This window comes from Megalops cyprinoides, chromosome 7, assembly GCF_013368585.1.
Source record: "Megalops cyprinoides isolate fMegCyp1 chromosome 7, fMegCyp1.pri, whole genome shotgun sequence".
Taxonomy (NCBI): domain Eukaryota; kingdom Metazoa; phylum Chordata; class Actinopteri; order Elopiformes; family Megalopidae; genus Megalops; species Megalops cyprinoides.
This window is the reverse complement of record NC_050589.1, coordinates 6,885,838-6,952,724: the sequence shown is the minus strand read 5'-3', so window position 1 is coordinate 6,952,724 and position 66,887 is coordinate 6,885,838. Positions and strand designations below refer to the sequence as shown.

At 43.1% G+C, this 66,887-nt stretch overlaps 2 protein-coding genes across 7 annotated transcripts in view; one reads left to right on the top strand and one right to left on the bottom strand.

Annotated features, from left to right (window-relative positions):
• The first annotated feature begins 22,349 nt into the window (after positions 1–22,349).
• On the top strand, positions 22,350–61,770 carry LOC118780715 (calsyntenin-1-like). 4 transcript variants are annotated; one of them, XM_036533366.1, is made up of 19 exons: positions 22,350–22,628; positions 42,642–42,764; positions 46,746–46,775; positions 48,547–48,742; positions 49,676–49,884; positions 50,368–50,517; positions 51,872–52,057; positions 52,472–52,720; positions 53,894–54,015; positions 54,797–54,959; positions 55,544–55,594; positions 56,399–56,556; positions 56,676–56,824; positions 57,253–57,485; positions 58,329–58,499; positions 58,920–59,065; positions 59,498–59,633; positions 60,706–60,890; positions 61,375–61,770. In XM_036533366.1, exons 1-19 carry the CDS (start codon positions 22,547–22,549, stop codon positions 61,567–61,569), a joined length of 2,934 nt encoding a protein of 977 aa, XP_036389259.1. In that variant the 5' UTR covers positions 22,350–22,546; the 3' UTR covers positions 61,570–61,770. The 4 variants fall into 4 exon arrangements, with proteins under 4 accessions (XP_036389259.1, XP_036389260.1, XP_036389261.1 ...); XM_036533367.1 differs by lacking the exon at positions 46,746–46,775; XM_036533368.1 differs by lacking the exon at positions 55,544–55,594.
• Positions 61,771–65,895: 4,125 nt separating this feature from the next.
• Positions 65,896–66,887, bottom strand: part of lzic (leucine zipper and CTNNBIP1 domain containing) — a 3,245-nt gene continuing 2,253 nt past the window's right edge. For all 3 annotated transcript variants that reach the window (XM_036533871.1, XM_036533873.1, XM_036533874.1), the window contains exon 7: positions 65,896–66,887. This exon is cut by the window's right edge and continues 65 nt beyond it. The gene's annotated coding sequence lies outside the window, so the exon portion shown is untranslated.

Genomic DNA, 66,887 nt, shown 5'->3' with positions numbered 1-66,887 from the left:
AAATGAACATGAAACACAAGAACAGGTGAGAGTGCAGTGATGTGTCTTTGGATTCAGAATTCACACTGAGAGATGAGAGAAACCTGGTGTAGAGTAGGGTAGGGTATTGTGGGCTGGCTTATTTGCTGGCTGGCTTGTTTGGTTTGGTTTTGGTTTGAAACTACAGGATTCCTTTGAGAAATTTTGTTTGTGTGCGTGTGTGGGTGCGTGTGTGCTTGTTTGTGTGTGCGTGAGTGTGTTTGTGTGCATAAACTGGAATTTAGTTGAATTTCCATTTTTTGTTAATATCTGCTTTTAATAGACCATTTATGGTAATGTTCCTTACTGCTGAGTGTTTAATATGTTTTTTTTTGTATTTTTGTTGTCTTGCCTAACTTAATAATTGTAACTTAATGTTTTTGAATAAAGCATGCCTGCCATGTGGTTTACAGTATACAGTATAAAATATATCTATGAAGGCCTTGAAAAAGCCTTGCCATAATCACCATTGCTTTTATGTTTTTGAAGTCTGTAGAAGCTTGTTACTTCAAACATACTCGGCACATGTCATTTATGTTTCATAGAATGGCATGCATATGTTTTCCAGATTTTAAATTGAATTTATAACTTCTTTTAACGTCTCGGTAACTATGTCTGTCGCATTTTGCCAACAGATAGTCATGCTCTCTCCACCAATGACAGACATCTTTTCTTAAAATGTTTACTGTAATTTTTAAATCTTATTTCTCTATGCATTTTTTTTTTTAATTATCAACATCAAAGCCAGACAAATTCATGATTTTGTGTTTATATAAGGTTTAATGTATGGCCTACATTGCCAATGTATTTGGTTACTTTCTGTTTCAATCTGCAACCAACATTTAGCGCATGCTGTTTGGTATTATTAGAGCTGTGTACCTTTTAATGTGATGACCTGTTGATGTGTAACTATAGCTTAAGTCCTAAAATGGTTTCACTTCTTTTTTTTCTAGTTAATGTTGATTGGTTGGTTATTGCTGTATGGCTACTGACCGAGTCTTGAATAAACACTTCCAAAAACCTATACCAACTGAACAGTAAAGAAAATGAAAGTATTTCATTTGTAGTTGCATATGATCCTCTGCTGTATTCTCCTGCGTCAATCAGAATCAAGTTTGTATTTAGTTTTAGCAGGATCTGTCAATTGTCACTGATCGTAAAGGGGAGTATTTAGCGTACTGTAATGGGTTTCAGTGCATTGATGTTTAAATTATTGGGAGATCAGAAGCGGTGTGTTGCTTACAACAACAAATGTGATAAATGCTTAAAAACAAATTTTAAAAGCTATGGTTCTGAGGCCTTTCTTACAATGTGTGGAAATTTAGGATTGCTCACAGTGAAATAAGCTTAGAACACCCACACGTCTTGTGTTATATTGCATTACATTACATTACATGCACTCTTCCCCAGAGTGACTTCCATCACAACAGAACATAATTATATTTGGAGACAATGTATTTCGTTATTATACTATTTGTATAGTGTAATGACCAACTTGTGTTCATTTTAAAAGCATCACCAAGTAAACATGCCAAGGGTTGTGAACTTTGCTATCTCAGCTAAGTAAGAAAAACTGAGAATAAGAGGTTTTATTTTGGTTCTGCTGTGCCTCTGATTGTCGGTTTCTCTGCTTATTTTATGCTTTCCACTCCAAGGGCAGTGCAGTATAGTCAATGTTGTCTTCTACATCACTCCCGCTGTGACCACGCTGTTACACAATCTCCCACCTTGGTTTCATTTCTCTTGTGACTTTGCCACCCATTCTCCAGGACAAATCCATTCAGTACTTGAAGACCAGGCTCTCCGACCTTCCTCACAACGTTGTTTGAGCTACAAAATTATGATACAGACGCGAAATGTGACACTCTGGGGCTCTCGTAAATTACCTGCGGGTTTTTCCGGGGGCCCTGTGACATGAATCTGCGGGAGGCTAGCTGCAGGATGCCTCTCTGAAATGACACAGCACAACCTGTTCCACAGTCACAGTGAGTCACTCCACCGCCAAGACGACCGGTGGCCCCCAGATAAGGCTTATCAGAGTGCGCCAACCTGCCGATAAGAGCAAACTTTTCTTTTTTTTTCCAGTGTAGGGTGGTATTTATGGATCTCTCCTCTTCAACATAAAAATCGTGTTTTAATTAGATGCATTTTAAGGCATGCTGCTGCGATCTTGTCAGATCCAAGGGAGGAAAAACGGTCATATGCAGAAATATATATAAAAGATGTTGAAATCTTGCGCCTGGAGGAGGAAAATGTGACACACATTAAAGATATGCACGCTAAACAAGACTATACAGATCCCGTGAATATGAAGCCAAGATAAATCATCCTGTCTGAAACACAAGAATTTAATTTGCATTCTCCATGCAGGCATCTGCAGGGTGATCCTCGGCTGCACACGCAGATGAGTAGCCTGTGCAAAAGAATGGGAAAAGCAGGCAGACGTTCCAAATGGGCATTAATCTCTTTGCTTGTTGCATGAAGCTGTTCCATTAAATACAGTTCTCTCTGGGGTCTTTAATGTTGAGGGTACCACTCTGTGTGTGTGTGTGTGTGTGTGAGAGAGAGAGAGAGGGACTCCCTTTGGTCAGAAACACGCTAACGTTTCACTCTTTAATGACAAACGCCTTTGCACAGATGTCAAGTTAAAATATACAGAAATCTATTAAGCGTAACCACTGGGCACATTGCTGTTTTGAATTGTGCATGGTGGGTAATTCATGGGAAAGAGGTGTTATTTCTTTTCCTCCTTTTTAATGACTTACATCTGTTTGCTTTTCCCCAGCTCTGGCACAGATGTATGGACGGATGCTGGGAATAAGGTAACAGCTGTTGTTGATTTTGAATACAGAGACAGAATTGGGGCTCTCCTCTCATGATCACAGCTTAAGAGCGTAACACCCAAGTGCTACTTTTTTTACACACATTGTACTAACATATGACAGCGATGATCATTTTAATGCTTGTTCTTGGAACTTTTTTTTGTCATTATTTTAAGGCAATTTAATTAACTGACAGTTACTGTTTTGAATTAACAGTTTGATGAGAAATAAACTGGAACTGATATATACTTTTTAAATAAATTTTTAAATTTGAATCATGAAAATTAATTACTTAAATACTTAAAGTTTATTTTTTAAATGTGAGTCATACAAATTATGCAAAGAAAAGTATTATTCAGCCTATACTCATTTAAAACCCACCCCTTGGTATATAATTGATTCTCATTGACATAATTGATAAACTGAAAGAATCAGATTATCTTAATGATAAAATGATGTGCTGGCACCAGTTCAGTGTCTATGTTTGTGTGTCTGACTCTGACAGATGGACCGAGAGCCAGGCATGTCACATCTTTGAGGCCAGACAGGTCACTTTGTGTGTGTGTGTGTATATGTGTGTGTGTGTGTGTGTGTGTGTGTGTGTGTGTGTGTGTGAGAGAGACTAGAGATGATGCAGACCTGGAATGGGAATCTGATCAGAGGGATCTTTTCCCTTATTTGAATGAATAAAAATTTCCAGTTCCATCCACTGCAGCTCATAACTGCAGCTGAACGGGGACATCTCAGACAGGGAGTCTGCTCTGTTCATTTTTTCCTAAAAATAACAAAAAAAAGACAGTTTACATATATACAGTATGTTACATTTTTCTTTTTTTGACCTTTGCACCTGATTCAATGAGGGGTCTTGCTTGTGTTTGCTTGCTCTCTGTCCCTTTCAGGTGTAGGGAGAGTTCTCCTTAGCTGCGGCCAACCCCTTGAGCCGTGACAGATTGACCCATTGATCACGCTCAAGGACTCGAGGATGGGGGCTCTAAATCCTCTTGACACTCCAGTCATGGAGGAGAGCGGCACAGCCACCCGTCTGTTTGCTAAGCTGATTGGGAGAGAGCGAAAAAGACAATAACAACACAACAACGTCCTATTATTTGCAAAAAAAAAAAAAAAAAATGTAGCGTAAACAACACCCCGATAATGTGTTTTGGCTTGTCGTGAGAAAAAACAAGAACAAAAGATACCTTTTTAATTGGACAGCCGTGGAAAAAATATTTGCTTTTGTCGCACTAAGACATAATGCATTCTGGTCGATATAGCATCTTCATTCACACCGGATTCATGAAGCAAAGCAATCAAGGTAAAGTTTTGTGCAAACTCTGCTGCTGTCGGTTGAATTCTAATCACTGTGATTCTGGAACACAAACAAACAGTGTCTTTGCCATCAGGGATTTCTGCTGCATGAATATCAACATGTTTTTTTTTTTTGCTGTTCAAGGACAGCCATTGTGTTCTCCTGTTTCATCCAGTCAGAACACCATAATTTCTCTCTCATTCTGCAGTCTCTTACTCTGAGCGTCTTCAGATTCATATGCCTTAGCCCTGTTACAGCTGCTCTGTTGGTTAAAGGAGCCCATTTCCAGGAAGAGATTATTTCCAGGAAGTGCATTGTGGTTTTAGGAGGTATTTAATAACTCCTTCTCCATTACCCAGACAATTTCAAGGTGAGCATGAACCTTTGTTGTTTAGAATAACATGTGTCTTCACCACAGGTCCTAGGATCAAGATCTTGAGCTGGGGATATGCACATGATAGTTGGAAGAGGTTCTCTGATCATGTAGTTGGTCAGGGTCTGCAATCTCTCACCGACGGTTGGCACTGATACATTACATTACATTACAGTACATTACATTCATTTAGCAGATGCTTGTATCCAGAGCAACTTCCAGCACAACAGCACATAAGTGTCCAAAGACTGCCTGCCCAATGAGTGTGAGCATAACACTATTTGAGCCCTACCACAAGTTAACTTGTGCAAACCTGACCAGGCAGCCTAGAACTAAGGGAAGCCAAGTACACACACTACCACATATCAGTCACAGAATCCAAAACATATTGCAACACTACACATAAAGTAAACAGCAAGTAATAAAAGTAATTCTAAATGTTGAATCGGGAATGACAGCCATCAATATATGTGGGACACTGCGGTAACTACAGGCAATGGTTGGTGACCAATGGTTTTTGACCTACTGTTGGGTGTGTCTCCCCAGCTTTAGAAAAATGATAACACAGAAATGTCTGCTTGTCATGCATTACTGGAGATACACTGCAAACATGGGGCATGCCTCTTTACCACTGAAAGGCTTCACTGGTGAAATATCATTAGCAAAGCCTCTCCCTGACAAGCATGGTCTAACTTGGAGACATGTGGATTAAACCGTATGATTAAAGCTGTCAAACCTCAGGTTTGATGGAGGCTTCTGTAATTATCTTGTCCATACAGGCAGAAGGAGATTGTTCTGATAATGACATCACAGTTGGATGTGGAATGTTAAATTAGGGAGTGCACAAATAGCTATTTACAGCTTGAGGATTTGATTCAATTAGAAAGGCATCAAAAGGTCTGAGTTCCTCTAACTTTGTTTAGTATCTTATTGAAACAATAGTTTCAAATGTAATCAATAAATAATCAATAATCATAACTATACTTGAACTTTATGCTCTGTGCTGTTGATGTTAGATTACTGAACATCATATAATGGACTGAGAGTACTGATACCTAGAAGTGACAATTATTCCTTTCACAAGCAACACAAAAAAATTGGATAATCTGTGGACAGGTTATTTATTGCTCATAAGTACATGCTTGATGATTCATTCCTTTACATGCCTCCATATAAAAAAGCTTCAGTAAAATAGCCATGGCCCAAATAACTAGCCTGCAGGTTCACATTCATTATTTGATAACACTCTGAAGTGTCCTACATATGGTCCAGCTCACATCTTCATTGGAACTATATAATTCATTACATTACTATTGGCATTTATCAGTCACTGTTACCCAGAGCAACTTACATTGATTACAATTTTTACATGTTATCCATTTATATAGCTGGATGTTTACTGAGGCAATTGGGGGTTAAGTACTTGGCCCAAGTGTACAGTGGCAGTGCCCCAGCAGGGAATCAAACTAGCGGTTGCTCTTTACCACTACGCTACATGAATTCTTCAGTTCTTCAGAGTGCTACATCAATATTCATAAATGCTCATGGTGACACAGACTGTCAGAGAGTGATGTCACAGCACCATACAGAGCTTGAACTCACAAAATTTCAAGTGCTACCCTGTTGCATTGTATTAACGGGTGCCCTGTAGTTAAGCCATGGGCCGCAGACCCCTGACAAGGCTGGTAAGGCATACTAGACATTTGTGCACAGATTCAATGGAAGATGTTTTCATTGAGCAGTCTTTTTTTAATGTCTTCTGGCTGACCTTGTGCAGACCAGGTGCACTTGAACGTGGCCAATGAGAACACAGCATAGGATTGCTTCATATTTCCAGTAGAATGGAAGGGCCACACATGAATAAAACGTGCAGTCAGCATGGCTTTTCTTTCCATTAATTCCCTTCAGGGAAAAATTACTCCATTTAATACTGAGGCTGTTTATTCAGATTCGTAAGTCTAAAACATGCCAGCGTTCCCTAAGTCATATAAATGGGCAGGGCCCAAGCTGTGTCAGATTCAGACAGTGCTGTAGTGATAAGATTATATCATATGTAAGAGAATATTATAGTCATACTAATGAAGTGTTATTAACTAACTAATGTGATGCCATTCTTTGACCCCCCCCTCCCCCCCTTTCCCTTGGAGATGTTATGTCATCAAATTTCATATATAAATGTATGGAAAATTGAAAAACTGTGTATTTTCAGCAGTGTAAATCAATGGTAGCTCTCAATTTTTTTTCATATGTACAAGATTATGTGCTAGTCAGACAGTTCAGGGAGAACCAGCTTTTAAATGGAATTCTGGGGAACTGAGAACATTCAAACAAAGGTTTTAGATATAGTAATAGTTTGAAATAAATGTCTTTATATTTCGGAATCAGAGTGTGAAAATGAGTAAGAAAATGTAGCTGCCACCAATGTAGCTGAAACCAGTCGTTTGCATTTTGCATGCCTACATAAAGGCACGAGATTACATTTTAGATTTTCTGAAGAGTTACCATTTTAGGCCTGTATGTGAACATGAACTGGTATAATAGACAGGGATATGTGAAAGAATGTAATTACATGCATGAAACTGTCTCTCTCTCTCTCTCAGTTTACTGAAAGCACAAGTTACAGTGTGCTAAGTATTTTCAGCAAAAGCCAGTCATAATGTCCCATTAAAACATAAACATCAATTAGCTACTTGACAGAAGATTCCAGCAGCCTGCTAAAAAGCATCTGAAAAAAGACAGTGAATCCAGTGAACTGTGTAAATTTAATTATCGTGTGTATCAACCTTTTATAAATGTGCTGGAGGAAGGAGGTAATGGGGCAAAGCAAGTCTGAACTGAAGCATCTCCTTTCCAAGCCAGAAAAAAAACACATGGTGGCCAGTGGCTTTGAAGATGTTAAAGCAAGAGAAAGTATAAAGTTTCATATAAAAAAAAAACATGAATTCAGTTACTAATGAGGTTGCCTGTGGAGGGCAATGTGTCAGCTCAGTTCTGCCATAAACCTCACCCTGGCTTTTATCATTGTCTTTCTGTGTGTTCCTCATGGTTTTTGTTAATGATGGTGAATCATAGGTGGGGCTCTGCCACACAGACTGCTAACACTGCAGCCCTGCTCCTTTACATTGCGTACCCTTTCCTTTTGAGATGAAGGAGACGGCCGTTGTCTTTCTGGAGCAAAGCGGCCAGCTTCTCTTGGTTGTTTTGAAGAAGAAGGTCAGACTAATGCACGATTCTCAATTTATTAACGAAAGAGAATAAACACGTGAAATTATGCCGTGAGCAAGTAAAGGTGTAATATTGCCATGAGACTATGCAAAGGACAATAGTGAGGTTTACCAAACGATGAGGAGGTGTAATGGACAGCTGCCAGATGATCCTCCCAAAGCAAAACACTGCAAACGCTGTCCTCCACAGACAGCCAAAGCTGAGTTTTTTCTGATCATAGATTCAATTATGCATGTACCCTTGGTTGTTATTATTGTTGTTGTTATTAGTGTTGTTATTCCTATTATTATTATTTGTAGCAGTAGTATTATTGCTACTGCTGCTGCTGCTACTACTACTACTACTACTACTAATAATAATAATAATAATAATAATCTTGCGATCATATTTTATAATTATTCATTGAAATAGTAATAGTACTTGTAATAGTTGTTGCAGGAATAGTAGGTGAAGCATAAACTCTGTATTCTACAGGAGATCCCAGTGTAGGGATCAATGTCAGGCCTAACAAAGGCTGACAATGTGAGAAGAATATGACCTTTCTGTGTTTTGGGTGCTGAAGGGTAATGCAGTCAAAGACCATTACAGACAAATTTCCCACTTTATTAGCTGATCATACTCTCATTTTCCCAGCAGTGTCTGCCATTATGGAGCTGTTTTGTATCAAAGAGATTGAACCCGAGCACTCTCCCCCCCAGCTTTTGAGAGTCCCCTCACCTGAAACTTTGATGTGGCTTAATCAAGTGAACTCACAAAGAGAGAACAGGTCAATGGCCAAGCATATTTCACACAGACTGAAAGAGGAATGGGGGGGGGGGGGGGGGGGGGGGGTAGAGCCAGATGCGCTGCCTTTGTGGTTTGTCAAAAGTTGGGGGACAGCAAAGGCCTTGGTCTTTTACAAACCAGATCGGCGTTCCTGTGAGCTGGTGACAACATTCACATGAAATACATAATGCAAAAAAAGTACTGAATAAATTAGCAAAATTTCTGAGCTGTCTGAGTGTGGAGTGTTGATTTTTCTCCCCACAGTGATATGCACTGCAGCAGTAAGATGAGCCTTCTGTTCCCCTGTGAGATTGTATAGCCAGGCTCAGGCAGCTCTGAACCACAAACCCTTTTGATCTCCAGGTAACTACAGAGACTCTGAAGCTCTTTCATTAGGATGACTCTTTTTTTTGAGCGAGGAGTTAACAATTGAGACACTTTTCCCTTGTATTGTATTCAGTACAAAACTAAAGACCTAAAAGGCAGTAATTTCTTTACTATAGATAATCCTGGAAAGAAGAAGTGGTGATCCAGCAGTACAATAATGACTTCAATGTTCTCCGCAGTGATGACAGAAAACTGCGCTCTCTCTGTACTCCTGTCTCTATTGAAAATCCAATTATACTGCTGTACCGCTTTTTATCGCCTTTCAATGGAGACACTGTGGAAAAGGTGTTGCATTTTCTTAATTACTTTTTTTTTTTTTTTAAAAAAAGCATTCTTTTTTGGTGAACTAAACTGTCACAGTGAATTTCCCATCATGCTCTCTGTGCTCTGGTTTTCATAATGCCGTGTGATGATGCTGAAAGCCCTGTGGATCGACTCCCACCCACAGCTTCCGACAGCCTGTCCTTTCCCTGGACACAGGACCAGCTCTGTCCTCCCACACTTTCCACACAATCCTTTCTCACTGTTTCTGTCTTTCTGTCCGTTCTCTCGCCCTCATACAGACCTCCTGCTTTCCCAGAGTAAACATGATCCAATGCGTTGCTTCAGCAGGGGGCAGTGTGCGGAGGCTCAGGTCCGTGGATCAATAATTCACACCCTGGGTGCTTGTGCTGAGGGTCAGCATCAAACTCTCAGGCCGTGTAGCCCATCAGCCATGGAAACGGAGAGATCCTGGCATGCTGTGCGGTGATTGGCTGCGGGTCAGACTGTAGCTACGGGCCCTGCTTTGGATCGCAGCGAAACACGAATGCTGTCTATAGTTCTGCCTGATTGGAAATTAGACAGGCCATGTAGAGAGGGCAGCTCTGCAGTCCAAGCACGTGGTTCCCAAGGGAACGGCTCAAATCTGTGACATAACTGTCCTGCAGAGACATTGTCATACACAGACCTCGGAGTCACATAGACCTTACTAAGTAAATTGTTCTTCATTATTCCACATATTTCGGTAGGAAGACCACAAACTGAGAAGTGATATAACTGTGGTATTACAATTTTAAATATCAGTTGTTCTGTGAACTACTGTTTAAATGTCAGACAGTGTTGTTAGTGTATCTTTCTTTCTATTATGTCCTTGCTGAGAAATACACCACTGCATTTAAAGTATGACTCATATTTGTACCGCTGTGTCTCTCTCAGCCTTGAACCTGGGTTTTATCAGTCAGAAATTACCATGGGTACACACAGAACAGTAATGAGATAATCTGAAAGATGCCCCTCCAGCCAGCCAGCTCCAGAAAAGTGACAGCTGTTGTTGATAGCACAGAGATTAGCATGTCCAGACACTGACTGACACACTATACAGTGCAATACCAGTAACACTCCCTGATAATAGCACTGAAGAATCCACAGAATTAAAGGTCGCAGAATCCCTGGAGTCAAAGGAAACAATCTCCCTCACAACTTTGTGTCATTTTTCACTGGCTTATTTCAAATTCATTTATTCATGTATTCTCTCTATTAAATGCACTTTACCTAGTGCGGTAGCTCTGAGGAAGGGTGCATCATTACAACTACTCAGCGGTAGTTATAATCACTCCCACTACTATCAGAACACACCTCTCAAAAGCTGATTTCAAAAAATATATGTGCTTCGTCCCAGCATTATTTTGCCCTTACTGCTAGTGTTTAAAGTGAGTTTAAGGGGATGTCTGGGAACTCTTTTTGCTTCAATAAAAAAGGGAGGAAAACACAGAAGAGATAAGTTCTCCTCCAGGGAAATTAAATGTAAAAAAATGAGAAAGATGCACAGCAAGCAGTTGCCTTGGCATTGACTAATGACAGCAACAGCGATTTGCAAAGTTCAAAGAAGCATTTATTAGTCTTTGTTTCCTTTGCATTACGCTAAAAAAAAACAAAACACGGTTCTCTCGGTGCGGACCTTGCAGAAAAACAGGGGGATTAAAAAATTTTGAGAAACGGTCATTTCTTATGCTCTTTGTGTTTTTGCCTTCAGACGCAGAGCTTAACAATGCGAGCATAATTAACCGGCCTGAATGGAAAACCCTGCGCCGAACTTATCAATCAAAGTCAGGTTCTTCAAAACACACCGGCAAAGAAAGACATTGTGTGTCTCTTTAATGGGGGAGGGCACTGTTACTCTGGGTGGAGGCTGACCATTGATAAATGCGGTTGGTCAGGCCTGAGAAGCCCTGAATGCTCCGCATGACTCAGCACTGTCTACATGACTTGGCAGTGCATCCATCACACCCGGGGCCTGTCTGCAGTAGGACCGACAGTCTTTTTGACTGCTGTCCACCAGCTCTGCCTCTGATCAAACAAACATTTTTTTCCCCACTTCCCTTAGGCACTTCCATAACCCAGAACAGTTCAGCCCGATCGGATTTGTCTGAAGATGTTCACCCTCAAGGGCTGCGGAGGACATTCAGATGTTATCATCCATCTTCCGAAAGCAGGGTAGAGATCTAAATTCAGCCACATCTTAGAATAATGTAACCCCAGGGCAGGAGAGCAGATACAAACTGCAAACATTATCCTGTAATGTGTCCCCTGACGTTACCACGCACGGCGCTCTCCCGTTTTATATGTGTACGTCCACGAGGGGAATAGCATTTTCTAACCCTCTTGTCACGCGTTCAAGGTCAAAGCAGGGGAGACAGGTACATACAGGCCATTTTCTGTAAAAAATTAAACTGAAAGGCTGCTCTCTGTGATGTGTAATCTGAATGTCATTGCTCTTGCTTTTTCAGTCTATTTCAGGCTGATTCTACTTCTGTTCTGCATGGCTTTTCTGTTAAGCTTTCTGTGACATGCCCCTGTCACATGTCCTTTGTTAAGTTCTCTATAGTTATATTAATTAAATTTTGATTGGTTGACTGAGTGTCACGTTGAAATCCCACCCCCAGCTGCTATCTACAGTGCGTGAGTGCCCTGTTCGGGGAAACTGAACAAAATGGCACTGTCTGATCTCTGATCCACACTTAATGCATCCAGCAAAAGTGCTCCCTTTCTAATCCCTGATCCGGGATCAGTGTGTGACAAGGTGGCAGTTTGGAATGCAGCTCTTTTGTCAGGGCTCCTAATAGGCCTCTGGTTCAGCCAGGGAGATCAGGAGGACTGGGGGGGGGGGGGGGGGGGCAAGGTCACATGACTTCTCCCCATCCACTCACTGAAGCAGACGAGGTCCCTCTACCACCTCATAAATGGTAACCTCCACTGTAAAACAATTAGGTGCCAATTGGTGGGATGAACAGAAAGGAAATGACATTTCTCATCAATGTCCCCACAGAGCAGGAGGTGGCCTTTGGAGTGTGTAACAGGAGGATGCTATGAAGCGTGTCCACGACAGCCATATACCGCTGGCAGGCAGCCAGGGAGAACAGACAGGGTGTCGAGCTGAATAATACTAATGGCAAAATCCTCTTGATTTGCTCCGTATGCTGTTGTGTAGAAAAGCTTCCTTCAGTCAGACCCCGTCACCCAGGAGAGTCGCTTCATCACTTCTTTCCTTTAACTCCCTGCAATTCCTGACCACGTTGCCATAGTTACCATTTTTTCCCCATCCAGCAATGAAGTTTTGCGTGTCCTGCCATTGGCAGTGATGTGTAAGAGGCAACTTTTGTCTTTGCTCATTAATTTATCTGTTCATTCCAGAAAGTGCTTAACTTGTTTAACAGTGGCAAAGTGACTGTTAGGCAGATGGATACTGGCAGTGCTGGCCTCTAGGGTCAGTGTGTTTTGGGGCTTGTTAGTTATTGTGTATACTGCAGACCTGAAAAAATGAAGGCTGCTTGTTCTTGCATACTGTTTTTAAAAGAGCGCCCATCACCCCTGGCCTTCGACCTAAAATTAGAGAGCAGCTGTCCCCAGATTATCTTATCCTGCACTGGATTCCGAAAACGTCCTCCCATATTTTTCTGGCCCCGTGATGGGAAGAAGCCGGTGGAACCGGAGAGTGTTTCGGAGAGGGGGGTAAGTAACAAGTGCCTATTTTCAACAGGCGTACCTATTTTTACAGCCCGGTTCCCCTGGTCTCGGCGACAATGTCGCTGGCTGGTGCTCACGGCCCTCCCGACAGATTGATTTATGACAGCTCGGAACAAGCAGGGTATTTGCGGGCTCGCTGGGCAGGGCGGGAAGGCCTCCCATGGGCATGTGAGGGAAGATAGAGCTCTACATACAACAAGCTAAAAATGACTCTAATTCATCTCTCTATGCGTTGGCCCCCTAGATATTAATAATAGCATGGAGAAATGCCTGCCTTTAGCCACCTTTGTAAGGGAACGGAATTGAGTTGTTGGTCACCATTTGTCCACACTGACATATTTTGCAGTATATTTTCAGCCACCACACATGTTCAGGGTAAACTGAAATTTCATATTTTGTAGATTTTGTACCCATTTGTAGGGGACGTAACTGTAGACTTTCTGTGGAGCTATACATGCAAAGGACCCAATGCCACATGGTGTCGGTACAAGTACAAGTGTGACGGCACAAGTATGACACGGCCAAGTTATAAACAGACTCAGAACTCTAAAAACTTTCTGAATGAGAGCAGTCTACTTCCAGTTGGGCGGAATGAATATTTGGAATGCCAGGCTGAGTTTTGGGGGAGAAGTTTTCTCGGATGGCGTGTGGCCCCACTGCTGCGCCTCTGTGCTGGAGGCTAATGTTTCCCCATCGACACGGGGCTGGGAAAGATTCGGCTCACCTCCCGCTCCTGCAGACGCCCTTGTATCGATTATCCTGCAGTTTCTGCTGCTGATGCTGCAGCGACCTGCTGGCCGGGGGATTGTACTGGCGGGCAAGTGGAGGGAAAGTGGTGGTGTCAGAGGCTGCTAAAATGTCATTTTGAAATTCACTGTTTCTGGCCTGCTGTTTTCGTTTGTGGTGAGTTAGACCATTTTAGAGGATGGCAAATGTGTGCAAACAGTGTGACTCCTGTTGAAAGGCAACAGAAGGACGATGATATTGTTTCTGAATCCACTGCATTCACCCCCAGTTGCTGAATAACAGTATTGTTGCTAATAAATGCTCTCAATGGTTTCCCAATAACAGTAAAAAAAAAAAGGTATTTTGCTTTATTCAAGTCACCTGACCCAAGATGCCAGTGGTGCTGTCTCCAAAATTTGAAAACCTGGAGGTGTCAGTTTTCTTTTTTTCAAAAAGATGTTTCACTAATGTTCACTAATGTGAAAAAAGGGGAAAGGAAACAATCTCCCCGATTTACAGCCGTTTTCTTCCCACCGACTGCAATTGTATCATGTGAGACAGACATCACCTCCCACCATGATAGACTTTTCATCTGTTTACAGCGCCGGTGCAGGTCCCTTCCCACATGTCTTCCTTCCTATCCAGGCATCCAATTTCCCTAGTAATCTTCTGAGCCCATTGACATGCAGACATTCATTTTCAAGTCAAACCTATGGAGACGTTAATGAAGACTTTTCAGGCTGCTGGAGGCTTATTCTACCTCTTCCTGAAATAATAAACAAGAAAATTATTCAACTTTCAAATGACAAAATGTCAAACCACAGGAGAGTAATGCAACTCCACCTTTTCAGTACTGTGTATCATTTATACCTATAAAAACATCCAGCAGGTCGGCTGACGATACTCACACCTGTGTAAGCGATACATGCAACCACATGCTTACTGATGGCTGAGCCATTGTGTCAGTTATCATTTTACAGCTCCTGGGTTTTGCCTGGATGTCACATTAGACCTTGAGAACCGGAGCACAAGGAGACCACTGACTGACTCCACCCACTCTCGGTAAAGTTATCGTTCCCCCAGAGCCGTCTCCTCTTCCGAAGTCTGAATAAGAGACGCTCGCACAGATGGATAGTCCATCAAAATAACAAAACGACAGACCCGTTTTGCCTTGCGAATATCCGTGAGGGCTCCAGGTTGCTCAAGCTTCAATCAAACGTTGACAGCTCGTTCCCCGGAGGTCGCGGGCCGCCCGTTTCTCCTGACCGCACTGAGCTGGTTTATTAGGACTCCTCGGGCCCCGTGATGCCCACCGCACCCCCACTGTTCCCCAGCTGCACAGCAGCCTCTGCCCTCGCACCGGTAGGAGAGGGAAGCTGGCCTGCCTCCAGCCTTCCTCCTCTTCAGTTTCCCCCTCCCCTCATCATGAGCCCGGTTTGAGAGTGATGGGAAGGCACACTGTTCCTTACCTCTGTCTGGTCAACTTTTTAGTCTCGATTGTGTTTGATTCACAGAGCCCCAGATCACCTGCTTTCAGTCCATGTTATACATTTATGGGAGTTACTATACTGTGTGTTGTGGATGAATGTGACAATGTGTGTGTGTGTGTGTGTGTGTGTGTGTGTGTGTGTGTGTGTGTGAGAGAGAGAGAGAAACAGAGACAAAGAGTGTGCATGTGTGTGTTGAAGTTGTGGCTGAGAAATGTAATCCCATTTACAATTAATGTTCATTATTATGTTCATGTATGTGTGGCTGTGTATGTGTGTGCATTCCTGTGTGTGTGTGTGTGTGCGCGCGTGTGTGTGTGTGTGTATGCGCGCATGTGTGTGTGTGTGCGTGTGTGTGTGTGTGTGCATGTGCGCGCGTGTGTGTGTGTGCGTGTGTGTGTGTGTACATGTGCGTGTGTGTGTGTGTGTGTGTGTGTGTGTGTGTGCGCATGCCTGTCCATATGCATCTGCGTGTGCGGTCATTCAGAGAGATGCCACCTGGATCTCATGCGGGAACAGCTGTAATGATGATGCGTGCATGTCACTCCGTGGGTCTTGCTTTTTTTTACGCCTCGCCCTCAGTCAGCTCTTTGTGGATGCAGAGCTGTGATAGCAGCCGCCCCCGGGGTGTAACCTCTGTGAGCTGAAAAGCGCCGGCAGCGGCCTCTCGGTCCCCGGGGAGCGCTGATTGCAGGTGAATGATGGGGGGAGGTGGCATTGGAGTGACAGCAATGGCAGAGGCCTTGCCCCGGTATAATGGCCGAAAGGCACAAGCGCTGGCTTCCTCGGGCCCACTGCAGAGGCGGATCACGGCGTGTCAGGGTGGCCCTCGCCGAAGGTCAGAGGGCAAGGTCTTTAAAGCGGGGCTGTGAAAACCCGAACCCCAACACCGGGTCGCGTCCAGGCAACATGTGCCCCGCATTCTCCCTGGAGTTAAATGTTAGATCAAAGGCAGACCCGTGTTACCCCACATTTTCTCCTTCAGTGCATTTCTCTCCTCCAAATTTTGCATTAAAGGAGTTTTTAGACAAAGGAAATTGCAAAGAGGATCATTTGGACTTGTACTCCTACATCCCAAACAATGCAGAAATAAATTAAATCTGGTGAGTTCTTTTTTTTTACCCGCTTAGCAAGGTTAGACTTGGAAATGAGTCACGTCTTGCACAGTCTTGCAGTTTTTTTGTATTACTATTTATTTTGTTTCTTGTCAGGATATTAAAAGATTCTAGCACCACAGGTTTAATGTGCCAGAGGAGCACTAGGAGAATCAGGCTTTCTCAAGGTTGGATATGGCAGAGAAGAGCATTTCTAGTCATGTTCGGAAATGCAGCCTGGTGCCTCCTGTTGCCTAGTCCCACCATCTGTCATGTTCCTGCGCTCGTCACAGAGCTGTCTGGTGTTTTGTACTCAATCATTCCCACCAAGACACCAAGTCCCCTGTGACCAAAGATGTTTGACATCCACCCTGATCATCTCCTGGCTCCTTCATAGGCTCGTGACATGTCTTTACCTCTGTTGGTGCTCTCGCCTAGCAACAGTGCCGGGCAATCAAGCGACTCCTTTTACAAATAGCCTCTGGCCTAGCCTTGGTGAATGATCCAGGTGAGCGTCATTACCGAGAAGTGGGCTCCAGTGGTTTGGGGCGAATTTGACCCCAGGTGGGCGAGCCGCACACCTGGAGGAGGTTTAACCGCACAGTCCTGACGGGAAATGTGAGTTTCAGACAGTCTTCGCCGAGCCTGCATGACTTAGGCTGGAAGGCAGCGCTATTGTGAGGTGTTCGGTTAGCGCTGTCTCCATCTCTCTGTTTCCTGGCAACCAAGGCTCTCCTGCTACAGGACTTTTGTGCTCCCTTCGCTTGAGGACCATTAATCAAATCCAGCATCTCTTCAATCCCCCCTCTGCCTTCGGGCAGATTTATAACAAAAAATATATATATTCAATGAACTAAAACCATGAGCTGCACCTCAGGGTCAATACTGCAAGAGTGACTGAAATGAGAAGCAGCCTGAAAAGGGGTCTTCTCCACAGCTCCTCATAAAGGATATACACAAGCTGTTTTTTTTTCCTGGAACTTCTCAGTACTATGACAGTGCTTGGGCAAGGGGGTGAGGGCTGTGTGGAGGTGACATGTTACAGAGATTGTATGTTGTGTTATTTCCAATCAGATAGAAAGCTGTGATTCATCCGAATTGATTGTAGGTGAAAGGAAAAGCCCAAAAGGCTTATGACTATATCATAAAAGTGAATACTACATCAGGATATTGTGTCATTTTGATTAAGTCAAGAAAGTAAATATCTCTGGGAAGAAAAATATTATAAACGCATACTGTTATTGTTCTTGTGGCGAGGATTCAGAATGCTTGACTTTTTGGTCTTAATCTTCCAGTAAGTGTTAATTTGGAGTTGCAGCAGAAAGATATCCCTCTGAGAAGAACAAACAAGAGACACACTGCTGTGGCTTATCTCCTAAAGGACACTCATAACGGCTCATTGTACACAAATGGGTTCCATTTCACAATGTAAACCTTTTGTCGGAGGTAAGTCAATTTGCATATCAGCCGGAACAAACCCATCATTACTTAAAAGTTAACTGATCATTTAGACGTGCTGACATTTTTTTTGAGAGCCTGGATTCAACAAATATTGTAAAAACACATTTACGTAGCTGGTATCATATGTGATGGACGTTTAATACTTTCTGAAAATAATGCCTCACATTTTCCCCCGGCAATTCTCAAATTAAGCTTTAAGTCCCTGGAAACAGAGTAGGCTACAGGCGATTGGTAGGGAGAATGAAATCCATCTTGGAACATAATACAATATTCACCTCTTTCTCTGAGGCATGTCATTACAGTGTCTTCATGATCTGATCACATTACAATGCCACATGTTGTGGGGGAATCTGATTACGAGCAAATTAGAAGCGCTTCAAAGCTGGGGATGACTGTGATGCAAATTATGTATGGCACAGAAAAGGGACCATAGCAATCAATAACGCAATTAGGTTATTTTTGTCTGACTCGTAGCGGTGCGTTTCCTTTGGGCTCAGACGCAGTCATGGGCTCTTTTAATGTTGTTCTTTTTGTATTGATATTCCATGAAGCAATTAAGACTTCACACAGGGACACAGCGGGCTGTATGTCAGGCATCAGATCAGAACAGACTCAAAGGCAAGGTTATCTATTTTTCATGGTATCGCATGTGCGCCTTTGATTTCTGGACACACGCACAGACACAAACAAACAAGTATAGAACCAACAGGCACAGAACTGGCCCCCACAAGAAATTTCATTGCCAGAAGCAATGGCGTTTGATGGCCACAATGGCTCTGATGTCCCAGATAATGCAAAGCCCCTTCTGCTCTCTGGAATACCAACCAGCTGCTTTGATGGCTGCAGTGATCTTGAGAGTCATGCTTGATCCAGAGTGAGCAACAGGGTGAATCCGTTGACTCACAGATATGCACAGAACGGCCAACCTCCTTCTTATCGTTCCTCTATTTACCTAGAGAATCATATAGATGAATGAACTAGGACTTCGTCAGAGCCCCTCTGCGTTCATTTCAGAGAGAATATATAGTGGAGAAAGCCACTGGAATACATTTATACAGAGCTGAGAAGGAAGAATCTGCAGTAAGCCCTGTCTGCCTGGCCCTCACCCCAGTAACTTTACAATACTGTTGCCTAAATCCCTTTTCTGTTCTCACAAAGGCACCCAGCCCGTAGGCCTCAGGGTGTAGGAGGGGTGCAGTCCTCCACAGGAAAAAAAAGGGAGACCTTCCCCATCTTGAATCCCGATAATCAGATTACTTCCCAGACTCCTCTAGGGGCTTGTTTTCGCCCTCCCTCAAACAAACTGGCTCTTTGTATAGGAAACTGCCTTATGAGTCACAAACAGCCCTGGACGCCTGTCTCTTTTGTGTGTCCATATAAATAGATAGCCATCTCCTTTTGAATTGTTTGCTTGTTTGTTTGTGCATGAGCACACCCATCATGCACTTGCTGACTTTTAAGTGTCGGGGGAAATGCATGCATACAGAGAAAGCAAGAGAAATTTACCGAAGCTTTACTGAATGAGAGGATCACTCAGGTCTATGGCTTCATTGTGCTTTTCCCTAATTCTGACATATTATATGAATAAACATCCATATTTAAACTCACAAGTTTGGTTTTAAAAAATGGGGAATTTCCCTGTGCAGAAGGTGCAGTTTGAGTAAGGAGAACAAATCTCTTGGGTCCCTTTTGCTGCAGTTAATAACACCAGAGACTAAAGGCATTGCTATTGAATGTGACAACAAATCGAGCATGTTCTTACATTTTTGTGGAATGATTTGTGGACAAATGCACCCAGTACTTACATAAAAAAAACAAACAGCTTAACTAGAAAGATGCAACTACATATGAAAACAGAGGAAAAGGAAACATCACTTCCACGGGGTCTCGCCAAGGTCTTAAGTGTGGTTGCCAGACCGGGTCTTTTGCATCCCATTGTTCCACGGTGTGCCCACAATAAACATTCTGTTCTTCTCTCCTCTAAAGGGGATGGACATCTGTGGGGGGCTTCCACTTTCTCCCAGTGAGTTTATATCTTGCCAAGAAAGAACAAATACCCATTGTGGTAAATTGCTGCTGATGGCCAAAGACAGGCACTGCTTTATTGACCCCTCGGTTTATTGTGGTTTCGCATAAGCTCTGGTTTGTCCCTTCTGTCTCATCCTGAATGAGTGTCCCTTACCAGAAAGTAATAATAATAATAAAAAAAAACATTTTCAAATAAAATGTTTGGCCTTTTGAATGCATGAACATTTGCAGTAAGTGTTTTTTTTCCTTCTTTTTTTGCACTTAAGTCATCCAGAGCAGCCATCTCCTAATGGCTTTTCAGAATAATCAGGCCGCATGCTATTATCAGGCAGAATATCTTTTAAGCACAGATGCAAATTCAATGGCTTCCTGCTGTCGCACATCATTAAAATGTCAATGTTGCTGCATGTGTGCAAACACATGAGCAGGTATGTCTGTTTTACAATGAGACGTCACAGCTCAACAATAAAATAGTAAGATGTTTCATGGCCTTGTGTATTATAATCCCGGTTTATTTTCACTTAACAGTGACAGATGAGCAGTGTTAGATGCTGGAAACGGACAATAAAGACACTAGAGGTGTAATTATGCGTAAAGATGGTGGCGGGGGCATACTTAACCTTTAAAATATGTGATGAGATTGAAATCTGAAAAGAAGGATTCTTGCTGATATCATCTCTTAATTGGTGCTTTTGGACTTTTTTTATCAGCAAAGCAGTGATTAAATATAACTTCTTGCTCCTGGTGGAGTCCATACTGTGTCTCTGTGGAAGATGAGCAGCGTTTGGAGTCAGCTGTCGCTACTGTGGGAGATTAACACAAATCAAACCCCCCCGCCACCGCTCCTGCGCTACAGCTGTGAGTTGGGTTTTAAAATTATGTCTTTGCTTGTCTCCTGGCTCAGCCTTTGTTGAATCTGTGTGGAGGCCTGGTAGTTTTCTGCAGAAGAATGTAAATAGCTATTACTCTTGTTAACTTACTGCATTCTCCCTGTTTGAAAAGTGCATTCATGTTTTGGATTGGTGAATGTTTTCATTCTTCCAGACTCCTGTTTAAGGACAGGTGCTTATGATGCGTTGAATAAAGTGGCTTGCTGCAATCATGAGTTCAGGGCCATGTTGTGTAGATGTTGAGTGGGGGAGATTATTAAAAATGAGATGTTTTATTAATCTGACTCAACATTTGAAGCAGCTGCCCCTAAAGAGGTCTAACTGTGTAACTCTCTGTTCTGGGCTGCATTTAAAACCACTTTCTTTCTCCTACCTCCTTCAGCAAGTCAACACATGAACTTACAAAATAGAAAGACACTCTACATAGCAGCATAAGGTACTATCTACAAAGAAACTTGTTTGCACCTGAACTATTGTGTGGGCATAATTTATTATATTGTTTAATTGAAATAGTTCCTATTGGTATGATTTCTGGATTTAAGGTGGACACTTCCACAGAGGTGCACATTGTTTTAGAAATTGTTTTAGGAGCCTCAAGGGCCACACCAACATTCCCTTTAGGAGAGGAACGGCTGTTCTGATTACGACAAAACATGATTACAGGTACAGTCACCAATATGATGAAAGTTGTGTCCCCTCCACCCCTCATTGTATGTGGGCAGTGCAGGACAAAGCAGCTGTTTGAAAAGCAGCCATGAGGAGGAACTGAGGGCAGGGCTGGCACTATGGGGGTGCTTAGGGGTACACTGCACCCCCAGACCTACCTCAGTGCACCCCCAGTTGTCTCCCTATATCTGGATGTCTGCATAGTATTTATTATGTTTTTCTTTAAGATATGACGCCCCCCGTGGATTGCAAGTGCACCTTTCTGTGTTTTCTCCGAGCGCCAAGCCTGGCCAGGGCCTAGTTTCTCCTTCTTAGTGCATTGATATTAAGTGCCCTTAAGGCCTTTGGTGTGGTGTGAGCACATGGGAACACTGATGTAATAATTGTCCTGTAAAAAGGACCACAATCTGCACAGAATCCCACGCTTCCCATTCCCTCTCCGTCTGTCCGCATCTGCGCTGCACCTGGGGACATGCATGGACAGCCACCCCTGCCGCGTTAAATACATCAGTGAAAATTCTTTGAACACTCTCTCAAATCGGCAGCTACCATTGTTATCTTTATTTTATTTTAACTGTTCATTTACAGTTGTCATTATTCAGAGGAAACACCCCCCCCCCCCACACACACACACACACACTTAAATACACATTGAAAGTGCTAACTCAACCAACATTCAGTTTAGTCATCAATCTTGGTGACTTTCCAGTGACCTTTGCAGTATCAGTGACAATATCAGCCGTTCTTTTTCAAGTTGGCACATCTAATTGATCCCTGAAAACTGCTTAAATTTCAGTCTCAGTGTTGTTGTATTGTGTATTGTCGTTTGAGCAAACTGTAGCTGTGAGGAAAAATACTGAAACTAGTTGCCTGCTATTAGACCAGAAGACACATTTTTAAATATCCTTAGGTGGACATATCTGACTATCCAGGAGGGGTAAAAGGACGTTCATTCAGTACACCGTGGCTCAAGCAAGCGTCTCGTCCTCCGCCTGTGCTCCGGAGCTGGTGAACTGAGCACGCTAGGGAGAGACAGCGGCGAGCACTCCCACAATAACACTGCTGACGTCACCATGCCATCGCTCCCGTAGGAGATACAGCTGCAAAACTGCGAGAGAGGGCTGATTGAGGGGAATAGCAAAGCGGCGGCGGTGGCGGCAGCCATCTTAGATCCATCGCGCTAACCGAGAATTCATTTTCTGGATTTTTTTTTTTATACTGAGTGAAAAATATTTTTGTATCGGCTAGAAACAAAAACAGCGTCAGTTTGTTTTGCTTCGTTTAAAAAGCGGCATGTATTTCCGACGGCATAAACTACCCGCATCCATAGTCGGACTGGTCCTTGGACTATTATGTGCGGTTGAAGCTGCGAAAGGTAAGCGGTCAAGCTTGCGGTTTATATTTATTCTCAGTCTTTCCCTTAATTATTTTCCCACGACTTATGTCACCACCGGCTACAGCTACTGTGCTCAGTTGTAGAATTATGAACACCGGTGATAGTCACTTCTTAACAGGGATGCTGTGCGTTCTCATCCAGAACGTATGTGGCATACATGACACAGCTCGCAACAGTGTAGTTCACTGTGTTGCGCTCTTTTAAATACGATTTAAATTTAATATGGACTGTGCTTAACGTCTCTCTGCCCGGTCGACCTACGGTGATATCAGTCGGGCATTATCTGCATAACTTCGTTTCAGTTTGGGTAGTGTACGTATAATAAGTACGTGTATCTGCACACTTAAAGATCCTGGGTGTATTTATTTTTTTGTTAATGTTGCTATATTTGTTACTGCAGATTAATTCGTAAGCTTCTATCTTCTTCCCAAACATTCCAAGTTGCATTCGATGCAGTTCACGAGTTTGCCCTTTAATTGTCTGCGTACCTTTCGCAGTTTGTTGCTCGTAATTTGAGGGCACCAAAGGCGTAATTTAAAAATCTTGGTAAACAAGAACATCTACCATGTAGTGTTTTTGCATTGTAGTACTGTGTGAGCGTGTTCGTTTTTGGTAACTGCTATATTTTTATTTAGATTCCAAGTATATCGATTGGTTTGGAAATACATGAGGCGTAACACATGAAGCGGGCTACGCATTGCAGAGCCGTTCACAAACGCTATTTATGCGAGGATTTAAACATTAATGTATCCTAGGATGACATATTCAATTAAACAAACTGGGTTTTACGTGGTTGTATTTTACACGTATTAAAACGATTCCGTTGTAAGTCATGTTACAGTGTTATGCCTGTGTGTGCGTCTCGTACCGATGTTGACACACCTTAAAGCTGGCTTAACTATCAAAATTGCATGGCGCTCTGGATGAAGTTGCTGCCGCAATCGGACACAGCATTCCATCCGCGCATTTTTAGGTAACTGGCAGACTGGAAGATGGAGAACAAAGATATGAACTTGTGTACGCCACTTTCGCCGATAATATATTGAATGTAGGTTCATTGCGATCGGTCATTGGTTGTCTGTTTGTCATTATTAATTACATTCCCCGTGGCACGTGACATTGTGTTTTTAAGCAACACTACAATCGATGAGTCGAAATTAAACAGTTGCTTTGTAGGCACACCCATGTTTCATTTGCAAAGTTCCTAGTGCCTTCTTACCACAATACGGAATAAACGCTGAAAGCTGCCGGTAGAATGTTTTGAACAGCGGCGTTTATGAGGTAGAAAGGAACAATGGGTTTTAAGTGCAGTGTATGCTTACTCAAGGTTACCTTTTAAGGTTGGTCAAATGATAAAAATTTTGCCGTATCGAGCCGTATCATGTGATACAGCCAGTCTGACGTTAATGCGCAAGCAACCTTGATGAAGCCGAGGGTAGTCATGCATGTTTGTTGCCGCGTCGGACAGCTGGGAATGCATGACCATTGAGTTAGCAGGTTCGCTTTAGCACAATTAACTATCATTTCACGCCCCTGTCACTTTGAGTCCTGGATTTCATTTAACTTGGATGTATCAATTAAATGCCTGGGAAAACCTGCAAACAACAGGTCTCTGGGTTAAAAGCGTGGTCAGTTTCTTTTTCTTGAATGCAGCATTTTATCCCATCAATAAGTTGAGTCCTACAGGTTTTCATTAGCTGTGGTTGATATTTGCTTTGCTGGCATTCCCGTTTGCACCAGTTGGCGGTGTGATGAAGTGCATGGTAGCCATCCCAATAGAAATCTCTGTGACAATGGCCCTGTAGAGATGATGAATAGTCACAAAAGACAAGGTAAACAATGCGTGCTGTTTCAGCCTCAGCCTTTCTCATCCCATTCGCACCTCCATTTTACTTCCAATCTCTCATCATTGCAAGGTGGCGATAGCCAGTCGTAAATGGACCCATTCCTGCTGTGTCTGTCACACCTTTAACACTGGATACTCATGGTCCAAATGATATCTGCAGTGGGACAAAATTCACTCTGTCTTCTCTGGCATCCATACTTGAGTAAGAAACACCCTTCACTTATTTCACCTCAGCCCCCCAGAGGTTATCCTCCAGGCATGAATGGCCACCCTTAAACCTCAAAATACATGCACTGCATGTATTTCCTGTATCCATATAGTTTTGCTGAACTTAATTTGTGGTAAAACTAACGTGGTGACACATGACATGCCTTCGGGCTGTGTTCAGAGGGTTTACGTAAACCCCCACAGGCCCTGGATCAGTGAGTTGGAAACCAAAGGTTGCTTTGTCTTTTCATGACTGGCGGCATATCTAAGGATGATGTTTAAACACAGATTTGTGGGGAACAATGAAGACATTTGTTTGAGAGAACCTGACACAAGAAATGTAACAGGACTTTGTTGTAATAAAATGTGCTCAGCTGTGCAGCAGTGCTGAAGAGGATGAGTTTATCACAAAATTCATTTAAAACTGTAAATATATTTGCTCATCAAGGCCTTTTTTTCCAAAGGAATGTATGGAAAGGACAGTTGTTTTTTTTCCACCTTTGGTTCTTCAGTATTTTAACTGATGAGAAACTGCCCAGTTGACTGCCAGCTCGCATCTGTAAAAGTGAGGGGAACAGTCCGCCTGCTGACGCTGTTTGTTGCAGTGTCAGCTGAACAGGTGTGTTTGCCGTGCGCACCTGTTTAGATTCCTGTTGCTATCAGGAGCAGGAACACGTACGGATGCCAAATTTGGCCGGGAGCCGCTTTCACTCTTCAGTGACTAACGGCCTCACCTGCTGCAGCCCCACCCTGCTTCTTTCATGCTGCCATTCACTGTCTATCCTCTGCTTTTCAAAACAAACAGAGGCTCCTTATTAACCTAATCTACTTGCCTCTGTGGGTTTCATTTTGTTCTTAAATCTGTTATAACAAAAAAGATTTTTGTTGGACAAACGGTCCTTCTTTTTTTTTGTCCCCAGGTTTATTTCTGGTGTTTCATTAAGTGTTCTCAATGTGGGATTTGGGGATCAGGTTGCATTTCCTTTTAGACTCTTCAGAGAGTACAGTCAAAACACCCTCTCTGGTGCTTACATTTCTTGGTTGTGCCTTTTTATTGCCTTAGTTTTCTGCAGAGGCAATAATGAGATCCCTCCCATTGATCAGCCGCACGGTATGAAACCGTATTTCAGACTGCAGGATACTTTAAAGAATACAACTCCAAACCGAAAATGCTGTGACTGATAATGTCATTTCGGAGCGTTATTGCCTCTGTCACTTTAGTTTGAGAATAATGGAGTGTGCTTGAGGCCAAACGCAGGCTCAGAGCCCTCATTTCAAATTTGGCAATGGTCTAAAATAAAGCAGTATCTAGATGTCTTTTCAAATGGGGCAGTATAATTTTGTATGCCAGTTTTTGTGATCCCATTACATTATATTACTTTGCACTCTTGTCCTGAGGCTCATGCATAGCTTATAAGTATTTATATGTTATCAGTATTCATGTGTTATCCATTTACACAGCTGGATATTTAATGAGAAAATTCAGGTTAAATACTTTGTCTAAGGATACAACAGCAGTAACTCACTCTCACATTGAATCAGCAACGTTTTTGGTTACAAGCTCCGCTCCTTACCATTGCATTGTTTGATTGACTAACCCACTAGTCACTGTGAACTCAGTAATCTGTCTTCATTTTTATGCTAGGTGAACACACCCTAGGCAGTTAGGAATTAATTATTTCACAGTCAAGGATTTTTTAAACTCATAATCACTGAATTTGTTGTTGCTCTTAATTTGTGTGCTGGAGAATGAGGTGCCATAAAGTTTGAGGAATGTCTTTGATAGATGCACAACAAAGGCTGTGGATTTTAAGTGGGTGCCTTGCATAGTTTTACAAAAAACTGAAATCTCCTCAACCTAGAAATAACAGTCTCCTCAAAAAATAGTCACTGTTTGTGGAATCTCTGCAGCAGATTTCATTAAATGAGCTGAGGCAGGAATGTAAAATGCTAAGCACTTTGGGGGTGTGTTTCTGATCCCAAGGATGTACCAAGCATTTATGAATAAGCCTTACAGTGCTTACCCTGGCAATCGCTTACAAAATACTTGTTGACATTTTTTTACTGGTTATTTTGGAATGCACAGGCCTTACTGCCCTTAAAATGACTTTGCATTAAATTGTACATGACCCCTCTTCATATGAATCACTGTGCGCATTAATACTGCTCCCCCTGCTTGCTGAGATGAGTGTGTTGCCGAATCATTTCTGCTGACATCCTGTCTGGGGTCTTTCGCAGGCCCGGATAACAAGACACAGTGTCAGGTTGGCCTCATTAAGAAGGCAGTTTGCAGAGTAGAACAACTGAATAATTGTTCCAACAGCTTGCAGCAGTACTGCTGCATAATGGTTTAAACTAGACCAAGCAAAATGTAAAACCTGGGGGTTATATAATGCATTGTATTTGTATAAAGGTTTTTTTTTCCTCCAGTGCAGTAAATATACTGCAAATGTTTTTCATTTTGTTGTTTTCATTCCTTTATTGTGGAACTGTGAACTCCTTTCTGTCTTTGTCTCCACATTATTGGACCACCATTTTATATAGGAAAAACTGTGTGGTGTGTAAGAGGATCTTTCTTTTTTTTTTGGGGGGGGGGGGGGGGGGGGGTAGCATGTAATTTTAATGTGGTGGGAGAGGGATGCATTTTAATTGAGTATTTCCTCTGTGCACCCCTCCTAAACAGCAGCTTAAGAAGTCTTTGCCACAGCATGTGGTGCTGAAAGCCATCAGATGTAGGCCTACGTTTTTTTAATTTTTCTTTTTTTTTTGCATTACGGCAGCCCGTGGCAGATGGCAGATTTATGCGAGTCTTTGCTGTTCATAATTTATTGGAAATTCGGAAAAGTTCAATGCGCGTGTTAAGAAGACAGAAAAGTGAACTAAAAGCCGCGATGTTTCGGCTCATGCCGCTGCCGCACTCTCGGTGGGTGTTTTTCGAAAAAAAAACTTTGCATTTCTCTGTTCACGGTTCCGTAGTGCTCCCTGAAGTGATTTCCCGTTCCATCTCTGTGTCGCTTGCGCTGTATCGGTGCTGAATTGAGCCGAGGTACGAGCGTCAATCATCGGCAGCTGCTGCTCGCTGTCTCCGCGTGCCTCCGAGCCAAACGGCGAGTCCCGCTGCGGAAGTTCATAAAGACACTGCTGCTCGCGTCGCGTCATTAGCGAATCCAGAGCGGACTCTTAATGAGTCGACGTGGAAAAGCAGAGAGGCAAGCCCAATGGAAACAGTTGCAGTTCGCATTCAATTCTGAGAGAGCCGAGTCTCTCTACCTTGCTCTTGCGTGTAAGTTAGGCAGTCACCGTGCTTAATGGAAGTGCATGCCTTCATGAGCACTTAGGCTAATGGAACGTACCCATTCTCTCAGTGCTAGCACAGAGCGGTAGATCTCACTGTTAACCTAACTACAGCAGCTTTCTCTGAGAAGAAAAGCAACAACAAAGCATAAAATACAGACTTTTAAGAGGTGACTGTCTGGAGCCAATGTTTTGGTTACATTTCTCACAATGAGGAACTGGTGTTGTATCTCCCAGTGCCCAGATCAAATGTCATTGCTCTACCGCTAATGAGCTGATTTATTCCATACCCTCACTGAGAGTCAAGGAATTTTGACATTGTATGAATGTTTAATCATTTTGGGCTCCTTGAAAAGATGATGCATTGTTTGTAGCATGGCTGTTGGCCCTGCAGAAGCTATAGCTGGTGAAGGCCTACAGCTCTCTGGGGAGCCAAAGGCACCCTGCTTCTTTCTATTAACTTCTGGAAGACTGTGATGGGGTTCCCACACACTGTCAGACTGAAAATTTCACTTCCAGATTCTTTAACGCTGCTGGATGAAAAAGATGGGTACGTGCCTCTTGGGTGATTGCAGAAAGACAATCAATACTGTTTTCAACAAGCAAAGATTTTATGTGTCGATTGAAAAGCTAGGTCATGTGAAATAGCTGAAATGGTAACCACAGTGGTGAGGTAAGAAAAGGCTGATGACGGGGAGACAAAATTGTTGGCCATTAGAGATGGTTGCATTGAGGACTTGTGCTTATCAGGTTGACAGAGATTGCAACAGCAAACTTCATGTGCTAAGCAAGTGTTTTGTTTTGGCATGCCAAAAGTCCAGTAAATTTGGCATTTGCCAGTTCGGCTGTATTCAGGGAAATATTCCTTGAATAAAGTGTGTCTGTGAAGACAGTGTCCACTAGCTGCTGTACAAGTCTGATCTATTTAGAACCCAACTGCATCTTCTTGTGCAAATAAGCCTCAGCTATTGTCATATCCTCTCACGCCCACATCACTTCTCAATTTGAGCCGCAAAAACAAGTGCGTAATGCATTTTTTCCCCTTATGTAGGCTGTCTTGCAGCACATTGTGGACATTGTGTTCTTCTCCGTGATGATGTTTTGTGGGTTTTTTTTTTTTTTTTTTTGATACCGCTTGTACATTTCCCAGTCTGATTTCGCTCTCAGAAATGAGTTTTCTTCTCGGGCGTGCAACCTCTCTCCATCTCTCTGTTAACTCTTGATTCGGCGCCCCCCATTTATTCATAGAATTGAACCTCAGAGGAACAAAGGGCCTTTTTTTCACACTGTGAGTTCAGGGCAGAGAACTGGAAAGAGTTTTGCCACAATACGGCCACTGTAACAAGAACAGGAGCCCCAGTGGCGGTGTGAGAAAGTCCGGCATCTGCAGGAACATGGAAAGGACTTTAACTGCAGTGAGTCCATGGCGATTTTCATTTTAGCCTTCTTGTTCTGTTGTAGAGAAGGGGATGAAATCCTGGGGATCTGTTTCGACAAGGAACTCTTTTTTTGTTGTTGTTTTAAGATTCTCCCCTTTTCACCAGCCTGAGTGACTGGCGGGATTGTCAGAAGTCACTGATCTGTCACAAATAGGTCATTTGACTCTGTGAATATGGAGTCTGTCTCTACTGGGAGGGGGAGCATGGTTGTGTCAATTTTGTGGGATGTTGGAAAAAAAAAAACTGAATTCTATGCTCAAACACCTCATTCTACAAGGGTACTAACAGCATGACTTTTGAGTGAGAAGTGAAAGGGGGGAACCACATTTCTCTGAGAGACAGTTGACTCAGTGACCCTACTCCTGGAGCAACTCCTGGAGCCCGAATGACACTGAATGCTTAAAGATGGATCCGGTGAACAGCATGGACTGAAATGCCATGGTAGCTTGTGAAAGCCCATAGCGTCAAATTAATATTATCCAGGAACACCATTACCATTTGTAGCTTGTGGCAAAGAGGGAAGGAAGTGAGCAGCAGGATAGAAATATTCTGTGTTTTTCATTGTATAATAATGAAATCACTGACCAGGATCTTGCTAATAAAATGAAATTTTGGAAGATCATGATTGTTATTCCCCCCCCCCCCCCCCCATTTTCGACATTTTGCCTTCAGCTGTGTTGATATGCAGACATGTCTCTCAGTTTTCCATTGAGACAGGGAGGCCTGGGCTTCTCTGAACAGTGGATGCTCTGTACCTGAACGCAGTGGTGCAGGAGTCGTCATTTGAACCTGCCTGTCACCTGGTCCGAGAGAGCGTTACGTTACGACCTTCGAGAGCTTGAAACGGGCCTTGTGTTTCTTTCCCAGGTTTCCTGTGGCCTGGCTGAGTTTCGCTCTCACAGGGCCTTTGTCTCCATTCACAGGGCTGTGTGAAAGTTGCATTCAGCTCCTCCCTGACCCCCCCACCCTCCTCCCCTTTCCTCTCGGGGAAAACAGATTTGCCCTGTTGTCTGAGTTTTGATTGCTCAGCGAGCAAACAAACGTTTCCTTGAGCACACAGCGCGGATCGTTACAGGAGCCTTACCCCGACACCGTGTCTCCGCGGCCCTGCAACAGACCCTCTCACTCAGCTGAGAGCGGCCGCTACCCTGCTGGCTCTTCAGGGTGTGTGGATGTGTTGGTAAAGGAGGGAGGCCCTGCAGGACCTGAGGCCCGCGTTTACCCAGAGTACAAGGCTCCACAACAATTGGGGTTGATGGAGGAAAGCTTTAACAAGGAGTGGCAATTAATTGCTGCAGCGCAAACACTGAAGTGTGCTGAAGTGTGTGTGTGTGTGTGTGTGTGTGTGTGTGTGTACACGCTTAACGTCGGAACACAAACAGAGCACAGACTTAAGCCTAGTACATACAACATCATTTTACCCCCAGTTTTTCCAGTTTAATAGCTGTTATGACTCTGCTGTGATTGTAGTTGAATTTCAGCATGTAAAATTGCATGTCAGTTTACACCGTAGACCTTGCTGTGTCTCAGGCGTTTAAGAGTCGGGTTAATTGCTCTTTTGAAAGCATGGCAATTTCAGACAGTTTCTAGCAGGGGAGGAATTTTTCCAAAATAAAGTTTACATGAGCAGTGAAGGACTGCCAACAACAAATGAAGAGTAATTATTCAATGATATAATGTGCCAAAAAGGAGCATCTGTTTTTTGTAAGATGTTTCCTTAAGAACAGACCAGACAGCAGAAAATGTAGGCTTTTTCCGGTCCTCTTTAATCGCAGGATTTACAGTCTGAAAGCAGGACCAGTGTTTTTAAAAATCCTGATTCTATTCCATAACATAAATATTGTGTTTATACGCTGGTGAAGTGATTGAATAGTTAACCTAGAAACCCCCAACAGTGAAGGTAATCGGTATGGCACGGACGGTGGTTTATTATGGGATCAGAACCACAGTGAACAACAGGAAAAGGGCTAGTCCATGCTGGTGTCCTGAAACCATATTCAAACTTCTTAAGCCATCCCATTTGTTTTTGTAATGGCTGGGCTGAAGGAGAATAAAAGAAATAATCTCCATGTCCTCCAGGTACAACCACCTGCTGGGTAGGTAGCGTAGTATTCAAACCATAAATATGAATTGCAACCAAAACGTATAAATGGTTTTAATCCCATAAGCATGATTTTTGAAAGCCTGTTCAATATTGACAGCTTTGCACCAAGACCATTATAACAGTGATGATGTATAGTTAAACTAGCTGGTTAGTGGATGTTTTCACATGATGGCTAGCTAAACTTCCGTAATCCTGTCCTGTGATCTCAGAGCAGAGATAGGACTGTAAAAAATGACTCTTCATTATTTTATGGTGGCAAGCTACTTTATAAAATGAAAGGGTACTGTAGTTTTCCTTAATGTTTCTCTCTTTACGGTGAGATGCCTGTTAGGTTGCAGTTGATTTTATATATCACTTTATTGTTATCACATATATAACAATACTAGTTGTCGCATGAACAACATTAAAAGTTGTTGGCTGTTTCAGGTATGTAAAGTAAGGTGTGTTTCCAGTGAAATAACACCGCACTGGTTCTACAGTAATTGTGAGAGGAGTATAATGTAACACTCATCCTGATTTGTGACTCTGTGCATTTACTGTAAACGAGGAAGAAAAAGACATCAGTGTACAGTGTGCTATTGTACCCTCTTGAAAGGTTATTGTTAGCAACAGCATCAAGTCCCAGTTTGACGTGATGCCAATGACAAGAAGAGTGTTCTTATTAGTTTACGTTTCATGATCATACAACACTCGCTCAATCACCATTTTCTGGGGCAAATAAAAGTATCACGTCATTACAGATATGACAGATAATGGGCGGCAGTGTAGCATAGTGGTTAAGGAGCAGGACTTGTAACCGAAAGGTTGCCAGTTCAATCCCCGCTGGGACGCTGCTGCTGTACCCATGGGCAAGGTACTTAACCCACAGTTGCCTCGGTAAATATCCAGCTGTATAAATGGATAACATTGTAAAGAACTGTAACCTATGTAAGTCGCTTTGGATAAAAGCGTCTGCCAAATGAATAAATGTAAATGTAAATATCATATTCCATACTGAGAGCACTTTGGTTTGTGTGCCAGCACAGAGCTTCGGGGAATGCGTTCAAGCTGAAATGGATTTTTGTGCAGTCTTGAGTGGTACCGATTCGATGCAGTGCTGTGTGCTCAAGGTGTCCGGCCCTTTGTGACTAGGCCTGCCTTATCTTATCTGCTGAAGGGCCGTGCTAACAGGGCAGCCCTGACAGTAGACTGACACACGTACATGGTGGAGATAAAAGGAGACAACTTCCTGTTTGACCCCTGAAGGTGTGGTGTCACTGTGCTGCTGCTGGAACTCTTTGTCTATGCGCATGTGTGTGTGTGTGCGTCTGTGTTTGTGTCTGTGTGTGCGTGCGAGGAATGCTTTGTGAATTCCATTGTTTGGGACAACGTGAGTGCTATTGTGCCCATGGAATTCTCACGGGAAATGTTTCAACTTTCCATAAGGACGTCTTTTCCGATGAGTTTGAATGGCTGGCTGTAGGGCAGGATTATGAATTTTTTTTTTTGTTCCCAAGCATTTCTCTCGTGCTTTCTCTATGCATTTCTGTTATTACCCTCTCATTTAGCTCCTCAGTCTAACAATGCGCATAAACTGAGTTTTTTTTTTTTTTTACTGTTCAGGTTTAATCACACATCAATGCCTCGGTTGATTTTAACAGAAAAACTCTAAGAAGAGTACCAGGAAGAACTGCAACCTTGCAAGTCATCAGCTTTTTTTTCCTGAGCCTAATGGTTTGACAGCACATCCCTTTTATAGCCTAATTCAGTAGCTGGAGCTGTGGTGACTTATCCCACACCCTGCCACCCACCCTCGCCCCTGTCTGCCGTCACCGAATGTGTCAGCTGGGAGGTGCCGGCGGTGTTATTTGGCGAAGGCTTGTTGCAGTCCTCACCGGGAGGGTGATTAAATCATGTCTGGGGCCGCGGTGCTTGCTGACCGGAAACCGCAGTCATTCCCCAGTCTCTTCATATCTGCCAGAGCCAGACAGACCGGGGGAGCACAGACGGGGCACACGTCAGGCCGCTCCATGGTGCGGAACCGTTAATATGTTGGAGTTCAGAGGGGCTGCTGCTCCTGGGGTTTCGGTGCTCTGTCTCAGGGTATGCCACTGTCTGAAAGGGAAGCGCTGGCTGGGGTGAGAAAGGAGATTTAAAGAAGCTGTCCCGTGCTTCTCACAATATACAGAGAGGTAGTAAAACAAAAAGTAGCACAATTTCTAATTAAAATTTTCACTAAAAAACCTACCACCAAGGTTGTCAGTCTGAGCAATGCCAGAGGCCAACCGCACAAATGATGTCTCCTGCTCAGCCACACACCTGTATGTAATACCCTGATTAGGGCAGGTATGGCTCATTAACCAGTGGCTGGCTCTTAAATACCGACAGAGACTGTTACAGTTACACTGTGACCATTACAGACACCATGAACCAGATACCACAAAAAAATTTGATGAAATGGATGCATGTTGGTGAACTGTCCAGCATACTGCTATTTCAGTGGCCATGCTGAAGACACCGAGCAGGGGCATTAAGAAGTCCCTCCGTGAGGGACCATGGGACCCTGAACAGAGGAGCTGGCATGCTGCGCCTGGCCATTTGGACGACTCCCCCTTGTCCAGTGCCAGAGGTCGGGCCCCGCACACCCGCCCGCCGCCTGCTCCCTCGAAGCCTTCCAACACAGGCCACTTCCTCCTCAGAGCTGCCTTTATTTCGCCGCGTTTTCTTCCCCCTTCAAGCCGTTTTGTCTGGAGTGGTCTTTTTCCCGGCACTGTTTAGGTAATGAGCCCAGGGGACAAAGGGCTTTGCTGACAGGCTCTGCCCAGCGCTTGGCACAGGCCACGGGGATGTCTGAGGGATTACTGTTCGACTGCTGCTGCATCAGATTAACTCTGTATCCATTTCCATGTGTAGATGATCCTGCAGATAGAGCGGCCTGCTGGCCCATGGAGGCAGCTCCTGCTAAAAGCTGAAGCACATGCACACTCATTATGTTTTTTCCCTCCTCTCATTTCTGCTAAGTTTTTTTTAAAACCCCTAAGTTTTTTTTTTCTTCAGTCAACAAGCCTCTCTTGGCTTGCTTTTTTTTTTTTCTTTTTTTATAAACCACATCCAGACCAGAAAAAAAACCCCTCAGTCTAGTAAACATTCTAGTAACTTCCTACTGACTGCTTAAAGCTGATAATCATCATCTCTCAGATTGCTTTGGTGGAAACTGCATTTGTGGTAGCACTCTGTGGTAGCATGCTAAGATAGACATGTAGATGTTGATGAGCGCTATGCAGGAAGTGTGTGCCCCTCACTGCACGGCTCCAGTACAGAGCATCACCCAGCTCCTGTGGCTCATTACATTACATTACGTCATTTAACAGATGCTCTTACCCAGAGCAACTTCCAAATAAGTGCATCACAATGCAGGGTGTTTTTTTTAATAGAACATAAGAATAGATAGAATAGAAAGGTAGACTAGAGATAGCTGAAAACTCATCTCTTCAAGCTCTATCTCTTGAAGGCACCCAGGGAATCTCATGGGGGGGCTCATGCTGTCGGAAGAGCATGACTGCGGCCGTAAATTCTCCCTCCCTTCTCTCTGCTAATGCCACACACCTCTGCCCTCTGTTAAACCCTGGGCTCGTGACCTTGCAGAATGAAACTGGAGCATCCCATTATAGGATTAGATGTCACTGGGCTTTGCATGATGGGTAACAGGATTGCATACTGCGCGTAGCTCCAGAAGTGCACCGGCGCATGAGAGAGGACCCCATGCTGACATGCAAGTCGGCGGTGGTTTCAGTAGAAATGTGCTAAGGTGCTATAATGGTGTAGTGTTGTAAGGGCCCTAATGTGGTCAATTTAGTGTAATGAGAGAAGGCTGAGAGGGTACCTGTTGGCATGTGGGGAGTGATGAGGGTGTCGAAATGGGTCCCTTCTCCAGCATGAAGGAGTGAAATTGGTTTGTGAATTGTAGTCGGGGCACCCGTTGTGTTTTTAATGGGAATGTAAAAAATGGATGTGAAAGATTGTAAATGATTCATGATACAAAATATGTTATTTTCCTGAAACACCAGGAAGCACCTGTTGACTTTTTTTTTTTTAGCCCAGCTTCTCTGTATGTATTTGTGCTAAGCTAAAGGCATTTGCAAGTGATCCAACAGAATGCACTCAACATGTGCATGGAATCAGTCTGTCCCTGCCCTGTAGGCCTGGTGTTTCCCAAGTCTCGCAGATGCCGAGCTATTCTTGTTTTGCGTCTGCAGCGGTCAATCTGAGTATTTTTGTCCCGCCGGAATGCTGAGGCTGACAGAGACGGGCAGCGTGAGGCCACCGGAAAACAGCTTTGTTCCGGACACCCCCGCGCTCTCCCCAGGCGGTACCCTGCCTATGTACCCGCCCCGCGAGCAGGGTTCACCGGGAGGCCTGCTCTGAACCGTGGCTCCTCTCCGGCGTCAGACAGACTCCCAGTGTAGGTATTTCCATGCGAATACCTCCCCAGTGTTCATTGTTCCGCTCCATCCGTTTCTATTATTTGTAATTTGGTTCTGCCTGCAGCCATTTCGAGTCATTTTCAGCCGACGCGGTTTTATGAAGACCGGGAGCAGGCTATTAATTATTGTCAGGCTCAATTTGTTTTGTGTCTGTAACTTAAATTAATCCTTCACTGGCGATGTCTCGGCGGCCAGAAACATCCGGCGATGGAGACAACTATAGTTGTGTCTGAGCCCGACTAGGCGGTCCCTTCCCACCCTGAAAAATAAAACTCTCTTCTTAAAATTATTATTATGAGTCTATTTCCCTGCCAGGGGATGACATTGTTTTCAGCAGAAAGAGGTTAAGTACTCTCTTGAAAGTATGCAAATGATGCTTGAGTGTGCCATTGATATCAGGCGAGCAGCTGGAAAATTAGCACAGGAAACGGTAAACAGCATTTCATATGCCCGCTCCCTTACGTAACATCGACCTAGATGGCTGTGTCGTACAGCGATCCCGGCATGATGTGCCAGCTGACATTTTGCGTTTTATTTATGCGCACTGTATGTGAGTAAAGAAACGGCGCCGCAGAGCGACACACGTTTAATCGGATTCTGCCTCTCACAAGTCAAAACCTTAATACAACATCAGGCCGGTGTGTCCCTGCGCGGGGATTGGCAGAAGCACCGAGACCCTGATGGCCTTTTGGTGTTAAAACACGCCAACGCCATGCGCCCTGCAAGCTGCCTGTGCGAGATGACATCGGCTAAAAAATACTTCAATGTCAATATCTGCAGACTCTCCTTTGAAAAATGGCTCATGTTGCTCCTCGGTGGTCTTTATTATTATTATTTAATTAAAGAGTCATCTGGTTCACAGCTGACATGACTCTGCTTGGTACGGTCTTGGCGTTAAGCTTGCGCGATGTGTTTTTCGCGCTGCTCTCCTGCCAGGTCCGAGTTGGCAGGCTGCAGGCCTGCTCCTCGTTTAATGGCAGAGTACAGTGCTGAAGTGTTTCCTTATGAAGTGGATGAGGTAACGAGGCCCGGCTGGCCTCGGGCCATCCCACACAGACGGCCTGTGTTCAGGGCGGCGGTGCTCTCCAAAATTCTATCAACCACATCAGAGCTCCTGCGCTAATCTCATTGCCATCGCATCTGCAAACCCCTGGTGTCTTTGATTTTTTTTTTTAACTGCCTGCTTAATAGTAATAATAACCAGGAATTAGCATCTGGCTGAAAACGTAAATTGTTTTAAATTGCCCGTTTAAGCGTTTTTTTTTTTTTCAGGAAAGGCAAAGGAGTAATTGCATCCGTGCAAATTTGTTTTTAATTTGAATGCTGTTTCCCTCTTCCGTCTTTGGCGTGACATGTCGTGCGGCCTCCCTCAGTCAGCCCAGAGCAGATGCCCCCCCTGCCTGCCTCTCCGTCCGCTGTGGAGCTGTGACAAAGCTGTCTCGGCCTTGCCTTTTAGCGTCTGCAAACCAGACGGCACGTTGACTGATCCGTCAAACTCTGTGTTCTAAATTAGATTATTGATTTAAAATGGTCTGAGTGGGGTTTCTTTTTTATTGTGGATGTGCTTCCATTCTACAGTAATTCGGCGTCTCTTCCTCTTTGGTTGGAACAGCTGTTATTGCTAAGCCTGTTGATGGGGGAGTGGGGGGATGGGGGGGTTTGGGGGGGCAGTTCACTTGAATTGTTATTTGTGATACATTTGGTAGCTGTAAATTTAAATACAAAAAATGGAAGGTCTATTGAAAAGAATACTTGGATTTTTCTGAGCGTTTTCCCTATCAAAATAAGAATTAATGTGTAGAATAACTCCATTTCAAGATCTCAAGGCTGTTCCTGCCCTTGTTAAAAAAAAAAATCAGTCTAGGTCAAAATAAAAATCTGCTCTCCCTTTAATGTAAGGACATAAAATGATAATTCCACTACATTTTGACTGTAAATATTGCATTGTTTTACATTGAGCATTGCATTGAGCATTAAAAAAACAACTTTCCTTAAAAAGTTTTTCGAAAGTAAAGCAGCTGATCTTGCTGACTGCTTAGTCTTTATGACTTATGGAAAATGGCCTCAGTTTATGTATACAGAGAAGGAAAATCTGTTTGTAATCAGCCTCCATTATATGCAAAAAAAATTCTAAAGCACATTTGCTGACCTGATGAATCTAAAAGATGATATGCAGTTACGTTCAAAATGATCAAATAAATCAAGTCATAAATCGGTTGCCTTTGCTTTGTGTGGTAAACAAGTCTATCACTATGAGGATTTCTGCTAATCTGCAGAACTGCTAACTATGCAGCTCATGTTTTTAGATGTACTGCAGGGAATGCATTTCTTTACTGTCACCTGCGGTATGCCGTCTTCCAAAAACGTCATACAAATCCTTTATCATTTTGCTCTTCAAGACCTCAAGAAACTGTCTGTTCCATTACTGCACACCTTCTGAAGCAACTTTCAACTCCTCTCTCTTGGCACTGAAATGAGTAGTTCTGCCTTTCCAAGACACGCGATATACTGGAGCCAGTTCTGACAAAAAAATGAGGGAAAATCACAGTAATCGTTATATTACATTTTTTTCATCCAGGAGTAGCATTTAGAACACATAATTAATACCATTTCCTGTAATGAGTTCTTTTGGACTCATTGTGTGAGAACCTTTCTGTATATTCACACTGCAGTGTAACCTTAATTACATTGATGAAATTGATGCTTTATGGACTGTAGAACGTACACTAGAGATAGGTGCCTATGCTCAGTGTTGTAGCCTCACCGGATGGCAGAATGATAATGCTGGTGATACAGACTGAATGGGAGACTGTGGCCGTACCTGTGTGTCCAGGGTTTTGCCTCTCTCAGTAATTTGGTCAGATTGTGTTTTCGGCTGGCTGGCTGTACGGTTATTAAACATTATTGGCAAGGTGTCTCAGAGTGAGAGGTACACACTGCCACACTGTGCTTCACAACGTCAGTTTTTTTTTTTTTCCTCCACGCAATTAAAGATCGCTGGAATATTTTCCATTAATTCCATGTTTTCACCTGCCTGTATTTTCAACCTCTTACAGTATTTTAGTAGAGGGTGGGTTAACATTTCAGTTAAGCATCAGACATCCCTCTTCTGGTACAGAATTCATTTTAAGACATCTGTGAGCGTGACTGTGGTGCTCTGAACCTTCTATCGTCATAGTTAGACCGGCAGTGTGCATCTCAATGTGGTGAAGGTTGTTCTGGATAAGAGCACCTGTCAGATGATTTTAGTGTTGTATGGCTTCTGTAAAAACATATCTTTGTTATATTACATTACATATTTTCTTTACTGCCTACAATGGCGGCTATTGCATTGACTCTCTGCACAGTTCTTGTACCTTCAGCCCTAAGGGAATCACTGAAAGCTGGTCAGTAGCTGCCAGTGTAAGGAATAAAGAAAATATGTAATGTAATATAACAAAGATACATTTTTATAGAGGACATACACCACTAAAATGTATTAGTTAATGAGGCGTAGAAGGGAAGGCACAGAGAGTGTGAAATCAGGCTATGCATAATGTATAACATAAACGGAAGTGGTATTTTTCATAAATTTTTCATGCAAAGGGTTTTTTTCTCCCACATTTCAAAGGTGGAAAGAAGAAAATTTCCCTCAGGGTGAATCTTATTGAATTTGCAGTGGAAAGGCAAAGTCAGATTTCTCAACACGGAGAGAGCGAAGGAGTTAGAGAGGGAGAGGGAGAGGGAGAGAGGGAGAGAGAGAGAGAGAGAGAGAGAGAGTTTTGTGCGTAAACCTTAGTGTCTATTTGTGTGTTGTTGCAACATGAAAACAGTGCAGACAAACTGGGATACATATTCATAGATTAATGTAGCATATTAAATGTAGGCAACGCACAACCATTTAAAATCTAAAAAGACTATCAACACATCAGTTCTAGATGATTCAGACAATATTCCTTGTGCTCGTGTGAAGCTGCAGTTTTGAATGATAATGCATAGTAGCAATAAAAATATGTATGTATTATTCAGTGCCCTCTTTGCCACATGAACATGGCAAATGTAAAGAGTCTTGTACATATGTATGGAAAGGTAGTAGTATAATTTTTTTTTGCCCTGCTCAGGAATAAGTAATGACAAGCTCAAAAGTGAGTTTCACTACAAAATAAAATGTTTATTAGTAGTGCAGCAGACTCAGAGAACAGTAAAGTCTTGAACAGGTTACAGGTGTTTTCAAAATCATGAGCTCGTAGTGCCTGCCACAGGGTTTGATGCGGCTGTGATCTCTTCCTGTGCACTTGTTGGACACGCTCCACAATTTTTTTTTAATAATAAGGGCCAGGCGGAATATGTCATCTTTCATAATTTGGCAGGGATTCGGGGGCATAAATGTGAATCCTCTCTGCTCCACATGGCTGACTGCTTTACTTCCATTCACCACACTGTTGTGTTTGCCATTGGTCTGTGTCTGCAGATGGGCGTTCACATTTGTGATTGTGGCAAAGCTGCGCATCTTCTTCCTCCTGTTTAACACTGGGATTAGAATTTGTCAGTTCACTGCGTCAGGAAGCAGCTCTCCCACTTTGGTGAAATGTGAACAGCAGTGTCCAAGAATGAGGGAGTGTGCACCACAGCGCTTCCGAGCAAACCACTAATGTTGCTCTGGAAAGAAACAGATTTACTGTGAAGTTTACTGGAAACAGCTGCCGCAGCATTAAGTTGTCAAACGGTTATTTTTCATCGGCTAATGGCAGCCCCTTCATGAAGCCTGACACAGATGTTTGATCTGGTATGTGGGAGATCTATTCATATCTCATAATGTGTTTCTGTCTTAAGAATGACAGCTTCAGCAGCGTGACTGTGGCATCACGCCAGCTCTTCCTGGATACTGGAAGTGGAGCTGTGACTGATGCATTCACAGAGATAGAAAATGGCCTTCACTAGATTCCCACACACAGGCTGGGGTAGTGTTAAATGAGTAATACATCTACGTGTATAACAGAATTCATTTTGAGATAAAGCCTGTCTTGGGTCATTTGTATGCCTACTCTGAAGAGAAATCCATAAAAAAATAAATTCGCTGCTGTTTTATACAACATTTGTACGTGTACAGCAAGTCTGTACCTATGGCATATAGCCTGCTTGGATATGCAAGGATGCGACCCGTTGCTGTCTCAAACTTCACTTATTATTAAGTAGCTTTTCTACTCATTTCTACTCAATGTGTGCACTAGTTCTTCATTAACTACAAGATGTTATACTTTTAAAGTATGTCTGAACATTTCAATCCAGTTAGCATTACTAGCTAGTACAAATGTGTTCATGTGTAATGTGTTTATATGACCCTGTATGGCTTGCAGATATCAAAGTGTTTGAATACCATCATAATCATGTGTGTCTAAATTCTGTTTATTTGTCTGTTTATCGGTAAAATTCTTTTATTTGTTTTGAGTAACAAATTACAGTTACAATGAACACTGGCTCTTCCAACCATATGTGTCTTAAATTGGATTATTTTTGTTTCGCCTAATTTTGGTTAGTTAATTTCTCGGTTTCGCCTTCCTGGAACATCTCTGCTCCATAGGCTGCCTGTGTGCCAGGAATATCTCAGCCGAGCCTCCGAGGCGTTTGGCTGCGTGCTTGCACGTGCAGACATTTTAATGCCATGTGGTTAGAACAGATGTGCGCCTCATCCTAGACAGCAACACGCTTCGTTTCATGAAATTAGCATTCCACCGTTCAGCCCTGTTCTAGTCGCTGTGCTCCGCTGGGGGAATGGGCGCTGTGACATGACGGCTCTTTTTCATGCAGCCGCTGACGGGAGCGGAATTACTTGTGCGGCTCTTAAGTGGTTGCATGTTCTCTTCTTATTTGAACGGGTCGTTGTCATGTGATATATAAGTGGGACAGCACTGTTGTGTGGTGGTAAGGAGCAGAGCTCATAACCAAAAAGTTGACACAACTGCTGTTGTACGCTCGGGCAAGGTGGTTAACCCACAAATACGTCTACGTAAATATCCAGCTGTATGCATGGATAAAATGTAAAAAACCTACTGTATGGAAGTTGCTCTGGACTAAGTTGACTAAAATGGCAGTAATGTACCGTAATGTGAGTCGTGAGCTAGTACTGCAGGATATCCTGCAATGCCCAGTGGTCGGGACGGATCCTTTGCTCTGCTCCACGGCTTACTGTCCTCCTCTCTGGTGGATGGCACGGGTCCAGGAGGTTGCATTCACTCGTATGAATTGCCAGGGGCCTCACACTCGGGCACAGATGCGGCTTCACCATGGAAGCGAGTGAGCCGTGCTTCTGCTCATAGTGGTTTTTAGTCCTGGTCCTGCGGCTGACAGCTGAGGAGAGAATCTTATCGCAGTCTGCACGGTTTTCGGGGCCGCTCGGACCCTGGGGAGGGCGGGTTGAAGACTAACGCTGTGACCTTTTGGAAGAGCAGCTCATAGCATCGATCCGTCCGTGGCACTCTGGAACGTCAATGACTGAAATGGCCTGACTGCCAGTGCGTGATGGTATGCAGCACGCAGCACAAGTGTAACGAGGTTGCTGTTCATTATTCTGTTGGCGTCGAGGGGGGAAATTGGAAGTTCACCCCGATTGAATTTTCACTCTCTTTCTCTCCCTCTTTCTCCATTTCTTGTCTCTTTCAGTCAATAAGCATAAACCCTGGATTGAGACTACGTATCATGGCATTGTAACAGAAAATGATGACAAAGTCCTCCTGGACCCTCCCTTGATAGCCCTGGATAAAGACGCCCCTCTGCGCTATGCGGGTAAGAAACAAATCTCTTTTCCTTATAATCTGCAAAAGAGTTCCTGTTCCTATAGCATTCTCATCCTCATTGGTCCGCTCTTCCCCCCTACAGAAAGCTGCTCCTTGCTCCCCATATCCCTCTTAAAGACACTGAACACCTTCAATAGTGACAGTAACCAGTTTAACTTCACAAGTGACAAATGCATTGAGTTGTGTAAAAGGTAGTTCCCTACTTCGTGTCTGATCACATAAACTGATCGTTTGGATACACATCTGGCTTCAAAAGCTTGGATATTATGACAGTGTGGTGATGCCGTTCTTTTTGGAACAGTCAGCAGGAACCTGTTCCCGTCATGTTTCTAGCTAATCCAAAAGTCAGGTAAGATAGCAAAACACCTGGTCACAAGGCACCTCTTCTTCTCCCAAGTGGTTCAGTTGCAGCTGAGCTTTGGGCTAAGCTGGGATAATTTCCCCCAGGTTGATCCTGTGCTTGGTTACATAACAGGTTCTTAAAAAGAAAGTGCAGTAGCGCACGTTGTTAAATATGTAAAAGCATACTTACCTCGGGTGTAATTACATTAGCATAGCCAGGACACTGTGCATAACGACATGTGGTCAGACTGAACTGGACATGGCTGTCCTTAGGTTTGCTCTGTGTGTTATTTTTTTTTCTGGGATTTAACATTCAATTTTAAGATCCATCTTTCTTTTTTTGTCTGTTTCATTTTAAAATTATTATTGAACAAACGCCTTCAGTGCAGTTCTAAAGAGAAGGGAACAGGATAGAGAATGGCGCTCCTTCATGGTGTATTAAATTATACATGACATCCCAAGTGACTGGGCAAAATGCACATCATGGCACAGTAAAGCCAAGAGGATCAATACACACCAATGCAGAGATTAAAACAGAAATCAGGAACGTAACTGTGAGCGTCGAGTCTGTGTACTGAACCATGGACACATGGCACACGCAAAATGATGAGAAAATGAGACATCAGCTCGGACAGAGAAAGAATTGTGCATTACACAGTATGGGACAAAAAATGGCTGTAGAGCTTTGTGCATATTTCTGGACTTACTGCTAAGCCCCCACAAAGACTAAAACAGTTCATTAAAACATTGAGTTAATGAACACAGTTCAAAGTACTTCACTTGTCATATTTTAAAGTAAAATTATGTAAATTCATGAAGGTAAATAGGGAGCAGAGCTATTTAGAGGTATTAATCCACCAAATTCACCCTTCCTGGGAGTGGCTAAATAATTAAATTTGGATTTAATCAAGGGGCAACCTTCACTTTTAATGAAGACTGCCCTGTCAGGTTTCATTTGCATGACAGTCTTTGGCTGCCAGCACATTGGACTTCACCTTTAACTCTGAGTAGTACAATTAAGGAAAATGCACTTGTCTGTACATGAGCAATATCATAAAGTCTGTGGCTGCCAAAACCTAGGAGGTGTAACACTTGATTGAATTGTTACAAAGAGAGAGCATAATTATCCAGTTATGACTTCAAATAGAGGCCTCTGTTTAAAACACCATTTAACAGGACTGTAAATACATCAATAAACCTAGAAAAAGAATTTTAATATTTTAATGTTCTGGTTTATTTGCAGCAGGTCCCTACATGCACAAGAGCGAGTTAACCTATTAGAGGATTTTATTTAATTTCTTCCCCGTCTGCTCTGAGAGGAACAATTATAGGCAGCGTGCCAAAGCAGCAGCTCGGCACTTTTTTTTTATCTGAGAAATTTACTGGGCTGAATTTCATAGCTCCTCATGTAGTCACACATTATAAATTACACAACTCTTTACAATCAAGAGCACTTTGTTTTTCTTTGTTCAGTATTCTTTGTGTGAAATAAGGGAAGGTGTCACGGTGTTCCTTCTGTGGTCAGGATGAATTGGCTGTGATCAGTGCATATCTGTGAGAGCCACAGCTGAGAAGGCAGTGCTGTTGTGTGGGACGAAGGCATATGAGACTAAAGAGGGGGAAGGGGGGGGGCTGCGTCTCTCTGTTAACCGGCTCCTCCAGAGGAGATAACCCAGCTTCACGTGTCAGTGTGGGTGACCGCCACCGCTGCACCGTCCCCACGAGGTCCTGTCGCCAATCCCTATTAGCTCAGGGCTGACCAATCATCTTCCGCTGGCTGAACGCCGGCTGAACGAGGGCTGTAATGTGAGTGTATTCACCAGAGACGTGGCGACAGCACTGTGTTCTCAGCCCGCTGGCCTCTTCGGGATGGAGACTTGAACAGAGAGTTACTCACATACAGCCTCGTCTCTGTGGCCAGGGAAAAATAAACAAGTCACATGGTCAACGTCCATAAGCAGCCGAGAGGCGGTTGACCCAAACAGGCTAAATGTCATGTTGGCACTCAGCCAGGGGGATGGAAATGTTTTTAAGGTTCGATTTCTCGACTCCCTGCTCGGCAGCTGTAATCTCTGTGAGAGGATGGGGGGGGGGGGGGGGGGGGGGATTATGATTATGCTTTTGGTGTGATGACGAATGATTGAGTCATCTTTCATTGTTTTTTTTTAAGCATTACACTGGAGCTTGGGATGCAGTGTAGAAGCAGAGATTCAGCCAATAGGACTGCACTGTGTGGGGTCACACCATGGGACTGAATGTCTCATTAGATCCAATGGAATCCCGCTGCAGGCAGAACTAAACTGCACTGCCGTGCTACTGTGAGCGTGTTCTCCCAGCAGCTGTGGCAGTGCATGTCGTTTAACCTGTTGGAACTGCCTGCGTGTTTTTTAAAGTCCTTTGTAGCTTTGATACGGGTTGTGCAAGATATGTTTGTTTGTTTTTTTATTTTTTATTCGGTTCAAGGATGATGTTGTTCCTCAAATCTGAAAGCTAGAACATATTTCAAATTCTATATGAGACTGGTACAGTCTTACTTACAGGTTTTTATTGCAGGTTTATAGAGGTGCCTTTGACATCGGTGCAAATTGAGCAAAAAACATGTATTGCAAAGTAGGGATTTCATATGGAGGGTTTCTGGGTAGGAGACTAGCAGATAGAGAAGCTGTGAAATTCCTGAAACCAGTGAGAGGCTGACCTGATGAGTGGGAAGTGCATCACAAAGGACGGGAGAAGCAGCAAGCTGTTGCTGCTGCTCCAGACAGCAGCCTCTAATTGGGAAAACATTTCTAACTATCAGGGTGAAATCAAAGCGCAGAGACTGTCTGTCAGGAGGCCAAAGGTGGGCCCTGACTGCGTGGCACACAGTGACCCAAGCAAGACCAGCCAAATGAGACATTTCTAAAAACATCTGAGTTGGACGTTAACATTTCAGAGCAATTCACTGTCTTGCTGATTGGTATTTTCACGGCTATGTGCAAAAATAAGCTGAGTAAACCACTTAGCTTTCGCCATGTGACACGGCTTTGTTATGAATGGGAGAGCTGAATATGGTAAATATTTAACCTCTATATTTAGAGTATCACGTGCTTAGGATAAATATTTCAAGCACAGCAGCACTGGTACCTTATTAACAGAATCCATATCCAAACACAAACATGTTTACATGCAAGTTCCTGCAAGTTGGTTTGAAGCATTCGTCAAATGCTTGATTGCATTTCCCTCTGCTTGAACGAATGCAACATGAGTAGGAAAGCACTTCTAACACATGAGAAAAAATGACAGAGAAGCTCAGTTGGAAAGCTGGAAGGGCATCTTTAGGGGGGATCACTTCAAAGTTTGTCTCTCAAACTGTGGGCTGTTGGAAGTGGTGGAGCAGATGTTTGGACATTTAAGGTTCTGCTTAAATGCTTGTCTGAAACCCTTCCTTTCTCCTGAGCAGAAGACTATGGGCTGTTTTTTTGCTTCCACTTGGTTCTAAACTGCTTTTGAATGTGTATCTGTTTCCGTGCATATATTAAACTCGTAATCCTGTCCTCTTTATGTGAATTCTATATTTCAATCTCTCTGTTTCTCTCTGTCTCTCTCTCTGTATGACTGACCAGGGTTTGTCTTCTCTCCCCTCTTGTAGAGAGTTTTGAGGTGACCGTCACCAAAGAAGGTGATGATGGGCTCTTTCTATTGCCTTATATGCAGTCGTATTAACCCACTAACTGAAGGACATCAGCACTTTACACAGAAACTCCTGTCATGCTCTGTGATCTCTACCCAATTTTCTTTTGTTTTCATTTGTTTGTTGGTTTCTTTTTAATTTTTAACCCAAAAATTCTTTTTTAAAACAATAACTGGATGAAATTGTGTGATGTGGGAAAGAATTAACTTAGAAATATCTGTGCATGAGGCATCCATTAAAGTTTGCAGTTGACAATACCAATTCAGTATCTGCAATGTGATTATATACCAAGATGAATATTAATATTTTATATTTATACTGCGTTTGATAAAATTTCAACTGTGAGTTGTATTCATTACCAAAAATGTAGGCTAATAGATGTAATCAATAATCCTGCTGTAATTTTTTTTTACGGATTTTGTGATAGTCTTTGTGATGGGTAACTTTGGCCAGAGTGATAGAAATTATATTAGAATGAAGTTTAAAGTACATTAAAATGAAGTCTGTAGATTGTGTTTTGCGTTGCTTCTTAAAATAAACTCACACAGCCTACATTCCATTAAGCGAAAAGTGCAACTGGTTCAAAGTGAAATTTTAACTCCTGAAAAAAGGTTATGCCGTTGATGAACTATGATATTTCTATACCAGTACTCTCTGCGAAAAGACTTTGCTGTCACTGACTTGGAATGAAGTTGCTGGATGGAATGAATTGAAATGAAAATCAAATAATGCATATTCTCAATTTTACCGGATGTGTTTTTTAACCCCACTGTGAGTGGAAGTCTCTGAGGTTTCTGCGCAGTGCCGCTGCTTTAAATCACAGCATGGCCACAGCTGTTTTACCTATGTGGATGTCAAGCGAGTTGATATTTCTAACCCCCAGTTCTCATCCAGTGCATTCGTTTTTTCTCCCTTTTTACGCTGTTCTGGTTCTATCGTTTTGCTTTTTAAGAGGAGTGTGGGAGGACAGACAGCATTGCACAGGAAGACTTCCCTCACCCGGAAAAAAAACGAGATTTAGATAGACGAGGAGCGATTTGGGTTTTTAACCGAGCCGAGGCTCTGAAGCCTGTGACAGAATTTCTGTAATGGTGCTGGACCCATTTATCGTAATGCAGCTCTGCTTCATCACCTCGACTCTTAACTTTGGGCGTTAACCTTCTGTTCTTTTTCTTTTTCTTTTCCTTTTGTTGATCTGTCAAAAAAAAAAAAAAATGTAACCGCGGCTCCCAGTAGCCTAATGTTTACATACGCTCAGATGGACACAGAATTTCATAGATCTTTGGCTTTGCACTCACTGTTTCTTTTTGTTTTGTTTGATTTCCTTCCTTTTTAGCCACTGTATGTTAAGTACTCCTGTGAAATGCCTCTCCACATTTTTCTCAGTTTCTTCCTGCATGACTGGATGCCATGTGAATAAGTGGCTTGGAAGAGACTCTCAGCCCCCCCCCCCCCCCCCTTTTAACCAAATTTCCCCCCTCTACCCCACCCCCCACGCCCCTCTTCCTCCTTCCGGTACTTACCCATTGTCCAGCACAATGCTTATGGCTTCTTCCACAGACCCTCACTGTTCCAACCCCTGGCTGCCAAAATCTTTGGCTGTGTTTTTATTTTCAGTTGTATTAATTTTTACGAATATACTGTTTTTATGATGTGTTATACCCTTGATGTTTGTATTAGTGTTGCTTTTATTATTAGTATTTAATTTGCCTTGATTTGATGGACGCAATTTGACTTCCTGGTATCTGGATGTGTTCAGGTGAGATATGCGGCTTCAGGATTCACGGGCAGAACGTCCCGTTTGAGGCGGTGGTGCTGGACAAGTCCACCGGCGAGGGGGTCATCCGGGCCAAGGACAAGCTGGACTGCGAGCTGCAGAAGGAGCACACCTTCACCATCCAGGCCTACGACTGTGGGGAGGGCCCCGACGGAGCCAACATGAAGAAGTCCCACAAGTGAGCCCTGCAGCCCCTGTCTCTAACATATTTCACCACAATAGGAGCCACGCGAGTTTGTGGGACAGCGGCCAGCATCACTCGTATGAAAGTTACAAACAATGGCAAGGAGTTGACTCAGTAAACAAAGGATAAATTCATAGCTTTAATGGTGACATTTATATTTTTTATTTTTCATTTTCAGAGGAATAAAGGGTATCCTGAGTTGTTTGTAATACACACAGTCATTGTTGTCATTGGTGGTATTTGTGCGGTGCTGACAGAAGGCAAGAGCAGTCAATATAGCAGGAGTTTAAGTTCTGTGAAATCAGTCTATTTTTACGCTTTGCAAATACCACCGAATGGGAATGGTGGTTTCAAATCCAGTTAGAAGGCAGGGTCACCTCTAAACACATTAAAAAAGACACTGGAAGCACATTACAGAGCACCTCTTTACTTCTGATTAGATTTGGGCCTGATGTTCTAGTGTCTGCGCTGAACAGACAGCCCAGAACACTCTGCCTCAAGGTCAGCTAATCTGCGGGCCTGGTGCACCACAGGGATATCCCAGCAAAGGTTCATTTGAGAGAGTTGGGCAGAGGCCACCCTAATTAGGAGGAATGGAGATTACAGTGGGAGGAGGAGGAGATAAACCAAGTCCAATCCCAGGAATTTAATTAGTCCAGTAAGATTCCATTGTTAAAACACTTGTCGTTTTGTACTTCGCCACTGGTTGATTGGATTCACATGATAAAATCTTTAATTTTCTGTGCTGTAGTTTTCCCTTTTTTAAAAGCAATGGCTGGGAGGTAACGGCGAATTCCACAAACTGGAATGCAGTATAATTTTAGTGATCTCGGCACAAAGTGAATTTCCGCAAACCCTCTGTTGTTTTACCTTTTGTTATCACACGCCCCATCATTTAAGTGATTTAACACTCTTCTGACCCTGCAGGGCCACCGTCCACATCCAGGTGAATGACATCAACGAGTACTCGCCGGTGTTCAAGGAGAAGTCATACAAGGCCACCATCATCGAGGGAAAGACCTACGACAGCATCCTGAAGGTGGATGCGGTGGATGCGGACTGCTCCTTCCAGTTCAGCCAGATCTGCAGCTATGAAATCGTCACCCCCGACGTCCCCTTCACCATCGACAAGGATGGTGAGACTCGAGGGGGTTTGGGGGACCCAGCTGGCTCACACTCTCTGACATCATCACCACAGGCCCTGCAGAAAAAAAAAACTCACCCAGAACCTCCAGACCTCCCATTATTTCGATTTTTGCACACATGGAAACAGTCTGAATAATATCAGTCTGTGCAAACAAGAGATGTTACAATCACAGTTTAAAACAAGCATGCACAAGTCTTTGATGTGGACATATGTTACCTGGAATTGTTATCTCCATTGATGTATTGTTCATTGATCAGCAAATCTAACCCAAGATAATAGTCTTTATATAAATATATGTCATATAAAGATAAAACACTACTATAAGTCCTTTCTTTTTAATGAAAGACAAGGTAAAATCACCGTTAACTTGGATTAGCTTTGCTGCTTTGTGGATGTATTACAGCATTATTGTTCTGCATTGTTATGGTTCTGTCGAAGGATAAGTCATTTGGTGTATGTTTCTTTGCACCAGGCTACATAAAGAACACAGAAAAACTGAACTACAGCAAAGAGCGAATGTACAAGCTGACGGTGACGGCCTACGACTGTGGAAAGAACCGCGCCTCCGAGGACGTCCTCGTCAAGATCAGCATCAAACCTACCTGCAAACCTGGCTGGCAAGGTGACAAAACCCACCTGCTGTTTAGATCTTTAAATGTTAGTCACTCGGTGTGTATTTTCACTCACTGTATACAGAGCAGTGTAGATTTGCTTGCAGAATATGCTCCAAGTGTCATTTCAGATGAGATGTTAGACCTTAAAGGGATGTGCTATCTGATCAGATAAAAGATCACTACAAAGTGAATGAGATCTCAGTTTAAATACTTGCTGTTGAGGATTGATGGTGTTTTCAGCCAATAGACTCAATAGACAGGACTCTACACTAAGAAGCCTTAAGCATTTTCTGCCAGCTTTGTACTCTTCCTGTTAAATAGAAAATTGTGGAGCATGAACAGAAAGTTACCTTTAAGTTTTTCATATCCTTAAATGTACAACAGACCCCTAAGAACTTTTGAAAAGCGGTATTTTGATAAGTCTACTAAAATTTTTAAAACTGCTTATGGAAAAGGCTATGTGTGTACAATATTTTGTTAATGGAGAATGTTTTACTTTCATGCTACTGTGCAAAAACATTGAACAAATATGGAAAGCACAGCTGTCGAAATAGGAAAGGGATAAAAGGCTAGCTTCTCTACCCAGAGAGGTGTGCATACCAGCTTCATACTTCATTCCTCTACCCAGTAAGGAGAAGGCCTGCAGCCTAAAGGCTGACAGAGACAGTGAACCTTTGGGCCCTGAAAATCAAAAAGACTGTTTTCATTTAACTGATTATATCGGCTCGTTGATCGCAGGGTACAGTACGATCCACAAAATTTGGTCTCGGTCCACAGTGACGTGGGCGCAGCTGCAGCTTGGGAACATTGTACTTCGATTTTAAAGGTTAGCTGTAATGAGGATTTGAGTTACAGAGGGGAACAGAGGTGTGGAAATTTTTTTTTTTTTTTTTTTTAAGTCCTGGGACTGGACCTATTATTATTATCCCCAGCAGGCATCATAACATTCCCCAGCACAGCTAATATTTGCATGACATTTGAAAGGAGGATACACAGGCATGCATCTTGGGACAGGAGTGGCCTAAGGGAACATTTGATGAATGATTAGAAAGCGCAAGCTTTGCCTGAATGCATATATTAGGGCTGCACTCCAGTGTTGGCTCTTAGGCCCTTGAGTAGTGATATATCTGATATTGCCATCAACATGTAATCATTCCAGGGCCAGTGAGAGCGAGAGCTGGAAAGAAGTGGCTTCGCTAAAACACATCAGTTGGCAGATTACGTTTGGCGGTTGTGAATGCAGCCGATGTTTTGTTGCAGAGTTTTGCATGGAGTTAGCAGATTACCCTGCGGTATGTGTAGACTTTCTGGCCTAACAGCGCGAGTTAAACCTAGTGCTGTTCTCTCTCTACTGGGGGGCAGGGTGGAGCAAGAGAATGGAGTATGAGCCTGGCACTGGAAGCCTGGCCCTGTTTCCCAGCATGCACTTGGAGACCTGCGAGGAGCCAATCACCTCCATCCAGGCCAGCATTGAGCTGGAGACCAGTCACATTGGAAAGGGCTGTGACAGAGACACATACTCGGAGAAATCACTACACAGGCTGTGTGGTAAGGCACTGTGTTCATTACAACGCAGACATATAATACTGGATGGATGCAGTATTAATCAGTATCATTCCTCGTAGTAGAATTATGTTAATTTTTATTGCTGTAAATACTTGGTCTTGTAACACTTCAGTCTACACGGGCAGCAGTGTGGTGTAGTGGTAAGGAGCAGGACTTGTAACAGAAGTGTTGTTGGTTCAAGTCCCCACTGTTCTTGTACACGTGGGCAAGTAAATATCCAGCTGTGGAAGTAGATGAAATTGTAACTCATGTAAGTCGCTCTGGATAAGAGCATCTGCTATATGGCAATAATGTAATGTAATAGCAGATGTGGCTTTTTGTTGGTGGGTCATGTCGTAATGGTTTTACTGATGTGTCCTTATGTAACGAGCGTCTGTGACTCTGTGCCCGCGGCAGGTGCCAGCGCAGGGACAGTGGAGCTGCTGCCTGCCCCCAGCAGCTCCTCCAACTGGACGGTGGGTCTGCCCACGGACAACGGCCACGACAGCGACCAGGTGTTCGAGTTCAACGGCACGCAGGCTATCAAGGTCCCCGAGGGCCTGGTGAAGACCAGCTTGAGCGAGCCCTTCACCATCTCTGTGTGGATGCGGCACGGCCCTGGGGCCAGGGAGAAGGAGACCGTCCTCTGCAACTCTGACAAGACAGGTATGGTGGCTCCACACCCCCCGCAACTCGTTACGAACATCTGGGCTGCCTCGGAGTGTGCATACTCTTTATAAAGGATCCTTTATATAATTGACTTCCCTTGTCTAGTCAGGTTGTGAACACATGGTAGGGCTTGAATAGCGTCATGCTCACACTCACTGGTCTGGGAGTATTGATAGCCCTGGTCTGACACGTTGCACATTCAGCTTGAATGGATTCACTTCTGTTCTTTTGCGCTGGAAGTCACTCTGGATAAGAGTGCCTGCTAAATGAATGTAAAGGTCACAGCCAAAGACCAGCATTTCACTGAGATTGTGTGACTTTGTGGGTGCGTCTGTGTGTTTTTCCATGAGTATGTGCATACAACACTTGTAGGATGACATCTAGTCAGACGTTACACACCGCTCTGGCTGAGAGTAAAGGTTAGAAAAACGCACTGAATTACTGGTGATCCAGTGATATCAACAGCTGTAGAGCGCTTAGTGACACTCACCCCATTAAAAGGCAGCCTCCCGAGTGTGTATGGTCGGGCGGGTCTGTCGGCTGCTCTGTGGTTATGTAAGGGGGATTAATTGCGTGCTGTGGATTTTCTGTGCTGAATGTGCAGTGATTTGAAGTAGGGCAGGGCCAAAGGCTCCATCTCAGGCCTTTTTCCTGTGCATACTGCTGGCTATCTGTTTGCCCCACAAAAGGGTCTGTCCCATTACGGATTAACCTCTTCCCCTCCTGTCTATCAAATGGCTGGAGTGGGTGGGTCACGTTAGCTTCCCACATTCCAAGAACTGTGCTGCACTTCTCAGCTCAGGATCCAGGGGTAAAAATATGGTAAAATTGTGCTAATTCTGTTGTGTAACTTGTTACCTCAAATTTCCTTCAGAGTGGTTGGATCATCACAGAAACAAAGCTCAGTAGCAAGTGGCAAAGGCACAAAAATTAAGGAACCGGGGCTGTAACGCCACCTACTGAAGTGAAACACCACCCAGAATATTGATGAATGCAGATGTACATGTCTGTGAAAGCTTCTAAGCAGAATGCTCAGTCCACCCTGGCTGTCGGATAAGCACCTTCACACAAAGCTAAAACCAGAGTCCCCGCTTAACTGTGTTGTGGTAGTGAGTTTACCCATCATGCTTTTCTGTTCTTACCGCTCTGCCTCACACTCTCTCTCAACAGAGATGAACCGCCACCATTACTCCCTCTATGTGCACAACTGCCGCCTGGTGTTCCTCCTGCGGCAGGACCCCGCCGAGTCGGAGAACTACAAGCCGGCCGAGTTCCACTGGAAGCTGGACCAGGTGAGTCAGGGCGGGGCTCGCAGGCTCAGCTCTCCTCTGCAGTGCTACCGCCAGGCCTCCCGAGAGCGTGGTCTTCAGGACTCTGAGGAAGGTTCAGCCGATGACCTCTCTGAATGAGGAGAACTCCGAATTGTGTCGAGAGGAACACAAAAAGGAGGATACCCATCTTTTTCTTTTTTTTTTTAAAAAAACTGTCTTTTGTAAATGTGGTGGTTGATCTTTGACTTGTTGTCCTTGGTTTAATATCCCAATGCATTTTTTAATATGCAGTATTCTATATTGATGGGCAGGCTGTGAAAATAATGTTTTCATTTCATCAGTATTGTTATTTTGTGAAGATGAGAGACGTAAGTCTAAACATGGACCACAGACTTTGAATCATCACCTCCCTTTTTATCCCCCATTTAAAACTCACTTTACAGAACTGTGTCTTAAGCAGAATAATTTGATAAAATCAACAAGAAATCTCCATTTCCTTTGGTGTTAGAGGTGCAGCAGTGGTTAGTTTTTGATTAAGGTCACAAAGACCTATTCTGCAGATAATTTGTTAGATGAAGTGAACAGATGCTGCTGTCAGCGCTATAATTAGCATTATAGAACATCACAGAGCTCAATTAGCTCTACCCACCATGCACTGGCTATGACATAATAATCTCAGGCCACTGGATCACCTGTTTGGTCCAAAGCAGTTATGGCTGTCAGTAGACACCCATGGTGGGGTACTGATCTGGAAAGCACAGAGGAGTTATTCTGGGACCAACCTGCTGTTTCTCTCCCAAAGGTGTGTGACAAAGAGTGGCACCACTATGTGCTGAACGTTGAGTTCCCCACTGTGGCCCTGTACGTGGATGGTGCGACCTTTGAACCCTTCCTGGTGACCGAGGACTACCCTCTGCACGCTTCCAAAATCGAAACCCAGCTCACAGTCGGAGCCTGCTGGCAAGGTACGCTAGTGAGAGCACAGATTCTCTTCACAAAACGCATGAGCCACAATGGGAGAGTACAGCACATGTAGTATTTTATGCAATGATTATTTCAATATAATGTTTACACATAGAATAGCATCCAAGAACCACAATTTCGTTGCACCCCCACCTTGCAATGACAATAAAGTCTATTCTGATTCTGATGTTTGACACTGACTCTGTATCTGACTGATGTTTTAGAAAGATATTGTTCCAACCCTTTTAGGATTTAACATTGTAAAAGTGTTGAAATCACAAACCATCGGATAGACAGTGTTTATGCTGTGGCTTGTAATTTGTGGTTTTTCAGATAGAGCTTGGAATAAAGTGACAATTCTCAGGAATAATTAAGCATGAATATCAATTTTAGCTGCCCTGCCTTGTCACTGACAGGATGTTCAGAAAGCTTGGTGTTATACTATGATGATCTATCCTTGATCAGACACAGATATTAATGTGGATATCCTTCCATATCCTCCATGCAGTTCACCTGTATGTGAAAATGTCCTTTCTTTCAGCTAATGAACCTTCCTTTTCCTTACTCTCTTGTCTTACCTCTACAGACAATTCAGGACATGACAATGACAATGAGACAGTCTCTGAATCCTTGACAGGTTGCTGGAGTCTTTCCCTAATATATGAATACAGGGTGTATATATAGTCCTTATTCAGCTGAACTGTTGCTGAATAGGAATGAATTTAAGGACTCTATAGACACCCTACATATACACATACATATACCTGTACATGCATACCGCATATAGCATGAAGCCATACTGATATGGGTGCTGTGCAGTCTACTTTGCTTGTTGGTTGTAACCCCTGCCATACTCCACCCTTTTTTTGTTTAATTTTTGTTTCTCAGCAAATATTTTCTTCAATTTTTCACTCAGCTCAGGTAGCTCGCATTGATGTGGTACACATGCACTATATCGTAATCTTCTGCTATGAACTGGTGTGATTGAAGATTGACCAGTACTGTATCAAGACGTTTAGCTTCATGTACAGTTTAACTGAAATGAACAAGGAATGTAATTCGACCCAACCAAATCAGTCACGTACACCTGGCATGTTATGTCATAGAAGACCTGCCAGTGCTAGCCAACACTGTAACAGCCAGGAGCAGCGAGTGTTGTCTTAACTTTTTTTGCCTGCGGTTCATTGTGACTTTCTTTTCCACCACCATCTAAGGCAGACTGCATGCGGGGAGAGGCCTGTTTCAGCTCATCCCCTCACTCTTGCACAGGCCTCCCCCGGGCCTTGGAAGGCCAGAGGCACTAACTTGCATGGGCATTGGTCACACGAGCTATGCACAACGGAGGCTGCATGCTTGACTCGCCAGAGCAAAAAACTGAAGGCATAGAGAGCAGAGATGAAGTGAGCCCCTGCTGACTCTTGTTCCCCTCTGCCGGCTGTAGGGGGCAGCGCGCGCATGTCACAGTTCTTCCGGGGAAACCTGGCCGGGCTCATGATCCGGTCCGGGAAGCTGGAGAGCAAGAAGGTGATCGACTGCCTGTACACCTGCAAGGAGGGGCTGGATGTGCAGCTGCCTGAGGAAGTGGCCACCGCCGTCAAGGTGAGGGGGGGGGGAGGGGCCTGGGAATTCTGTGCTTATGATTGGCTGTGCCTGTTGACCCCTCCTAGTGTTTGATTTGGACAGCCTGCTCATTGTGATGTTGTGTTTCTGGGCTGCAGGTGCAGTTTAATCCCAACCAGTCCTCTCTGACCCTGGAGGGGGATGACATTGAGAGCTTCGACAAGGTCATGCAGCACATCTCCTACCTCAACTCACGGCAGTTTCCCACGCCAGGCATCCGACACCTCAGAGTCTCCACCACCGTCAAGTGCGTGTCCCAGGCTTCTCTCTCTTTCTTAGAAACAAGCCAGTGCCCTGTAGAGGAATAGATGCCAGATGGGCCCAAAGTGTTAATAGCCTGCTCACATGACAGTACATAACATTACATTCATTTAGCAGACGCTCTTATCCAGAGTAACTTCCAGCACAAAAGAACAGAAGTTTATCCATTCAAGCTGAATGAGTAATAGCATCAGACCAGGCTAACAACACTCCCAAACCAGTGAGCATGAGCATAACGCTATTCAAGCTCTACCACAAGTTAACTTGCGCAACCTGACCAGACAAGGGAAGCCAAGTATACTACCATACGTCACAGTTACTAGATCACAGAATCCAAAAAAAACATTGTGACACTACACATAAAATAAACACCAGAGACTGCTGACTCTATGATGGTGATGCCCCTCCCCTCAGGTGCTTTAATGAGGAGACGTGCATCTCGGTGCCGGATGCGGAGGGGTATGTGATGGTGCTGCAGCCCGAGGAGCCCAAGATCAGCCTGAGCGGCATCGACCACTTCGCCCGCGGCGCCCCCGAGTTCGAGAGCCCCGAGGGCGTGACCCTCTTCCCCGAGCTCCGCATCGTCAGCACCATCACCCGCGAGGTGGAGGCCGAGGCCGAGGCTGAGGGAGAGGACGACCCCACAGGTAATGGCTCAGGTTAGGCACATAGGACTGGGTTGGGGGGGGTGGGAAGCAAGAGAAGGAACCTAATGGCCACTGCCAGGCACTGCATGGCCACCTGGAACCGCTGTACATTACATTACATCACATTAAGGTGTTTGGCATTCAGCAGACACTCTTGTCTAGAGTGACTTGCATAGGTTACAGTTTTTACATGTTATCTGTACAGTTGGGTATTTACTGAGAAAATTCTGGATTAAGTACCTTGTCCAAGGGTACAGCAGCAGTGCCCCACTGGGGAGGTGAACCGGCAACCTTTTGGTTATGAGTCCTGCTCCTTACCACTGTCTACACTGCCGTGCTATAGCTACAACATCTGGGTCTGAGAGGGAGAGTCAATGAGCTCCCACTAAAAGGCCATGTTGGACAGGGTGGGTTTTTATGGTTTTGTGTAGAGTTTTACTCAAATGTGGCTTTATCAGTATTCGGAAGCTTTGCAGGCATACACAACTGTGATTCTTTTCATATTTGCATTCAGCAGTTGCATTTTTCTCTTGCGATAGTAGTTGAATAAGCAATATTGTCATCCGTGAACTCTTTTTTTGTATTTAATTTTAATAGGAATGCTGATTTAATAGAAATGTTGGTCAGGATGGCAAAATGATGATGATCTCTTGCAGCAGATGAGTAGAGAGGCGGTATGAGTGTGTCTGTGTGCGTTTGTGGCATGTGCTGCTGGGACTTTGTTTGAAACTCATTCTCACACTGACACATGTGATGCTACATCATTAACCTGTTGCGCTACAGAGTAAATGAGAAGTGGGGGTTGTGACACACGTGTGAATGAGACTTTCTCTGCGTCCCCAGTGCAAGAGTCGGTGGTGTCAGAGGAGATCGTGCACAACCTGGACACGTGCGAGGTGACGGTGGTCGGGGACGATCTGGACGGCGAGCACGAGAGCATAGAGGTGGACCTGGCCCAGGTGCAGCAACACGGCCTGGAGATGAGCTCCTCCAACGTGGGCGTGATCCTCACAGGTGGGCCCCGACCCCCTCTGCTGCTGCTATCAACACGGTTATTTTATGTCTGACAGAATACAGTAGCCCTGTATAATGGCTTCTTGCAAACAGCAAAAGACGACTTAAAAACACATCTTAAAACAAGACTACAAGAATGACAGCTGTAAGGGAAATCTGTAAGCTAGATTGGGAGAATCCTGTATCGTTAAGAAGCCCATTTCTCTGTGGTTCATTATGAGCAAAAAAAAAGGGTAATGCATCACACAAATTGACATTACAAGAGAAACCCCACATTGTTAACCTATCAAAAGACAGAGGCTGAAAAGAATTCTGGTACGTTCCAGCACACAATTCGTAATTGTATAGTTGAGGTTTCGTATTACCATAGTCAAAGCACGTGTTTATTTTACCCATTTCTTCTTTTTTTTCCCCTCACAGGTGTTAACACCATGGCCAGCTACGAGGAAGTGCTGCACCTGATCCGCTATAGGAACTGGCACACAGAGGCCCTCTTTGACAGGAAGTTCAAGCTGGTCTGCTCCGAGCTCAACGGCCGCTACATCAGCAATGACTTCAAGGTTGAGGTAGGGCAGTGTGTGACAGAGCTGGCTTCAGATGCACAAACATGTAACATGTTCAGCTAGTTGACAGGTGTGGCCTAGATGTTGCTGAGAACAAAAAAGGGCAGAGAACAGGCTGGATACATGACCTAAATTAAAGCTGAAAGATGTGTGTTTTATGGTTGTAAAGAATCCTCATAATGTCAAAAGCTGGACCCGCGACAGGAGTTGATCCTCTTTGGGGTGTTTCGTAGTAATGACCGTAATGACAGCCTTGGGTAAAACAAATGTCTGCTGATATCAAAAAGAGGCATTTGATTGTAAAACACAAATTTTCCAGCAGCAGCAGTTTGCTTACTGTGTGTGTGTGTGTGTGTGTGTGTGTGTGTGTGTGTGTGTGTGTGTGTGTGTGTGTGTGTGTGTGTGTGTGTGTGTCTGTCTGTCTGTCTCTCGCAGGTGAATGTGATCCACACAGCCAGCCCCATTGAGCACGCCAACAACGTCATGATGCAGCCACAGTTCATCAACCCCATGCAGCACGCCTCTGTGGACCTGTCTGGACACAACCTGGTCAACGCTCACCAGGCCTCAGGTATGCTTCCAGCCCTGTGCCTTTCTTACTCTGTATGTGAAACACGGCAACGCTGCTAGCCTGTCTCCAAGGGCTGTTACACTTTGGTTTTGGATGTTTAACACTAATACTTTGATTCTCATAATACTTTAATACTCTTACATTTACCAATTCCTAACACTAAGTCATACATACACCAAATGTAGTAGATTTCTGGCACTGTTTGGAGCTTTGATTGCTTTGTATGACTTTGATGACAGATTGTTTTCTTTAAAAATCTGTGTTGAAAAAAATATTTGTGTATCATTTGTTCATACTCATAGATCATGCAAGGCAAGCCACTGTTGCTAGGCAATCTGACAACTGGCCAATTAAACCAGGTTTTGACAGCTACTTACATCATAAAAATCAATGCATTTACAGTATTTCAGTAATATAACATATAGGTAATTTGTTAAAATTCACTTGCAAACATACAATGTTAGCAACAGTAGCTCAATCAAGTGTAATGTACAAGGTAGCATTTTGTACCGGTCTAGTTAACCCAAAATGTTACATATTGTATCTAATGTAATGTTTCAAATTGGACATTACTTCACATGAGTGTTCAGGTATGATATTTAAACTGGCACACTTTTAGTATTACAATGTTGCATGACTGCTGTACAAAGTGCGTTCACATGCAGAAAAATAAACCATCCAACATTAGCACTCTAATTTAAATCTGCCAATCTGTAAACCCAGGCCTATTAAAGGCCGATTATTTTTGCTAAATTAATCCTGACCTCAAAAATAATCCTTTTCATTTCAGTTTTTTAAATTTAGTATCTTTTGCTGTGGGCATTTTTGTGGATTAAAGTCAACTTAAAAAGTGGGACGGATGTAACATAGTTTATTTGGTGTTGAAGGATTCACATGACATGCATGTAAGTGTGGGGTGCAGTGCAGGGACAATACAGACTGTTTTTTTGCTAATGAAATGCAGACTCATCTCATCGGTTTTATCCTCGGCTGATAGTGAAAAGGTGGATATAGAGAAACTCAATTTGTCTGACTCCTCCCCCTCATTAACCCCTCCCCCCGCACTTCGCAGTGGTCCCTAGCGCCGCCACCATCGTCATCGTGGTGTGCGTCAGCTTCCTGGTGTTCATGATCATCCTGGGAGTGTTCCGCATCCGCGCCGCCCACCAGCGATCCATGAGGGACCAGGAGAACGGCAAGGAGAACGAGATGGACTGGGACGACTCCGCCCTGACCATCACGGTCAACCCCATGGAGGTACTGTCCAGCCCACTCCGATCGCTCCAACACAAGGAGCTCCAATATACTGTACAAGTCATGCAAGACCCATAGACCCCTGTGCAGAATACAAGGGAAAGAGTGCCACATCTAAAATGAGTTCTACATTTTGTTTATAAAATGTTTATAAAATGTCATGTAGTTTATATCAGTGCAAATGTTGGTGCTTGTGACTGAGTGTGAAAAATGGAAAACAAAAATATATATTTTATTTCTTGTTGCATAAATCTTATGACAAAATCATAAATCAGATGATAAATATTAGCATAATAAGGATTAGTTACCATAGTAAAACAGTTATTATGGCAGTAACTGTTTTACATACAATCAGTCATATGAGCTGTACTGAGGATCATCATCATAGAATTATAGATTGATGCAAAAGTAGCACTTTTGTAATTTAATTTAGCTGTCTATATCAGAGTTCGTGTGAAAGACGCACCCTTCCCCCTTCTCTCTCTAGACGTACGAAGATCAACACAGCAGTGAGGATGAGGAGGAAGAAGAGGAGGAGAGTGAGGACGGGGAGGAAGAGGATGACATCACCAGCGCGGAGTCGGAGAGCAGCGAGGACGAGGGCGCCGGCGAGCCCGAGGACCAGCAGGGGACCAGCAGGCAGCAGCAGCTGGAGTGGGACGACTCCACACTCACCTACTGACCCAGCGTCCCACCAACACACACGCATACACACGCGCGCGCACACACACACACACACACACACACACACAGGTGAACAGATGTACACACATGCCTGCACGCACACACACGCACATCAGAACCATTGGAGCATTCCGTCTCCCTCCTATGGCTTCCTTCATTAGCACCCATGGTGTAAAACAGAAAAAAAAGAAAAAAAAAACACAATCCCATGAAGCAAACTAATAAATACGAATCATGTGTCTGTGGTGGCAGACATTGTGGCTTCAGCTTAACTTCTACTGGCCAAGGTTTCTCTGTCCTCATCTGAGTAGTAGTCTTTAATATTCATAGTACAGTAATCACGGGATAGCTGATTTTAATTTTATTTATTACTTTTTTTTTTTTTTACCTCTGGGAAGTGTCCTAGGTTTGTGTAAGCTCTGTTAGGAAACCACCTTGCACTTTTTTTTCTTTCAGCTGTAAGACTTTCGAATAAATTTTTTTAATGTATATACCTTGCACATGAATTTCACATTTTCGTTGCAGACAGCCATGAAAACAATCTTTGGCTCTTGGCTTTTTTCCTGTCTGTTTGCAGGCTCTGAAGAGGTCTTCTGCAGAGAGGTGACAGCACACAGATTGCTTAGTTCACAGTTTTCTTTTCTCTTTTTAGTGCATGAGTACAAACTTCAGCAAAAAGTCATGCCTATAGAGGAAGACGTTACTTTTTAATATTTTGTAAATATGATGAAATCATGTAATTAGTAAGTGTGTTAGTGAAGACTGAGACTAGAAAATTGGGTCCAATGCATAAAAAGACGCAGTATGCACTGTTGAATATTTGTGTCACAAAGGCTATAGCATGTTTCTAAATTTGGCAAAGCTCTTCTGTCGTGCTTGTATAAAATGTCCGCTTTGAGGAGAGAAACCCATGACAAAAACACAGAGGTTTCTATGGAAGTGTGTTTCATTTTTATCTTTTATTTAGGGAGAAAGTGCTTGAGGGGTGGGCTTGCGCAGTGCTATGGCTTCACAAGCTGTACTATGCTAGGCTTGCACAAGCGTAAATGATTCAATGCAAGGCTTTGCAGCATTTTATTTTCACGATAATTCTATATGGGTGAGTAGTTTGTTTTTGGGCTTTGAAAACAGCGACACTCAAGATGATTACAACTTCTTTGCTCATGGAAGGGTTTGCTGTAAAGTTGTAGAGTCCTGCAGCTTGTAGTTCTGCATTTGAAGGTGGTTGTTTCCATGTTTCCTGTAGTTTGTAGGTATTCCATGAGAGCCGAACAACACAATTGCTTCTGTCACAAGACTTGTGTCAATTCCGGTCGCCTGCCATATTTGAAACTTTGTCAAAAGAAAACCAAACCAAGAAAATTGACTACCGAAGGAGGAGCTGGGCCATGCAGGTAGTCAGTGCTTTACAAGGACTTGGTAGAATAGCTTGGTTGCTGCCATTCTTTGAGGTTGTAAATGCAAGAACTTTTCCAGCAACTCCACTGCAAAAAGTAATACGAGTAAAATGTTCTCATTTTAAGATTTTTATCTGGAATGGAGAGTGTATTTGACATATTTTCTTAAGTGTTTTCTGATAGCTAAATAATTCTTTCGACACCTTTTTAGTATTTATTTTTTTTCTTTTTGTAGGGAATATTTCAATGGAACAAAGGGGCCACATAAGAAAATACTTAAGAAAGTCAGTGCTATACATTCCTGGTTTAAATGTTAAGTCTTGTGAAAAATAAGAATTACATTTTGCAGTATGCCACTATATTTTATTGTACATTGTACTGTACTGTAGAGCTGTATTAAGGTATTTGTTTACATTTGGTAAACTTGATTCCTCCTGGTAAAATAGATGCAGTGAATTGGGAAGATTTGTTTGCGTTACCTTGTTTTCTTTTTTCTTTTTTTTTTTTTTAGAAATCACTGCCTGTTTCATTAGCTTTCTAAAAACTGGAGTTTGTAGGATTGTTTCCCTGCAAATTAGTTCATATAGATTTGAGGTTTATTGGAGATCAAAGTGATTGATCTTGTGACTCCCTTTTTATCAGGTTTGCAGATGTATGCAATGCAACAAGGATTATATAGGGCATTGACAATAATCTGTACAATGGAGCTGTATGAACATCTGGGGTACACATTCAGAGGGAAATGAATGGATGAATGAATGAATAGCCTGACTGCAGAGGGGTTTGATTCTTTGTACGGTTACCTTGGGTAAAAAAAAAAAGACTGGAGTGAAAATGGCTGACATAGTTTATTGATGTGTTTTAGGCAGTTTTAATGAAATGCTCGTGTAACCTTTTAACGTAGATTTGAAGGTCTAGTAAGACGGAGTGACTACAGTCTTTTAAATGCTCTACAGTTACTTGCACAAAAGGTTGTAGAAAGTGTTGCAAAGTTTGGTCAGCAATCTCCCCTTCAATATTGAATGGGACCCGTGGAGAGGCCCAGACTCCTGGTATGGCAGTTGGGAGTGCCTTTTAGCTTTCACAGCACATTTAACACAACTAACAAAACGCTCATCCATGCTGTTTAGTTGTGGAAATGTTCTTATTTTTTAATTATAAAATGCTAGATTTCCTGCAAATCTGGGGAAACGATTTTATTTCAGTTTTGTTGTATTGAAATTGTTATAAAAAACTGCTAGTTTCATTAAAAGTGAAAAGTTTTAATTGTCCTACATAGATGTCTTGTGTTCATGTTGATGTGTAGAGAAAGTAGGTCTTTCCATATGGTATCATCTGTAGATATTGTACTTAGTCAAAGTCATGTTTGCAAAAATCTGCTTCTGAAAGGATGTACATTGTTAATTGCTATATGAAGCCAATGTGGATATGAGCTACAGATCCTTATGTGGTGAAATGTGCGTCTGAAAAATTCCAGTTATAGCTATTTTGTAGGGGCATTGCCTAATTTGCTGACTTGAGGGGTTGAGTAGGCCAGTGTGGAATTCCTTATGGCTGTTGGACGTAACCCTTCCTCCATACAGTCACTCCACACAATCTCCAAAAATTGTCCTTTGTACATAGTTTTAAGAGGTGCTTACCGGTTTGAAGTCCATAGATTATCTTCCATCACTTGATCCAGTTGTGTCATTCCATTCAAATCAGTTAGGCGCAGCCCCAAATCTTTATTAAGCAGTTGGTTATGACATGTAGTTATCTGTTTAACTGAAAATCATCCCTCCCAGATATAATTGTTTTTTTAGAGGAAGTGCTTACTTTATGTTTCAGTTGAGTTGACACACAAATAATACCCTTTGTTCTTCTGGTTAAATAATCATGTTGGACTTAAACGTTCTCTTCTGCATCACTTTTGGTATTTTCTCACTGTGCAGGTTAACCTGCAGAGGCTTGTGATTACACATGTGGGAAGCGAGGGGAATCCAATATGCCTGATGGTACATTATTCATGCGCCTACAGTGAGTAATGAATATGGAGTTGTGTGGTGGGAGTGTGAGGCAGGAGGGTTGTAGCTCGTCAAATATTATGAACCAGTTTGTAATAAATGTACTACTGATTCTCAAATAGTCCATTTTACACACCTTTACACCTTGCAGTTACACACTTAGACATGTCATCGTCAACCATTTTGTTTTATTTAATTTGTTTTTTGCTCTAAAAAGTGAGAGGAAGGATTGGAGAATTGGAGGGTTTGTGCTTGTTTGGGGGCAGCGCTGAACTTTTCTGAAGAGTAAAGTCAGTTAATGGTTAAGTTGGTGCTTGCTCTTGAACTAAATAAAGGATGAAGAGATGGGTTAAAATTTTGGATTTTGCCTTGTGTTCATTTTTGTGATGTACAATCTCACTTTTTTCCGCACAGTGAACCATACAGGATTCTCTAACCTGCCTTGTTGATTTGTTGTCATTGTATCTAATTTTACCAGCATGGGTAATGGGAGTATTTTTTTTGGTCTGTAATGTACCAGTTGATCAGCAAGAACCCACACATCACTTCCAATTTAAACATGGCTCTGATATTTTCATCAAAAAAGGGAAAAACCCCAAAGCAGGCTTTAAGATGTATTCATATTTTAAGTCATCCGATATTGAGGCATGAAGTCATTAAAAGAAATTGTTGAGGCTACTTCACAAAAACACTCTTCTCGTTATCTTTTTTTACCAGTTGAGAGAGAATACTGAGTAAGACATAGGCAATACTGTACTGGAGTGCCCCCTGGTGCCAAAAGAATGCCACCTCAACTGGGGTAACTAAGTGCCATTTATTACAAATGTTTACACAACCTTCTAATGTGAAGTACAAACTTTTTTAGACAACAACAAAGCATTTTTACAAAAAATTCAACAGTTCACACAACTTAAATTCTGCTACTTTTTACTCCATATCATGCAAGAAAACCAGTTACGCTTTTGGAGGAAAAAAAAAAGCCAGCGATAAACCCTGTTTCAAAATTACACAAATCACACTAATTTAATGAAATAGCAAAAAGTATTTTATCAAGGAAAGCTTTTTGCTTAAAATGCATCACAATGGGTTAAATGAGAACAACATTTTCCATGGGAAAGCATACCATATTGCATAACCCTACAAAATTTTTTTTTTTTTTTTGCTGCAAAGAACTGCAATCTCATTTAAAAAAAAAAGGCTAGATCAGGCTCATCTACAGTGATAAGGATGCTGAAGCCCAACATCACATTAAGAGGTGGTGATAATCACTTGCCTCATGGCAAGGCTGACCCCCCAATGTTGCCATAGCAACACTTGAGCTAGCTTATCCCGGGATGGCGTCATGCTCCATTTGAAAGAGCTGGATGTTGGGACTTTGTGTCTCATTCAGCTGGATGAGAGCAACTATTCACCACAGTAAGGACGTCTTCATGAGCAATCCTGTCATATTCCTCATTTACTTTCAACCTCACACAAATTACAACCACTTCTTACATCCTACTTTTCAGTGTTGTCTATGTTATCAAGTGAGGGTCAGTTCTCATTCAGGTGCAGATGACAGCAGTTTCACCGAACAGGAATGCTACAGAATAGAGAGCCACAGCAGTACCACATTTACTTGTTAAATAATTTCCCAGATAATAGCAAGCTTGTAAATAACTGCTACCTCATGAGGGTGGAAATGTTAGGATTATCTCTGTTTATGTAAAAATTGTATAATAAAGGCGTTATTTAAAAATCACATATGTAAACATTTATCTGCTAAACGATTGCTTTGTCTGACGGCTGACATGAGTACATTGTGAAATTATATGACCAAAGTAAGGCCAATACTCTCTCCCCTCACATAAGACAGCACAAATCAGCCGCAGCACTACACAGTTATGGGGCCGATCTTGGGAACGGAGTCAAGGTTC

What these genes read in the sequence shown, in the direction of transcription:
- LOC118780715 (XM_036533366.1), top strand. Translation starts at nt 22,547, where the DNA reads ATGTATTTCCGACGGCATAAACTACCCGCATCCATAGTCGGACTGGTC. An exon ending in ATCACTACACAGGCTGTGTG is followed by an intron (nt 52,058 to 52,471) that starts GTAAGGCACTGT and finishes TGCCCGCGGCAG; the next exon opens with GTGCCAGCGCAGGGACAGTG. An exon ending in GGGAGAGGACGACCCCACAG is followed by an intron (nt 57,486 to 58,328) that starts GTAATGGCTCAG and finishes CTGCGTCCCCAG; the next exon opens with TGCAAGAGTCGGTGGTGTCA.